Source organism: Lissotriton helveticus, chromosome 6 (assembly GCF_964261635.1).
Source record: "Lissotriton helveticus chromosome 6, aLisHel1.1, whole genome shotgun sequence".
NCBI lineage: Eukaryota > Metazoa > Chordata > Amphibia > Caudata > Salamandridae > Lissotriton > Lissotriton helveticus.
Window position 1 is genome coordinate 281,737,634 of NC_136067.1, and position 72,089 is coordinate 281,809,722.

Genomic DNA, 72,089 nt, shown 5'->3' on the forward strand with positions numbered 1-72,089 from the left:
TAGGTGGCACAGTTTAGGCAGAGAGGAGCAAGTATGGCTGGACCCGCCATCTGGTCGGACTCTGGGACACTACTCACTAAACCGCAGGAAATAGCAGACGAGTTTGCTTCAGAAGATCCTGTACCTCCCTTAAGAGAGTCCGGAGGGGGTGCTGGTCTCTGCCATCGTGGACAGTGTCCACCTCCCTTGCCTCATGGACGAAGGATGAGAGTTGCTCTGGGGTGCAATTACCTAGGAGATCAACCAGGGCATATCCAACTTGCCCAGCCATAAGACTCCAGGAGAAGACAGCTTTCCCTCCGAATTCTACATGTGGACCAAAATTGAGATAATTGTTTTCCTCTAAGAGGACTTTGCCGAGGCCAATTGGGTGGACTCCCTGGGTCTCGTATCCAACAGAGGCCTGATCTTGGTCCTCCCTAAACCAGAGAAAGACCCTCTCCTCTGTGTAGGCTACCGCCCCATTTCCCTCCTTAATAGTGATATTAAAATGTTGTCCCTCATCCTGGATACACACCTCAAGAAGGTCCACCACTCCCTCATCCACGAGTCATCGGTGGGATTTGTCCCTGGCCGCTCATCACACAACCACCTGCAGACCCTTGCTCATATGGTTTGGACAGCAGTGGACCTGCCAGAGGAGGTCATGGCTTTGTCTTTGGACGCAAAGACCTTTGACAGCATACAGTGGGAGAACCTGTTAACAGTGCTCCAGAAATTCGGCATTGATGTGGACTTCAAAGTGCTTTGTCTATATGACGCCCCCACGACGCAGGTAAATTGTGTTGTCTTTCTCTCTGACCCCTTTCTGGTGCACAGGGGACTGCAGCAGGGTTGCCCTCTCTCCCCCTTCTGTCCTTCCTCCTCACCATGGAGCCCATGGCGGAGCCCATGGCGGGAGCCTGCTAACACCTCTCTCGAAACTCGGACAAGTGGACAAGGCCATCAAGGCCTTCATCTGGAGGTCAGCAAGGCCCAGTTTAGCCATTAGGAAATGTATCACCCACAGGTCTGTGGGTTGCCTGGGCCTCCTGTCTGTTGAGCACTATGTTTGGCTTTCCACCTGGCACATTTGGCATTCATGCATACCTGGGTTCTAGATCCATCGTTATGAGTGATAATTGAAAACCAGTTCATCCATGGTTCGTCAGGGCTGCTTTATTTTTCTTCTCATCAGACACTTTTGGTACATGTGCTCATTATATAATTATTTATCATGTTTTTGTACCATCACTTACACAATATGAAGATTCTTTCTTTTGTTTGTTATCCAAAGTATCTTTCATTATCGCAATAGACAGGTATTAACCCTTTGGGTTTATGTTAGGAAATTGCCCCTTTATATACTGATGTTTGAGAGGGACTAGTCACAACATGTACAGATATGACATGTTTTTTTCCATTTATTTATGGTTTTCCTAAGAAGATATGACTATGTGTGTCACCAATGATGACTAATGTTAAGTTCATGATGTCTTTAGCCCCCTTATTTTCTTTTATCTCTATATTTTTCTCAATTTCTTTTTCCTTCGTTCTGGAATTTGGGAACACCCACCCTTTCACTACACTCTGTTGGCATGCACTTGACCCTACACTGTCTAATACCCTATTGTTTTCCTTGCAATGCTTGCACACTTCTACCCACCTTTCCTCACAGGCCTCCATCCTCTCTCCCATACCCTCACCCTTTTTTCTCATTGGATGCTCACTTGTTTATATCATTTACAACAAGGGGTGGTGAGGGACAGAGTCTCTGAATTAAGCAGAATACTCTCACCCAGTCAAGAGATCAGGGCTAGATCCAACACCGTTTTTTAGCTCATTGCACCATCCCAGTTTCAGAACCTGGCTGTATGCAAATTAGTCTGTTCCTGTCCCAGTGCATGATGGGAACAGGGCAAACCAAACTACAAAAGCCAATTCTTACACTGGGAAGGAAACAAGCTTCCGGGGACCGGTTTCTGGCATTACAGCCGTCTTCGGCCCGGCTTGCTTGAATCCTGATGGTGCAATGAGCAAGGGACTCATGTCTGAGTATACCTTTCCACGCTTAGGGTGGACAAAATTATTTACAACAAGGGGTGGTGAGGGACAGAGTCTCTGAATTAAGCAGAATACTCTCACCCAGTCAAGAGATCAGGGCTAGATCCAACACCGTTTTTTAGCTCATTGCACCATCCCAGTTTCAGAACCTGGCTGTATGCAAATTAGTCTGTTCCTGTCCCAGTGCATGATGGGAACAGGGCAAACCAAACTACAAAAGCCAATTCTTACACTGGGAAGGAAACAAGCTTCCGGGGACCGGTTTCTGGCATTACAGCCGTCTTCGGCCCGGCTTGCTTGAATCCTGATGGTGCAATGAGCAAGGGACTCATGTCTGAGTATACCCTTCCACGCTTAGGGTGGACAAAATTATTTACAACAAGGGGTGGTGAGGGACAGAGTCTCTGAATTAAGCAGAATACTCTCACCCAGTCAAGAGATCAGGGCTAGATCCAACACCGTTTTTTAGCTCATTGCACCATCCCAGTTTCAGAACCTGGCTGTATACAAATTAGTCTGTTCCTGTCCCAGTGCATGATGGGAACAGGGCAAACCAAACTACAAAAGCCAATTCTTACACTGGGAAGGAAACAAGCTTCTGGGGAGCGGTTTCTGGCATTACAGCCGTCTTCGGCCCGGCTTGCTTGAATCCTGATGGTGCAATGAGCAAGGGACTCATGTCTGAGTATACCCTTCCACGCTTAGGGTGGACAAAATTATTTACAACAAGGGGTGGTGAGGGACAGAGTCTCTGAATTAAGCAGAATACTCTCACCCAGTCAAGAGATCAGGGCTAGATCCAACACCGTTTTTTAGCTCATTGCACCATCCCAGTTTCAGAACCTGGCTGTATGCAATTTAGTCTGTTCCTGTCCCAGTGCATGATGGGAACAGGGCAAACCAAACTACAAAAGCCAATTCTTACACTGGGAAGGAAACAAGCTTCCGGGGACCGGTTTCTGGCATTACAGCCGTCTTCGGCCCGGCTTGCTTGAATCCTGATGGTGCAATGAGCAAGGGACTCATGTCTGAGTATACCCTTCCACGCTTAGGGTGGACAAAATTATTTACAACAAGGGGTGGTGAGGGACAGAGTCTCTGAATTAAGCAGAATACTCTCACCCAGTCAAGAGATCAGGGCTAGATTCAACACCGTTTTTTAGCTCATTGCACCATCCCAGTTTCAGAACCTGGCTGTAAGCAAATTAGTCTGTTCCTGTCCCAGTGCATGATGGGAACAGGGCAAACCAAACTACAAAAGCCAATTCTTACACTGGGAAGGAAACAAGCTTCCGGGGACCGGTTTCTGGCATTACAGCCGTCTTCGGCCCGGCTTGCTTGAATCCTGATGGTGCAATGAGCAAGGGACTCATGTCTGAGTATACCCTTCCACGCTTAGGGTGGACAAAATTATTTACAACAAGGGGTGGTGAGGGACAGAGTCTCTGAATTAAGCAGAATACTCTCACCCACCCGGAAGCTTGTTTCCTTTCCAGTAAAGAATTGGCTTGGTAGTTTGGTCTGCCCTGTTCCCATGATGCACTGGGCCAGGGACAGACTAATTTGCATGTAGCCAGGTTCTGAACTGGGATGGTGCAGTGAGCTAAAAAACGGTGATGGATCAAGCCCTGATCTTTTGACTGGGTATGAGTGTTCTGCTTAATTCAGATGCTCTGTCCATCACCACCCCCTTTTCTGAATCGTTTTGGCCACCACAAGCGTGAAAGGGTATGCTCAGATGTGAGTCCCTTGCTCACTGCACCATCAGGATTCAAGCAAGCCGGGCCGAAGACGGCTGTAATGCCAGAAACCGGTCCCCGGAAGCTTGTTTCCTTTCCAGTAAAGAATTGGCTTGGTAGTTTGGTCTGCCCTGTTCCCATGATGCACTGGGCCAGGGACAGACTAATTTGCATGTAGCCAGGTTCTGAACTGGGATGGTGCAGTGAGCTAAAAAACGGTGATGGATCAAGCCCTGATCTTTTGACTGGGTATGAGTGTTCTGTTTAACTCAGATGCTCTGTCCATCACCACCCCTTTTTCTGAATCACTTGTTTATATCAGCCTTGAAAAAGCCTGGGGGAAACATGTGTCGGCCGTTTCTCTTCTCACCTGCAACCTAGAAAATTATAAATAAAAAGGACTATAAAACACTGACCTTTTTGTTTTCTTCCTGTACACCACAACGACAGACCGTACCAAGTCGTGCTGATACCAACCTAAGTTTTGGGATTATACCAACCTTGAGATTGAAGTGAATTTTGAAGGCACAAAACCCTTTCATCTTGTAAATACCTATTTTATTCCCAGTGACCTTTGGGTGAAGCCAGCAACTAGGGTTGTGTCAGTAACTACAATTAGGTCCTGTCTATTTGTGCTTGAACCTTGGTGGCACCCACTTCCTTCTTCAATGAAGTTATCTTTGTCAACAGGGAACTCTCAAGCCAAATGACCCATGAATATAACTAAAGAGCGAACCAATCTAAACAAGTTTCAACATCTTAAACCTCATGAAAATTGCAAAGATCAGAGAGAACACTGCACCCTCATAATACAAGAGTTCTTTTCCACACTAGGAGACCCTTCGAAATACAAATAACTGAACTCACAGTCAGCAAAGTCAACATTCCAAGTTTTGGAAAAAGCCTTAAAAAAGGAAACCAACAAATGGTGGGAAGCTGCGAGTCTTAAAAAGTATTTGGAAGCTGACCGAATACCGAAGGATTTACGAATCCTCATATTCCCCCCGGTTGAGACCACCAATCTCGGCCAAACCACAAAATGGGATGAAAATTTAAGGAAATGCTCCAATTCTATGATAAGGCAACTCATAGATATAGCTGAGGAGGAACACAACAAATACAAATCGGAGGTGTATGAACTGAGAAAGAAAGTTGAGGACTCCAACTGGGGAGACGTTACCCAGAAGACCTATGAAATACTCAATAGAGTCATTGAGTACTATGAAGAAGATTCGATACAACAGAAAAATAGTAAATTCCAACGAGACCAAGTGGATTACCAGCTTGGCAGGGTATATACCTTTTTAAAACAGGACAACAATATCACAAAAGGGGGGGGCCGACAAGATGACTACCAGAATCAATGTCAAGCTCTTAAGCAGAATCGCCAGGCAGTGAAATCACAGCTACAACAACTAAAGTAGAAGTCCTACGACATTGCCTAGGTTTTCGGAAATCGATCGCCCAAGATACCAGAACCCGACCCAATAATACCCCAAGTACTACAACACCGAATCGCACCTTCGGGGTAACAACACGAGCCAAGAAGAGACAGGAAACAGACCCCAAAAATCATGATCAATTTATCTGGCTTTGTGAATACTGAATCACATGAAACAATTCTGAACAGGGACCTCTCCTTCTGCCCAATGGCCTTTTGGGATTTGCCGAGAACAATGATTGACCTATACAAGTTCAAACGCAAACTGAAGCTGACATCTCTCTTTTCACAACACACCACCAGTTTTTAGAGAATCTAGCCCTACAATTACAAGATCTGGAGAATGTTCACCTATTCACAACCCTGTCTGAATCGACACTGAACATATAACTACACACACTTTTGCCGAGGAACTGGGCATTAAAACCAACTATACCATTAACACTAATGCTAAACCCCATTCTATAGTCTATCCTCAATTTCCTGCGGGGAACGCCATTAACCTTTTCTATACATCTGTCACCAAGGACGTAACTGCAGAATGTCGTATATATCAAAAGAAGAAACATTACCTGAAGAGGAATCTGAACAACAAAGAGATGTCTGCACTAAAGGACTTGGAACACAATGCAGAAATAATAACTAAAGTAGCAGACAAGGGGGGAAATGTTGTACTACTACACCCAGATGACTACATAGCTAAAGCCAAAAGACAGCTCAGGGATCAAAGGTGCTATAAAAAACTGGATAGCGACTGCACTAAAAAGATCCTGTGAGACCTAAAGGCCAATTTGGACAAATAATATAACAAGAATCTTCTTACCTTGAAAGACCGCATCGACCTCTATATTGAACACCCTATGATTGCAACACTATATCTTCTCCCCAAGATACATAACAACAGTTTTGCACCCCTGGGGAGACCAATCATAGCAGGGATAGACTCAATCTGCTCCAAAATAGTAGAATGTATTGACTACAACCTACAACCTTTTATGAAAGACCTCCCATCATTCATACGTGATACTAAGGATATCCTGCTCAAATTGGGTAATATGCTGTGGGTCTCAGACTACATGCTCACAACTATCGACGTTGTTAGCCTCTACACGTTGATTCGACGTGAGGATGGGCTAGAAGCAGTAAGAAAGATATTGACAACCAGACCAGCACATTTCCTTGAATTAAAACGAAATGTTACTTGAAATGTTACATTTCAGCCTCACCAACAACCTATTCTCTTTCAATTCAGAATACTGCATACAACTCAAGGGAAGTGCAATGGGGGCTAAATTTGCACCGCCATATGCCTGTATCTTCATGGGAGAAGTGGAAAAGTATTGGTTGTGGGGTGAAGCTTTCTCGGAATACACTTCCCATAAATGTGGACTTTATATTCTATACTGGGGCCGTTACATTGATGATATCCTGTGCATCTGGCAAGGATCACAGGATATCTTGAAGTGTTTTCTGCACAAAATCAATGAGAACAAATAGGACATTAAGACTACATCACAGTCATCAACTATGGAAATAGACTATTTGTACATAACAATTTATGCACAAGAGGGTAAACTTCAAACCAGGGCATTCCAAAAACCTACAGCAGCAAACTCAATACTGACAGAAGACAATTGCCACCCTCTGACAACAATCAAAAACAACCCCAAGGGAGAATTCTGAAGACTCGGAAACCTATAAAGAGAAAGCATTTGACCTGATAGGTAGACTAGGCCAAAGAGGATATGATATCGCAGAGCTTGGCAAAACTACCTCCGATTGCACGAAAATTCAACAAAGTGATTTGCTACAACCAAAGAGACCAGGCAAAGAAACCCAAAATACGGGTCAATTAAGATTCCTTACAGATTTCCACAATGGCCACTATCATATGCGGAAAATTCTCAAAGGACACTGGTACCTTCTATCAAATAACTTGACCTTTAATGAACAGATTAAAAATGTCCCTCAAATGGGTTTCAAAAGAGCTAAACATCTAAGACAATGTCTCTGTCGATCAGAATATGTTGAGAAACCGAACATACCTAGAACCAACTTGTTGCCCAGACCCCAGGGTTCCTATATGTGTCACAATTGTAACGTGTGCAAATTGAGAATCAATAAACAGACGACCTTCAACATACCAGGCAAATTCACTATAAGGATCAAAGACTGGATCAATTGCAACTCCAACCACGTCATCTATATAATCATATGCCCATGTAACAAATTATATGTGGGTAGCACTATCAGACCGCTCAAAACAAGAATTCTGGAACACTACCGGAACATTCACAAACCCGAAACAGGACCCCCACTTACGGACCATTTCCAGGAATGCCACTCGCACAATAAGTTTTTCAAATACTTTGGGCTACTGCATATCAAACCACAATCGAGATGTGGCAATCGGGAACTTCGGATGAGACGGAAGGAGAGCGAACTTATAATACGTATGGACACGGTTAATTCAGGACTGCACAAAGATGCATGAATGCATTACTGGCTGTACAAATGATCTAGCATATACCATGTCAGGACACTTTTCTATTTTGTCACTCACATTCACTCTTCCAATGTTAGCTTCTCCAGTGAACAACCTTTTGTCACTCAATGCACTCCTAACCGTGGCATGAATTCAACTGGCCTGGTTCGTCCCTTCCCTTTCCCCTATGACCGTATCCTCGCTTTTGAACATGCTCTATGTACCTCCTTGTGCTCCGGCCCCTGGTGCCTTTCAAGCAGTGGCACATCAGTAAGACATGACAACCCAAGTCATGTGGGTTTTCTATTTACATTTTGCTTGACGTTGCTGGCCCTGTGAACACAGCGACTATGTTGAAGGCACTATGCCCTATACACCTCCTTGCTTGTGATTCTCTCATGTCCTTTTTCACAACCCTCTCAGGCTGTGTCTCCTTTTTTCACACGTGTGGAGTTCTTACTCCAACCTGCCTCAGCTGGGGAACCTGTTCTGATCTTTTGGCTGCATGCCCCTGGCTAGTTTACTTGTATCTCATCCTCTTATGGAGTTCTCTTCGTGCATAACTCGCCCCCGCCCTCCCCCATCACTTCCAGGTAGTTTTCTGCTGCTTCTGCTCATTATATATATTATATATAATATGATATATTATTTTTCAGGTTTACCTGTTATATTTTATAATATGTTTATATTTTATTATATTGTTAGCATTTTTGCATTTTCACATATTTGTGTGGATTGTTATTTTGTGAATTATTTTGAATTCATGGACTTCAGCCATCAAAAACTCAAGTTATATTTTCTATTATCCCTTATGGTGGGAAATGTTTACTTGTTTTTAAGTTGTTTGTGTAGATATCTTCTTTTATAATGTATTTTATATAGTATTATCTTTTGGCTTTTTATAATTAGGTGATGTGATTTTAAGATGTGTTATTTTTTTGTTTAGTGTTCATTTATTTAAATTATTTTTTTAAGGTTGAGTATATTTTTGACTGATTAGCAAACATTTTATTATTTATGAATAAATAATATTTTAAATGTGTGTTTGTTGGTCAGTGTTATATTTTGTATTTCAAATGTTAATATTTGTTTTTAGACTAGTGTTAGTGGTATGGAGCCAAGGTATGGTAGGCCCTTATTGTTAGGAAATAGTTGGACATTTCATTGTAATATTTTGTGCATTTCTCTAGTTTGTTTTGATATTTTAGTTTTTAGTTGGGTTATTGATTGTTCTATTCATATGTGCTGATAGCTGTGTTTCTTGTGGTGTTTAACATTTAAAAAAAATTATTGGTAGATTGTAGGGTGGTTGTGTCCGAATGTGCCCTGGCAGGATTTGTGCCACCCTTCCACTGCATGTTCTGTTTGAAATTGTTGTGTTGTCAAATACATTCTACCATGTTATATGATACTTGTGCTGAGATCTGTAACGGAACCGTGCAGTCTGCCAAGCCAATTCAAAGTAGCCCATATGGGATTGAAGGCCAGATTATGAGATTGGCGGTCCGTCCGCAAAAAGGACAGAGCCTGTGTTATCAACGCAGTGGGACCGTGGCGGTCTCCAATGTCGGTTTAGCATCTAACAATGACGCCAGATCCACGGTCCACCTGCCAATTTTATTACAACTACACAGTCGTACTCACGGTCTTATAGCGGTGGTCAACAAGCTGCAGTTACCCAATGCCATTTGACCAACGCGCTACATGCCAAAAAAAAAAAACAACAGTGACCCATGGGTGGATTTAAAATCTATACACCTGATGTGCTTCAGGAGTGGACACACCTGCAAATCACACGATAAAACACACCCCATTCCTGACCAGCATCCTTTGCTTCCAAACTGCAGCACAGCAAGACAGGCTCCACCATTTTCTGAATTTTTGATAAGGCACTCCTTTTCTCATCTTCCCATTTAGCACTCTCAACCACCTGCAATATTTTTTTCACCTTTTTATCTCTATCACTTGTTTGTTTTTCAATCATATAGTCAATCACATTTTTGTCCCCATGCCTGGGGGAAAAAGCAAGCTTTACTGCTAAGAGTTGAAAGTCATGGTAGATGAAATCCTTAGACTTAGAGCCACACATTTTTGGGTCCCAAGTCCAGCTAACCTCTCAGAAGGAAAAATTAAATTTGGTTGATGATAGTCAACAGAGTGAATGCTGTTGGTACCACTCTGCGTACACAGGGCGACATTAGGAAATGGTGGAACAACCTCAGGCTGAGGGTACGTACCAAGTACAACAGTCACCAGTTAGACACTCAGAGGACTGGCGATGGGCCTCCTAGTGCATCGTTACAACTCATACCCTGGGAGGAGAAGGTCTTGCCCATCCTGCATACTGAGGGCTTGAAAGGAATAGAGGGGGGAGTGGTCAGTTACACCTCAATAACTGCCACTATATCACAATGTCTCAATTCTGCTTTTGATATTGTGTTTCCATCTACTTTCCTAACATACAATATTAAAAGTATCTAAGATGTTGGTTTGTCTGTGGCAATGTGTGTTATGGCATATTAGACCATATGTGTCATGCTCAAGGACATGCCACATCTTGCAATGCTGCATGTAAGTGCATTACCATTAAAATATCGATCCAGGACCCATGACATGTGTGAAACTGTAAATGTATGGTCTAACCCAAATGCATGTTGCCAACAGCTATGGTATACTGATCATTTGTCAATGGTTTTGCTAAAGTGACATTGAAGTGACAACAACTACCATGAGGCCTTGTCACTCCAACTCTAACCATTATGCAATATTACGTTTGCCCTTTCTCACTTGTCTGCCATATTGCAACTGATCTACACTAGTCATGCAGGTTATCATTTCTCAAGTGTTGGTAAAATGAGATTGAAGTGAATACAACTACCATGAGGCAATTGTCCGCCATGCCACTACTAATCTACACTGTTCATGATCTGTGAAATGTACAGACAATGCTCCACTCAGATAGATGTTTGGATACTTTGCTTGCTGGTGTCCTGGACCTATCAACTCAATCTATTGATGACATGAGTGATACCATAACAACAGTGCACCTCCGATATATGTCAGCCAAGAAGGAAACTCAGCTGATTAGTAGTGCCATGTTGTTGTTAAGCTTCCACTAAGCAGTAGGAACAGCACGTTTAAGGACAATATCAACTTAGGATGGTGTCAGACTCATTTCATGTACCCCCACTGGATATGTTTTACTTCGGACAAGTGCCAACATTAGCCCCCCCTAAACCTAGACAGGGACTGACCAGTTCTGGCAACTACTGAACATGACAACCTTGTTTCTCTTAGGAATTGTAGTGACAGACCAAGAACTTGTTGCTCAGTCATTCGTACTGCCTTTCACTCAGAGAAATATACCAAGAATACAGGAAGGGACGTTTTTCAATATTTATTGAACCATAGTTATTCTTGTATGGAAAAAATGTGCGGCAATGATAAATAGACAGAAGCAAACAAAAATTATAATGAGTCCTAAAACAGTAAATTAAACAAAGGATTCCACCATCTTGTTGAGACACCTTATATTTGCATACGTATACAATACAATAACCTAACGTACTCCTGCGATGCAAACCCTAACCTACGTGTCCAGGATGTGAGTGTATGGCCTGCCAGGAAATGCCCTTCTGGATGATCTAACCTCTTAACCTGGTGGGTAAGAATGTAGGACCCTTTCTTGGTCACGAACTGGAAACCTCAGACAGAGATTTCAGATAGCTGCTAGGCGAAAGCTTCAGCATGCAGGGACCCCTCGAAGTCAGCATATATATGGAAAAGGGCATCCTTGCCTCGGGCCGAGATTGTGATCAGGATTCCTATTGTGTGTATTCCACAGCTGCGTTGCCATATGGATGTAATAAAAAACACATTTGTATCATGTAGTTGAAGGCCTTGCACAAAATGCCAAAGAAGTGTGATAGAGTTCTGATGAAGTTATTTTGTGTCAGCAGGGTCGGTGTTTCTTAGAAACTAATCCAAGTGTCACAAATGCAAATGTGTGTCAAAAGTCGATGTTACAAAGGGAAGGCAACTTTAGGAGAAAACCGTGTACATGTAAATTGCCACTATTTCCTACCAGGCCTAACTCGGCCACATGACAATGTGACCCATTGACACTGCATTTCTCTCATGATAAGCAATGCTAAATATACAACCAAGCTGGGTGTTGTTTGTATTAGACACTACTCCGTCTTGAAATGGGCAAATACATGTTATGACTACATTGTGGGTGTAGTAGAGTTTTGGAGATGTCATGTCTATCCCTAAAGCCAAAATTCCACATATCTGCACAGCTAATGAACCGATGAAATCCCCTACATCAATTGAATATCTACTAATGTCTAGTAACCAAATTCAACTCCAAGCAAATAGATGCCAATACTAATCTCTGTCTATTTTGTGCCATTCCAGGTCCCCATTTACCTTGACACAAACAGCAAGGATGTAGATACCTCACTTCCACCATTAACAATGCTCCCTTTCTCTCAATGGGTTGATCCACCACTGCACCTGCACAGAGGTTGGAAACTGAACAGAGATCCTCTCAACCCTAGCCCGAAGGGTTCAGTGATGATAACGCTCCTGAAGAGGTGAACATGGATGACGGTCCAAGCCCATTTGATCAGCCTGTGCAGATGACAAAAGTGGGGATCAATGTGCCCACTACAACACCTCCCACCACCGCTGCAACATCACAGCAAACCACTGCCCCCCAGCCTGTGTACCTAGCACAGACAGTATCATCCTGTGCCCCTCAATCCTGTGTTCTTTGATGGCTAACACCACCCCAGTCACTGAGGAACCAGGACCCAGTGCAAGGGTGCAGTCTGTGCCAAGGGCATAGGGCAGCGGGACTAGGCATAGTGAGAGGGTAATTGTGGGCTCCCAGAGTGGGCCCACTGAGGCCATGGACACTCAGGCTGCCATTACACAAGTCCTGGGAGTCCACCAGGACTCCCAAAGAGTCATGGGCCAGGTATTTTCCAAAATCAGGGAATTGAAGGAGCTGCAGAGGGCCACATACCATGAGGTTGCTGACATCTTCATTGAGGTGTTTGGCATCCACACTGAAGTAGCCGGTATCCACACCGAGGAGGCTGGCATCTGCACCGAAGTGGTTTTCCTGGTTGGGGTGCTACAGGACATTACCACCTCCATCTGCAGGGCTTTTCCCCCTGTGTCTACCCCTTCCTGTGGTCCAAGTACATCCACACCATCAACATCTGCTGCAGCCACATGAAGGTAGGACCTGTCAGAGGACGACATGCCTGATTGCGCTCCTGTCTCAGCAACTCCAGATACCCCCTCTGGCAAAAAGAGGGAACGTCCATGCAAAAACCCAAGAGCTCAGGATGGCAAGTCACCCTCCACCGTCGGTAAGAGACCTCGACCCTACTGTCCTCCTGTTTGTGCTACACATTCACTTTGTGAGACTATTCTTGTCCACTTTTTCATATCTGAGGGGAGGAATATGTCTGACTTTGGACTCCTGAGCATTTGGACTCTACCAAAATGGTTTTATCCACCATGACTGAAGACTTCACATTTTATGTGCACTATTGAATTTTAACTTAATTTCTTTATCTCATCTTTGTTTACTTTGTTAAAAACGCACTCCAGCAAAGCATTGTCACCTGTTGTAATTTTTACATCTACCAATGGGAATGTATTACCAGGTGAACTTTGCAATGTCAAACTAGGGATTTCTGGAAGCATGGATATGTTTTATGTGAACAATATGCTACTCAGGACCACTACCATGTCACTGAGAACATCTATATTCCATTGTTCAAATCCTGGGTTGGCATATAGCAAATAAGATATGAGTCAGGTATTCTGGGTAAGTCATCGCATAATCACTTGTAGATTTTCACAACATGGAAGGAGGGCATACATGACAATATCCTACACAATAGACAGCAATGCAATCAATTAGGTCTACATCATTAGCATCATCAGCTGGAGGCATATTGCTTACCTCGCAAAAGCAATACAACATCAAATAAAGAAAAAACACACACGTCAGTACATCAATTTCTGACCAGAGGGTCATTTCAATCCAGCATTGCTTGCATCTGGTGGAATTTCACAAAAATGTAAGTGATGTGCTTTAAGCACTTTGGACTACAATGAGGAGACACATCAACAGTTACAACCAGTTCATCCACAATGAGAAATTAGCCAATGTAAGGACAGGATAGCATGATTTGGACACAACACAACATGTGTTGGATCACATGATGGCACACATATTGCATTAAGACCAAAGCACCACAAAGAACAAGTTCAATGGAAGCCAGGTAGCTTCCATTCTATCATTGGGAAAGCAGGCTGTGTACACTGAGACTCTGCGACAGACATTCCCATGACCAAACAATGTCCACTTTATACGTCTGAACAGTATTGTATACATGCTAATGTCACAACTCTGAAATGGGCAAATGAAGAGGCCATGGGGAAGGTACCTAAAACAGACCAAGACAGAGAGATTAGCTAAGAAAACATACATATGACACATATCACATTGTCTACTTCTAGAGAACACGGTCCAAAACAACATTTACAGTTGAACAAAGCTACACTTACCATACAAACACCTTTCATCAGAAATTCCCAGACCCATAAATTCCTAGTATGTAGCATTAACATCCTCCTCACAACATCTCTAGAAGAGTTGTAAGCAGTGTTCCCCCTAACGTGCGCGCCTGCGCTATCGCGCACCTTTAAGGCACCGAGCGCGCAGTGTCCCCAGTGAAGCGCGCACGAGTTCTTGCCGCTGCCCGCTTTTAAAATGCGAGCGGCGAAAAACGGCAATTCCCCGGTTGCCTGAGTCTTTTGGAAAAATGTTCCTGTTAATTGCAGGGCATGACTGGCTCTGTGATTAACAGGAATATTTTCACACTGGCCCACAATCAGCACCCAGCAGCGCTGTATTTAGAAAAGAAATGAAGCAAATTTGAAAGCACGACATGTGCTTTACACGTCGTGCTTTCAGACTTGCTTCACTTCTTTTCTAAATACAGCGCTGCTGGGTGCTGATTGTGGGCCATTGTGAAAATATTCCTGTTAATCTCAGCGCCCGTCATGCGCTGCAATTAACAGGAATATTTTCACAATGGCCCACAATTGTCGTGCTTTCAGACTGGTGGTGGCGAGATGAGGTTTCAAGGCTGATTGTGAAAAGCGAGCACTGCAAAGTGAACTTTACTACACAGCTAAGCAGGGGGGGGGGTCTTTGAATCTGCACAGTCCAAGCAGGGGGTTCTTGCAATCGGCAGTAAAGTTCACTTTGCAGTTTTTGCTAGGGCAGGCTGCTACTGTTTCGTCCATAGTTCTGTGATCCTTATTTGAGATTTCTAGCAGTTCAGGCGTCTTTGGTGAAGTTTTGAACTGACGCTGGCTGTTACGTTTTTCGGTCGATTCCTGCATGCAAGCTTGATGTGTCTGTTTACGATTCAGAAGCTGTCGGATCCCAGCAGGTAGTAGCCCCCCCACTGTTTCTCACTTGTGTTCTCTTCTGCATGGTCTGGCACCTGGCCACTAAAGCCCCCCATTGAATGTATTGCTGTATTTAACGCGGAATTCCCCTCTTGTGTCATACCCCAGTGTCAACTTGTGACGCCTTCAGGCCAGCCCGGCTTTGTAAACAGTACTTTCGGCACGTTAGCACTTTAAGAGAGATGCTTATAATCAGAAATATAAAAGTGCATGTATTCACTCTCCCAGGGTGCCTGTCTGCTGCTAAGTGAGGGTGCTCTCCTATAAATAGTATTTCACCCCTGGGGAGAAGTGCTGGTACCCTCCTCTTCCTAATGAAGTGCAGCTACTCAGAACCTGCCGCTTTAAGGTTCAGTCTATAACAGTAAACCAGGAGACAAGACTTAGGTTGGTCAGCCCCTGGGCGGGCTGATATTATCACTTGGGGTATGGAATCTATCTATCTATCTATTTTGTGGCCCCTTGTACTAAATATCTGTGGTTTCTAAAATGAGATTTTCCCACCTGCAATCTGGTAAATAAATAATTGTAAGTAAATGGTAAGTAAATGGTAAGTAAACTGGTAAGTAAATAAATAATTAATTACCTGATCTATTTTTGACTATAATCAATAAACGGTTAGCTCAATAAATAAGAGTCAAGATACGAGGTAGCTGGAGTTGACAGGCTTTAATTAAGCATAAAGGACAAGAACAGGACAGCCTGTACGGGATCTGGGGAAGATGCGCATCTGGGGGCAGGAACAGGGTAGGACAACTTTTAATAACAGTACATTAGTATATATAGTTAAACAAAATACATTACAGTCAATACAGTAGGCATAGCAGTAGGCGGGGTTTGTAGCAGTCGCGAAAGATAAGGCATAAAGTGGGTGTAACAAGAGGTGTGTACAGGGCGTATACATAGACATGTGATGCAAACGTAACAGAATATGTCATAAACGGGGCGGAAACATGGAGGGGGCTACCTGAGCAGCTGGGACCTCTAACCTCTTGGTGCGCGCAAACTGACAATGACGTGTTACTAGGAGGACTGGGGGCTATGACTTCTGCGCTAGAAGAGGAGACGAAAGTCTGGAGTGTCAGAGCGACATGTACCTAAAGCCTATCTAGTATCTCGTGTTTAGAGAACATGTTGATAGAATCCAAAAGTTATCAGGGTAAAGGCTAACAGACACTAAGACTGGGGCATGCATTATTCTACATGTAGTGTGTGTGCGAGGAATATTCTATGAATATTAATACAGTATTTCTCTTACATGGAGACATAAAGGCTAGACCATGACGGAAACTATTGATGCGATTCAGTAGCTTAGGAATGCAGAGAAGGAGGGCTGGACTGATAACTAGAATCATAACATACTCTTGGCAGACTGGGAGGCAGAGCCAGGCCGAGCCGGGCACTGCGAGGCATGAAGTAAGTGAAGGGTCAGGGATACAGGTGGGGGCTGTATCGCTCCTCGGAGAGGGTTCAGGAGACAGGAGCTGAATCTGAGTCCGGGCCCTTTTGAGGCCTAGAAACGGGGACAATTCAATGAATTAACGTGCACACTGAAAAACGTGGCAACGTAGCTTTACATAGGCCTGATATTAGTTGTATTCACGATAACTGGAAACTGGCATACTAGAGATGGACACAACTGTAATTGCGTCTTTAATCGATCATAGGGGAATACATGCATATCGATCATGCACATATGACATAAGATGGGGAACACGTAGGCACATATAACATGGCAAAATTTACTTTTCCACATTCCCTCCTTGTGCCCTACGTTTCCATCAGGAAACATCTATATTCATGATACCATCTATCATTTCATATAGCATTATTTGTTTGTCTCGAATTGTCTTGGAACGGGATTTAGGACTAGGAATACAAGAGGTAGCACACATGCCGCAAATCGCAGGGCCACATTGTATACAGAGGCAGCAACTGAAAATGATCATTACTGCAATACCTAGGAATGACAATACTTTCCATCCCCAGGCAGATATAATACTCCAGAGCCAACCGGACCATGTCCAGGTGCCTGGATTCTGGTGTAACTGATGGGCAATTTTGTGAAGTCTGGTTATAGCTGAATAAACAGACGGCGCGTTATTAGGAATGAAAATGCAGCAACTAGATCCGATGACTCTACATGCTCCTCCTCTATCGGCCAGTATGACGTCAAGAACGAGACGATTTTGGAGCACGACAAATCTCATAGCAGATTGCTCTTCAGTTAAGTTACCTAGAGCAGAAGTAGTCTCATTCACTACTGCTTCAAGGGTTCTGGTTAGTCTACGTATTAACTTACTATTCTGGACAGGTCCTATAAAGAAGAAGAAACCTTTATTGAAATCTTGATATTGTTCTAGAGTAGTTTCAGTTTGATCGACAATTGGGGACTCAATCTCCCTTCTATGTCTGACGTGTACTAGATGTGTGTTTCTGTGATAATCAGATGGGGCAAGAAAAACTGGTGGCAGTAGGAAGGCAATGTAACATGTTCCATCCCAATCGAGGGGCAGACGAACATATGCGGTCTGACCACAAACAAAATAAGAATGACGTGAGGCTTTGAAAATAGATTTCCCACTGTCACTATACTCGACAGTAGTAGTACAATCACTATGTCCTACATGTGCGGAACCATTATTTCTGACACATAATTCGCCTTTGACTGGTAGTACTGAAATAGCAGGTAAGTCTGGAGTAGTATCAGACTGAACATTCAGGACCATAAAATTCGAAGAATAATTTCCTAAATTATAAACTTCATTTTCTAGATCTAACCCTGTTCTATGGGGGAGACCTTGCTTGTCTGGAAAACATGTTCTATTCAGAAGGGACATATCATTTGAAGATGACGTTAACGTGGACCATGCTCCACACGAACCATTATGTGAGAACGGATAAGGAAAGAGTGGCAGAACTCCCTTCGGTGTCTGGAAAGGGGGGAGTCGACCACACACCCAACAATTAGTAGCATTGCTGGTCTGGTGTGAATAGTGTAACATTCTAATGAATGTATTATTTCTCATAGCAAGACGATAGGATAGCTCGTGAGGAGGCAGATCACTAAATGTGTGCTCTACTGTAGCATTGGAAAACTTATTTACATGCTGAATTGGAAAACATAAATGCAATGCATAACTTGTGCAGGTAACCATAAGACTTAGAAACAATATAAAACTTAGAAAAACGATACATCTTATAGAGTTTTGACTAACTCTCTCACTATGGGGGTCTATCTCATACATGTCAGATACCTGTCTAACCGTTTCACCCGAGGGGGACTTAGACAATTAAACTGGCTGACTTATTTTACTAGACCGGAGTTTTAATTTATACTCCTGCTGCGGAGTTTTCTCTAACAGAGGAACTTTCAGTTCCGGATTTAGATTAATGTCTGGTTTCAGGCAGTCTTTCGAAATGGAACAGTCTTTGGAATTGTCATTAAAAGTCTTTTTCCGGATTCCATGAAATTTCTTGATATGCGACAGATGGACCCAACCCTTGCGGCCCTCCAACTTCACGGCCGTACGGGTGGTCAGAAGGACTAGTCTCGGCTCCTTGCAGCGAGGCTCCAGCGCACTTGAACGATCAAAATTCCGGACCAACACGAGGTCGCCTGGAATGACCTCATGTGGTTTCACTTCAGTATTATCTGGAAATGCAGCGGCAACCTGGGAACGACAAGAGTGTAGGGCAGACATCAAGGAAGCTAGGTAATCTGTCAACATATTACTGGATACATCTGTAATACTGCGGGGTCTAGGTGTACCCCACATATTTGGGGGGCGGCCGAATACGACCTCATAAGGGGACAGACCTGATCTGGAATGTGCGACCATGCGCATAAAGAATAAAGCAACTGGCAGGGCAACTAGCCAGTCTACACCTTTCTCTTTACATGTCTTGGCAATACGGATTTTCAAGGTCTGATTATGTCTCTCTACGAGACCGGCTGCTTCAGGATGGCGCACACAATGGAACTTCCACTGGTACCCTAACAAGAGGGAAACATGCTTCATTAACTCAGAGGAGAATGGCTGGCCGTTATCAGAATACACGACCCTAGGGAGTCCATAACGGGGGAAGAATTCACGAACCAACTGCTTGGCAGTGGTCGCGGCTGTGTAATCTGGGACTGGATATGCTTCTGTCCACCTGGACAAAGCGCATACAACTACAAGGACATACTTGAAACCTCGACATCGCTCCATCTGAATATAATCCATCTGGAGGACTTCAGAAGGGTGGTCAGGAGGTTGGAATCCACCTTGTTCCACCGGGACACTTTTACCTGGATTGAACTGGCAACATATCATACAGGTACGGACTTTCTGCTTGGCTGCAGCTCGTAAGTGCTTGTTGAACCAAAGGTTCTGTATACTGTCTAACATGGCTTTTTCTCCTAGATGTGCTGGACTATGTGCGGTATTAATAATGACTTGAACCATAGAGTCGGGGAGAAACCATGTGGCTTTTCCCTTCGTCACCCATCCTTGATCTGTCTGGACCCCTCCTTGTTCGGACCATTTCTTGATTTCTTCAGGAGTAGCATGTAACTGTATGTCTATGACATCTTGTGTAGGGTCCTTAACTGTAATACAAGTAGTCTGTTCTGGAATGGATGTCTGTGTCTTGTTAACTGGAATGTCTGGGGTCTGAGCTGTAAGCTTGGCTGTTCGATCGGCTAGATCGTTACCTTGGGAAATGATGTCAGTAACTTTCGTATGTGCCTTGCACTTCATGATAGCGATAGCTGTCGGCAAATGTATTGCATCTAACAGAGCTTGAATGAGGAGACCATGCTGAATCTTGGTTCCATGAGAAGTCATGAAACCTCTCTCCTGCCAGAGTACTCCGAAGTCGTGTACAACTCCGAATGCGTAACGTGAATCTGTGTATATATTTACTTTCAGGTTCTTGGCACGTATGCAGGCTTGGGTCAGAGCAACTAGCTCTGCTGCTTGAGCAGACAGGGTGTCAATACGGTGTGTTTCTATAACTTCAGTTTCAGTAGTCACTGCATACGCGGCTACTAGTTCTCCTGTACTAGTTCTCATACATGAACCATCCACATAAAGTGTCAGGTCGGGATTAGGTAATGCAACGTCTGTCAGGTCTTGTCTTGGCTTGGTCATAGTGTTAACTACTTCCACGCAGTCATGTGTGGCAGGATTTGAAGTAACTGACGGTAACAGTGTAGCAGGATTTAGAACGTTGCAGCGTCTGATTTCTATGTGTGGCTGGAACAGTGTCAGTTCATAACCTGTTAAACGTGCAATGGTCAAGTGCTGAGTCTGTGTTCGGTTTAAAAGAACTTCCACGGAATGTGGAACTTGTACTGTCAGGGAGTGTCCTAATACTATGGAATCACTTTGTCTGATAGCTAGAGCTGTGGCTGCAACTGACTTGAGGCACGCAGGCAGAGCCTGGGCTACTGGATCTAATGTGCTCGAAAAATAAGCACAAGGCTTGTATTGTCCTGCTTGATCTTGTGTGAGAACAGATAATGAAGTACCATTACGTTCTGTGACAAAAAGTGTAAAAGGCTTACTGTAGTTTGGTGTAGCTAGAACAGGTGCTTGGCATAAGGCTTTCTTTAATTCATTAAAACTAAGTGTATGTTCAGATGTCCAAGGGAGGACAGTCGATACGGCTGCCTCCTGTGTCGTTAACTGTATCAGTGGTTTGGCTAGAAATGCATACTGAGGAATCCATTGTCTGCAGTAAGAAGTGAGGCCGATAAAAGCACGTACCTCCTTTTCTGTCTTGGGCTGTGGAAGACTCGCTATTAACTGGATACGGTCTGGTGTCAACTGCCTACCCCACTTGGACAGTAAGTGGCCTAAGTAGATCACTTGCTGGACACAGAACTGAAGCTTCGAAGGGGACACCTTGTGCCCCATCTCGGCTAGGAAATACAGAACTGTAAGTGACGCACGTTCGCAGTCACGTTCAGAACGGGCTGTGATCAGTAGATCATCGACATACTGGAGCAGGGCAGTGTCAGTTGGCATGTGAATATTGTCTAGTTGTCTTTTAAGTGCTTGACTGTAAATACTAGGACTTTCTGTGAAACCTTGAGGAGCTCGTGTGAATTTATAGCTCCTTCCATTTAAACAAAAACCGAAAAGGTACTGGCTATCTGGATGAATCGGAACACTGAAAAATGCATTCTTGAGGTCTATTACAGTAAAAAATGTAGCTTCAGAATCAATAGCTGTCAATAAGGATGAAATATCTGGGACTACTGGATACTGGGGTATGATACATTTATTAAGTTCTCGAAGGTCAATCACTAATCGATATACTGGAGGTGCATTTGGATCAGTACGTTTCATGACTGGAATGATAGGAGAATTACATACATTGGAGTCAGTTTCTACAACCACTCCTTGAGCAATGAGCTCATCAATAATTTTGGATAAGGCTGCTACAGCCTCAGGTGGCAATCTGTACTGTCTGATCCGTGGCAGGACTATACCTTGCTTGAGAGTCACACGATGGGGTGTGATTTGCATAAAACCTACATCAGTTGGACCTTGCGCCCATAAATGCTGTGGTACATTTGACAATCTTGGATCAAAATCTCGTAATACATAGTGACCTTTAAAATCCCTTAAAAACAAACGTATTCCTTCTGGGGAGCAGCAAATAACTGCACCTAATTCTTTCAATGTTTTGATGCCTAACAAATTTTCTGGACATGACTTCGTAAGTAACAAATCAGTAGTTCGGGACAATGGACCAACTTCTAGAGTAACTGGCTTTGATATCTCGTTTACTATAGGCTTTCCTGAAAATCCAAGGGAAACATTTCTAGAGCCTGAGAGCGGAGCCCCTGGAACCTCGTCATGACTGATAGTAGTCCTACTTGCCCCTGTATCAATCAAAAACTTTCTGTCTTTCCCCAATACTTGACTGTGTACATAGGGACCCTCTTGATCTACAGGTATCTCGATGAGAGGCAAGCCTACCTCCCTCTCTAGGCTGTTTCATGAATACTGTTGATACTCTGGATACTCTGACTGGGCATACTGGTACATCTGCTGTGTAACATGCTGTGTTGCAGCGATAGGCTGCGGTGCTGGAGCTGTCTGTTGTGCATTCTGTGGTGGCTGAGAAGTCTGTGAAACTTGTTCTTGTCTAGGCGGACGTGGCTTTCTTTAGTCTTACCAGTTGCTATGCTGTGTTTCAGAACTGCACACTCGTTTATAAAATGACCTGGCTGTTTACAATAATTGCATGTCCCTTTAACGGGAGCTGCAGGATGACTGGCTTGATTCGGACCCCTCTTCTGACTGTCTTGTGGAACAGATTGTGCAACTAGTACTTTCATTTTCATGTCTTTCATACGTCTCCTTTCATGTTCTTGCTCTTCCCTGATTCTATTCTGGTGATACTGGAGCATCTGAAGCATTTGTGACGGGGTACTAGCTTGCCAGGTACTTTCGACTTTCAAAACTCGATTTTTAACTTGTGGACTTGAATTCTCGACTAGTTTAGTAACAAAAAGATGAGGGTATGACTCGCTACCTGTCTTTAAACCACTGTTGATAATGAAACATTTTTCGAATCTAGAATAAAAATCACTAGTGTCTTCATCCTGTTTCTGTTTGCATGCTGAGATTGCATCCCAGTCTTCCTTTTTCGTGGCTAATAATCTTGGCAAAACTTGAATCAATAACTCTGGCAATTCTTTACATTTGTCCCCAAGACCGGTACCTGGTACTCGTATTTTATCTTCAGCTTCTAGAGCTGTCCAATCAATCTTTTCTCTCCCACCTCCCATTCTTTTTCCTTGAGTTTCTCATATACCCCTGCGGGCAACAGGACTTTTAACATTTTAATAATATCTGGATACGTGTATTCTCTCATACGGAGCATGTCTTTTAATTCTCGATGGAACCCTGCTGGGTCTTTGTCGTGACAGGGAATTAATTTCTTCATCTCTAAGAGTTCCATCTTGGTGATAGGGGTGTAAACAAATACTCGTTTCATTTCACCACCCGCTGTCCTAACTGGGTGTACTTCTCGTAACGGATGCTGTCTATCTATGTAAAAGGGTTTACTTTCTGGGGGTGAGACATGAACAAAATGCGGATTCAGAAACGTTCTATATTTGTGGCGCTGTTCTAGAATGACGCTAATTAAATCGGTACCTAGACCTTTCCATCTATACTGGAGTAACTCGTTCAGAACATCATGTAACGGACCTGGATCAGAATGTTGACCCTCATATAATGTAATGAGGTGCTGGATCATATACATACCCACCAGTCGCTGCTCGGCTGGGGGCAGTTTCAGAAACATTTGTGCCACTATTTCGTCTGGAAAAGTGGTAGAATCAGTAACCCATCGGACTGCTGATCGGGCTAGTTCTTGTTCATGCATGGTACTGAGTTCACTATAACCGATACGTGATTTCAGAATGTGATCGGTAGCTTGAAATACTTGTTCTAGAGAACCTTGTTCTGGTGCTGGAAGATGAAAAACTTTCTTGTGTTCTAGGCGTGAATGTCGGTCTGGAAGTCTAGTTCTACCTACATACGCTATTCTGGTAGGATTCTCGTCGTCTACCTCTTCAGTAGAAGAGTCGTTTTCCTTCTCGCTTACTTGTGCTGCTTTACGATTGTCGTGTAACCTTATTATTTACTTACGGATTTTCTTGTACATACTCTCTATACTACTGAGTGTCTTGTGTCTACCCTCGGCTATATTATCACTCCACCTTGTCAGGACTTTCATTTCGGTCGGATCTCTAGTCGGACAATCTTGTTCCCTTACTAAACAATTGATTAGAAATTTTAATAGCATGAGCTGGGTCTCAGCTTTCCTTAGAGACATGATTTCGCCAATACTTTCTGAATCGTCTCCTGTACGGATGAAACGATATATTCTGTCTAGATCTTCTTTCATATTCGGTAGGGTGTCCAAATACTCGGTCACCCGTCTTACACGCAATGAATATATAACCATATTATCATCGCCTGGGACTGGGTCATAACGGCATTCGGTAAGAGCTCGTCTGATATCTGCAACGGACTGGTATTTGGGCGTACGCTGTAACGCACGTTCATGTAACTCGACTAATGTTACACGTTTGTGTGGCGGCGGGGTACCAGGAGGACCTCCCCCCGCGGCCCCTAAACTAGAATCGTCGACTGATACTCTTCGTGCTGGCAGAGCAACCGAGGTAGCGGGAACTTGTACTATGGCCTGGACCGGGGGTACCGTAACAGGTGCTGTAACAGGAGCCCCGGTGGCTGGAAGAACAGGAATTACATTATTTACAGGAGCTGGCGGAACAGGATTTGCATATTCTGGGACTGTGTCGTCCAAGTAGGACGAGAGAAAAATATCAGCTGCGGTCGGTTTGTGACGTAGCTTAATCGGAACTAATGGCGGCGGGAAATTACATGGTGCTTCCGGGGTTGCTTTTGGCAAGCCCTCGGCAAGAAGAGGATACATACCCTTAATGAGGGCATTTCTCTGTCTGTCTGACTGTTCGGCTTTAACTCGTTCACCTACTTCGATTAATTCCCTTTCTTGGGCTCTTTCTGAGGATTCTCTACTTAATTCTGACTTTCTGATTTCTTTTTCGGTTCTTTTATGAGATTCTTTGCGCCATAACTCGATGGCATCTTTCTGGGACTGTCTGGATTTCTTTTTCCATAATGCTTCTTCTACTCGCATGATGCACTCGGCATCCCATGTGCCTGATACAGGCCATCTATATTTCTCTTCTAGATCTTTAGTATACTCGACCCATAAGTCTAGATATAATATGGCACTTATGCCATGTTTATGATACATAAAATGACCTGGACTGTCCCTAGGCGGGACAGGAACTGCTTCCTCGAGCAGACCTTTTCTAGTTCTTAACTGACGTAACTTTGAGAACAGAGGCATAACTAAGGCTGGAGTCTGGACACAAATACAATACACGATAAAACACAATAATAATAACTGAAACAAATCACTCATACCACGACATTGAAAACACATGAAATAACATTTAAAATAACAGTTCGGACAGAATACTACCTGAAATACTGAGAACAGAACACATGAATTTCTCGAGAACAGAACTGACTAGAGTGACTAGATGCACTGCTAAAACAGTACGAAACTTACCGGTCCCATAAAGAGACACGTCAGGACCCGTATCCACCTAGGTGGACACTTCGTGTTGGATCTGTGTACCCAAACCCACGGACCAGAGACAAATTAATTGACCCTGTCTAGATAGTACCCCAGCAACGGTACTCACCGGGCAGCAAGAACGGAAGGCCTCGGACTGGACTGGACTGCTACGACGACGGACGGACGAACTTCGGACTTCAGTTACAGGTGGGCCTCCGGATACCTCGGACCTTGGACTCTCGGCTTGGGCTCTGGTCGGGACTCGCCGCGTTCCTCCACCGCCTCGTCTGGACGCTGGACCGCAACCTCCGTCTCCTCCGTGGGCCTGAGGGATACTTGAAGCAGAAATATCTGCACGTGGCCGGTATGGTTCCGTCACGGCTGCAGAGGATCAGGGGGCCTGCGTGGCTTCTCCGGCGCGTGGGGAAAGGGCAAGTCCCTATTCGGGCGCCATTATGTGGTAAATAAATAATTAATTACCTGATCTATTTTTGACTATAATCAATAAACGGTTAGCTCAATAAATAAGAGTCAAGATATGAGGTAGCTGGAGTTGACAGGCTTTAATTAAGCATAAAGGACAAGAACAGGACAGCCTGTACGGGATCTGGGGAAGATGCGCATCTGGGGGCAGGAACAGGGTAGGACAACTTTTAATAACAGTACATTAGTATATATAGTTAAACAAAATACATTACAGTCAATACAGTAGGCGTAGCAGTAGGCGGGGTTTGTAGCAGTCGCGAAAGATAAGGCATAAAGTGGGTGTAACAAGAGGTGTGTACAGGGCGTATACATAGACATGTGATGCAAACGTAACAGAATATGTCATAAACGGGGCGGAAACATGGAGGGGGCTACCTGAGCAGCTGGGACCTCTAACCTAGTGGTGCGCGCAAACTGACAATGACGTGTTACTAGGAGGACTGGGGGCTATGACTTCTGCGCTAGAAGAGGAGACGAAAGTCTGGAGTGTCAGAGCGACATGTACCTAAAGCCTATCTAGTATCTCGTGTTTAGAGAACATGTTGATAGAATCCAAAAGTTATCAGGGTAAAGGCTAACAGACACTAAGACTGGGGCATGTATTATTCTACATGTAGTGTGTGTGCGAGGAATATTCTATGAATATTAATACAGTATTTCTCTTACATGGAGACATAAAGGCTAGACCATGACGGAAACTATTGATGCGATTCAGTAGCTTAGGAATGCAGAGAAGGAGGGCTGGACTGATAACTAGAATCATAACATACTCTTGGCAGACTGGGAGGCAGAGCCAGGCCGAGCCGGGCACTGCGAGGCATGAAGTAAGTGAAGGGTCAGGGATACAGGTGGGGGCTGTATCGCTCCTCGGAGAGGGTTCAGGAGACAGGAGCTGAATCTGAGTCCGGGCCCTTTTGAGGCCTAGAAACGGGGACAATTCAATGAATTAACGTGCACACTGAAAAACGTGGCAACGTAGCTTTACATAGGCCTGATATTAGTTGTATTCACGATAACTGGAAACTGGCATACTAGAGATGGACACAACTGTAATTGCGTCTTTAATCGATCATAGGGGAATACATGCATATCGATCATGCACATATGACATAAGATGGGGAGCACGTAGGCACATATAACATGGCAAAATTTACTTTTCCACAAGTGGTCTGTCTACCTTTAGACCATTTGCAATTAGCAGGCACTATTTTGCATACATCAATGGGGCTTTGGTACCCACCAGATTCTTTTATGTATATGAAGTGCAATACAGTGTCTGACAGACCATTCCAGTGCATTCTGGGAGTTGAAGTCTCAATTTATAATAGATTGATATGGATTGCAGCACACGAGTGGCAGGTAGCCCCAGTTATTTGCCACCTCAAACCAGACAAGGGTTAACATCCAGCAGTAGTTTGTATTCTGAGACCTGTAGTTTAAAGTTTCCATTGTTAGTTTGAGCCTACACGTCCCAGCATACATAGGTTTTGTAAAAGCTCTGCCAGGACCTCCTCGCGGTCAAGTCACCTGGTAGCTAGGTTGCGTTTGCCAGCTTCCATAAAAATTACTTCTAAATGGTCCCATATTAAGATTATTTAAACTCTTTTTTAGCCAACAGTGCTTAGCATGCTGGATCCTTTTAGCTAATACTTGGCAGATAAAAGCAAAAGTCCCAGAGATGCAAAATCCTTTGACCCATGTTATACAAAGTTCCTGACAGGATATGACGCATCTTGCACGTCACTGTGAATCAGTGGTACAATCGAACAGGACTCCAAACAGACCAATCTTCACATAGCCACATTAACAGACCACATTAACAGACCACCACGGCTGCAATGAGGGAGAAATAGACGTAAAAATATGCAGAAATATCGCCCTGGCCCACGAAAGCGCTACGACTCTTCTGTGAGCAATGTTATTTCTCTTGACCACATACACATCTGCATAAAAATAAGCGTGCTTCAATGCAAGAGATGGTGGGCCAATGCTTTACTGTTCCAATGCTATTTTCTTTCCGTGATTTTCTTTTATGATTTTAATCCACCATAAGTTTTTAACATAGCTCTTCGGATTCCAGTACTTCAAAACACTAATATGGATCATTTTCCTGTGATGTGCATCAAAATTAAGCCTCAGCGAAGTTTAAATTAAGCTGCTGTAACTTGTAATTTTGGACAATTTTGTGGTACGCTTGTTGCACATAATTGCCGAAATTATGCCACTTCACGTAGTTATGCACCATCCGCCATAAAGATTTAGAAGCAGACTAACAGAACACAAACGGCTGTTGTGCGCAGTGCCATTGTATAAATGCACCCCGTGTCAAAATTTGGTGCAAGGGTGCATTTCAAGCTAAAATATAGTCCAAAATGACAGACTTGCATTTTGCAGAATTATGCACATTTTTACAAAAGCAAATTACAAGAATTTCACACATCCCTAATTAAAACTAGATAAGGCTTCTACATCTACCTGCTAGAAAGTACCTTACTGTTCTATTATATTTACATTCAATAGTTTTCTTCAATGTAAATTTTTTCAATAGGCATATTTCCACTATATTTAGAGGGCATCACACTTCTTTAAGCCAGCCCCCTTCTGTTTTCTAAAACCCTGCCTCGTCTGAGTATTAAAGGGGAAGGCCCAAAAATTCACTGAGGCTCAACCTTTTAAGTGCCACAGGCTCTATTATATAGATGCAGATTTGCAAAGCGTAGTAGGATATACACATTACATAGTGTGGACAAGAGGCCAATGGTCACAAGAGGTGAAGCATTTTTGGTTAGGATATCTTTACTTCCATCAACAATGGCAATAGTAGACTGCTACCTAATATGTACAGGCAGAGTTTGCAGCATGTTATTTCATGGGCTGAACTTACAAGAAGCAGGAACATAAGCGGACAGACCTATGCAGCGAGACCAAATCTCATTAGATTTGACTTTTGAGTAGTGGTGCTGTAGCATTGGGTTAATAGTGAGGACTCTGGGGCAGTAAGAAACATTGTCTTGACTTAATCAGGCTTTACAGTGGTCACCACATGGAATTTGACCTGCGCACTTTGCACTGTAGTAATAGGCGTGTGAATGTAATTAGCACAACTGTTTTTCAGCAACGTTTTATTTGTCAGAATTTACTCGGATATTGCATAATATTTAGACTACAATGCTTTAAACCCCAAACTCACATAAACTTTTGTGACTTTTATGTAACGCCCAAAGTAGTAAGGGTGTGCCTAGATGTGGGTCCCGTGATCACTGTGCCACTGGACCCAAGCTGTGCCCAGTCTGATGAGTCCATAACCGGAGCAAAACCAGAAGCAGCAAAATATCAGTAGGGGGGCACACTATGCAATGCACATATTTTTAGCTTAATTGTTTTTAAGCCACACCCTTATTTGCATCGGTTACCCCCCTTCGAAAGATCCCCGAGTATTTTCATCCCACTCAAAACCCTGGTCTACACGCGCGGTCAGGTTCTTGACGCACATAGCCTTGGCTGCAGCGCACAGAGACCTTACTCTGCCGCACCCAGAAGAAAATAATTAGAGGGAACATTGGTTGTAAGACCAGTCAAATTCATCACATCTCACAGTATACTTACAATCAGGAGAAGTAGTTCTGGATGAGATTGTAATGCAAGACAGCTACTTCCCCTTCACCATTATCATCATCTTCATTTGGCATTTCAGGGTCCTAAACCAGTGGGTGTTCCTGGCCTGCATCCTCTGCGATGTAAGGTATGTTCCGTCACAGGGCAATGTTATGGAGTATGAAGCAGGCCAAGGTGAACTTACACACCTTCTCAGGTGAGGAGAGGAGGGCTCCCCCTGTTTGGTCAAGACATCTGAGTCTGGCTTTCAGGAGCCCAAAAGTCCACTCCACTGGCCGCTGTGTTCTTCCATGGGCCTCATTAAAGCAGACTTCCCCTGGCACTGTAGGATTCCTGAGCTGTGCCAACAACCATGGCCAGTCACAATACACTGTGTCTTCTAGATGGAAGATTGACAGAAGGGCAACATTCAGTTACATACCTTTAGATTATACTACCTGATATTTAACATACAACGTTAGGACAGATAACACTCACCTACAAACCAGGCCCTTTCTGGTAGTAGTTGTGACATCAGCTGGGGTATGGTGCTATTCCGCTGTACGAAGGAATCATGTGCAGGTCCTGGGAACTGGGTACAGATGTTTGAGATGAACACATCCAGTAAGCAGACAACTTGAATATTGATAGAATCGAAGTGCTTCTTATTACAGTAAATGTGTTCCCCGGCAAGCGATGGTACTAAGGCAATATGGGCGCCATCAATGTGGGATGTGACCAAATCTATAGAAATTACTCTTCACAGTGGCCTAATCTTCATGTCTGGGGAACTGGTTGTAGCTGTGTCTCATGATTGCTGAAAGCACGTCTCGTAGAACACCACTGAACATTGGTCGTGATGTACCAACAGATATAGCCACCGTGTTTTGAAAGAAACTTGTGGCCAGAAAATGCAATACTGACATAAGTTTCACAATTTGTGTGATACATGTAGGATAAGTGATTTGAGGAAGGAGGTCAGGCTCCAACTGATTACATAAAACCTGTTTTTTTTGCCTATTAAAACGAAACTTCTTGATAGCATCTCTTTTTTCCCTTGTCTGAAGGTCTGGAAATGGCCAGTACACTGGAAGTTGTCTTCTCCTCCCTCACCCAGGGTACCTACATGTGAGAAGTGAAAACAATTTTAAACATTGGTCACAGTGTCCAGAGTAACATATATGAATAGTAAGCCAAAAGTCATGTCACAAAACATGACTGCTTCACAAAGCATTACACATATTTGACATAATCATTGTCTACTGTTCAACATCCACCAGTCATCCCCAGTGTGGCCTTCACATATGTCTGTAACAGAAATGTGCACATCATCCATTCAGAATTGTAAAGTGATGATTTCATAAAATTGTAGGTGAAAAACCGTCAACTGTGGTGCACAGTGCACCATGCACATTTTGCCTTTATTAACTGTAATGCACTACTCAGATGATTTTTGTACAGGAAATTACATGGGAATGGAGTATTTCAAATGTAAACATGTTAGCCCTCATTTGTCGTGGCGGTGACGCACTTACTTAAAGTCACACATACTGTAGTTCCAACCGCTAAAATTGTAGAGGCTTATCCTTGCCTTTAGGACATTTAGAACGGCCGCCACCAGCAGAAGTCGACCACGAGGTGGGTGGTTGCATCCACAGCGATAGGTTAACGGTGGTAATTGAGGGGCTCACGATACAATAGCTGTGTGTGTCTACCTGATGACTGCGTGGGTGCCGTATATGACGCCGCAAATTGAAAAATAACGCACTTGCCTCCTGACACTGCTGCTATGAACACAACCTCCACTTTAGCTGCTGTTTACCACCTCTGGGAGTAATCATGCAAAGCCAAGCAGGTGAGAGAGTCCATCCCTTCTCTCCAGAGTAGCTGGAGACCCTGGTTGGAGAGGTCCTTCTCCTGCATGGCTAGCTCTATGGCTCACCATACAAACAGGTGACTATCTCAAATACATTTTTTACTCTGTTCAGCGTCATCCTTTTAATTCCCATAGGATACAATGTCATGTCATGGATTATGGGGCACTGTACTTTGTGTAGTTAACATCACCATTGGAATGTGTGAAAAGCCTCATATCCTACTTATGTTGTATGCACATTTCTATGCATTTATAAATTTTATGGTACCGATAATATATTTGCTAATCAGATTATGGTACGTGTGCAAAGAAATGTATAGGCTTTACAGAATGAGCCGTGTCTGCATACTGTAAGAAGCATTCGAGAATGGTGTTAGCTATGAGTAGCATTCCTCATATCACTCAACCCACAAACTGTTGTTTGGGAGCTAGCTATACCTCACACACCCTTCGGAGTGCCAACCAACCTTCAGGTCATGTATTTCATGCCCAGAAAATTAACTTTTATATATTTAATTGATGAAAATATGATGTTCATATGGGATCTGTATGCTCAACCTGCAGAGAGCAAGGCCTGACAATGAGTTGTGCCCATTATGGGCAAAGTTACTGTGGTAATACAACTGATGCACATAGTAATCTGACTTTAGAACTGTAGATCCTTTGATGTTCCCATAATGAGTTTTCTGAAAATATAGTAGGCCTGATTGCTTGTACATGAACTACATTTGTACTGGTGACGGGGGTACCCACCTGACCTGATGCTTCTTTCCATTGACCATCATAGTCAATGTGTGTCATTTACTTATGACAGGCCTCTTACTCCCATGGGTCTGTTGTCACTTTTCCATTAGTCATGCTTGCACTGTACAGTCCTATTGCACATGTGACACATTAACAGTATAGATAGTTGGTTACCTCTTAATAGATTTTGATATGTGAATCACCAGTTTTGTTACATTCAATCCAATCAAACAAGACATACAATGGTTTTTGAATGCCATCCCTGTAACAGTGCCACATATGGCAAAAGGTGTGCCTGTGTAAAAACAGTTTCAATCGGGTCGGGGACAATCGATATTTGCCCGGCGGTATTGCCTCTGTGACCCTCTAGTTATTTAAATCAATGAAGAGGCAGGCGCTGGAGACTGGAAAGCAGGAAACAAGGTTTTTTATTCTCTCCGGAGGAGAACACAACGAAACGGACAGAAGGTATCGTTCTGAGGTGCTCTAACTGTATTTCTGAGGCCTGGCCTCTTATATCCACATTTATGACTTTATTGCAGATTACACATACATGTTTAAAGCTTTGATGTGCGGAAAAGACATTCTCGGAACTCCCCTTTGGGCCCGTTCCCATACACATTTACAGTTAAAGTCCCCACCCTAGTCACAACAGGTGATGAGCATCGCGCAGCTGGATAATCCGCCGATTCACGGAATGAGGGGAGTCTGATCGGATCTCATGGGGTGGGGGGGGGGGCTTTGATCAACCCGGGGATTCTTTGATGGGGGAAGCTTTCTATTGTACGGGGAGGGGCAAGGATGGTATCGGCAGGGCTGGGTGTCGGCTTGGGAACGGGGAGGACAAAACGGGCTCACGGGGAAAAAGGGTTTGCATCTAAGGGCCGGAGATCATGAAAGGAAAGCAGGGAGGTGTCGCGCTGGGAACAGGATGAGGGCCGGGGGCAGAGCAGCGCCGAAGAGGGGTTTATGACTCAAGGCAGGTGCAAGCAGGGGGGGGGGTGGTCAGCGTGCAGGCTTGGTGAAGGCAAAGGGCTATGTCAGAGGCCAGCGGCATGCAAAAGGGTTTGTTCTGATCGGGACATCTTAAAATGGCGGGCGCGCACGACAAAAGTGTGGCATCAGGGGAAGAGGCAAGATGGCGCAGATAATGTTCACCAAAACGCGCTAATTTTCTACAGTCCTCCCTTTAACATATTCAAGACATCTTGCTGGTTCATTTTCTACTCGGGTCTATTGTGGTGGGCATGAGAAAGAAACCGGTAGGAACCCTCGAAAAAAGAGTTGTAAACAATACATTTTGAGGTTCCTAGTTTTTAGGAGGTGCACCTATTTGATAAACTTTGATAAATTTGTTCAGCAGGAAAGTCATAGGAATGAAATACAAAAAAACGGCGAGCAGCAAGTACATATCATAACGTGAACTGGCAGGTTAATACATATTTCAGATTCGGTTTGGAGCAGGCTCAATACAATGGCGGCTGGGAGAGAAATGAGGCAAAAAACGGTGATTGAGGATGTCAAATGTTCGAAGTTTACGAGTTCTCATTGTTCTTTGTGGTCTTTCGTTGGCGCTGTTGAGCACCGGCGGTGGAGCTACAAGTCCGGCTCTGTTCTAAGTTCTGCGTTGCAGGGCACGACCCTTTCCTCGCGTTTCTGGTCGGAAAGGTCCTTTTCGCCCTGTGTCCTTTGAGGTGATTGTCAGAAAGTTCCGATGGAAGAAGAGCGTTCAAAACAGTCCATAGGGTAGGTCAGAGGAAAAAAAGGGGGATGGAGCAAGGCCAAATTAGGAACAAACTAGGGGAACGAGAGACTTCAAATAGGCGGGCGTGTGACGGAATTCAGAGAGCGGGGACTTGTCGACAGGCACTGGACGTCGAGCAGGGGCATCAGGTCGACCCTTTCTTTTCATGCTGTCGAAAACAGTGCCTCGTCCTGCAGCTCTTTTCAGTCGTGGTCTCGCCTTGGCTAATGTCGCAGGTGTCCCTTAGTCTGCAGTCGGGCCTCGTGCTCCCACATCCGGTCCTTCTCTCCTCCAACAGCAGTACCCTTAAACAAGTTTGAAAAGACAGTCTTTTAGAAAATTTTCGGATGAAGATAATCAAAAAAGTCTATTTCTCTCCCAGCTCCAGGCAAAGAATGAAAATGTCCGTCATTTTTAACGTTCACAACTGGCATATGAATGACCGGTGGCGGACCTGCTGGATTTACTATGACTTTCCTTCATAATCATTTATTACAGGCATGACAGTTCATCTGATGGTAACCCACCTTCGGGAGACAAATCTGGCAAAGATATGCCGTTCTCTAGAGTTTCACATTTACAAAAGGGTACAGTGAGTCGTCAACATGGTACTACACAGGTATTTTGCTGAGAGACGAACATGGCTAAACATTTCCTTTCTATCGGTGCATCCTGTTTTCAACTACTGCGGGGTTCATTTTGATGATTTCTTTACCTTGGTCTAGTCTGTTAACCTTGTAAAACATCATTCTGGGTCCTACGTAACCTTTTACAGCCCGGTTACTTAACTAGGAAGGACAGGGGTTTTATGGGAGACAACCAGGGACATAGACAGGGGAGGTAGCGGGGGTGATCGTTTTTCTGGTTTGGGTATTGCGACGATTCGGGGAGGGGAGGGTCGCGTATTCTGAGGTCCTTGTTTTATACTATAGGAGCCGTTGACATGTAGTTCCCTTATTTCGGGCCAGATTAGGGAACCTCTGTCGTCTTACCTGTCCTTTCCCTTACGGCCCAACCTGGGTTCATTGACTTCTAGCGGAAAAGGAGAGGTAATGACGCGGCCTCAGGGTGATTGTATTAAAGACAAATGTTTGTGCAAATACTGACGGTATTTGAAGCCAATTAGGTGGTGTGCTAGGGGCGGCAATCTGCCAATTTCAGGGCCAACCACTCGGAAGAGTGGTAGTGCAAAAAAAAGGGAGAGAGAGTGAGAGAGAGAGAGAGAGAGAGAGAGAGAGAGAGAGAGAGAGAGAGAGAGAGAGAGAGAGAGAGAGAGAGAGAGAGAGAGAGAGAGAGAGAGAGAGAGAGAGAGAGAGAGAGAGAGAGAGAGAGAGAGAGTGCAACGGCAGGCTAAATAGTACACGTGCAACAGAGGGGGCGGCAGTGCATTCAAGAAAGGCTATTTAGTGCATTACACAGTAAAGGGTATTCACGAGTCCGCGTTAGAATCTTGTAATCACGCAGTTTGAGCATTAGACAGGGTAGAGGGGACGTACTTTGAGAAAAGGAAAGAAGAAAAAGGAGGTACCATTTTGTCGCACTTTCTCGCATTCTCGGTCCTTTGACCAGTTGGGTCAACGCCTCAGTCACACACACACACACATTCCCTCACAGTTTCGCATCATACGTGACGTGGGTTCATTCGTCCGGTCTGGTTTAAGGGTGATCACTTTTTATCAGGTTGTGCTAATTTTTCGGGTTTGTTCGATACGTGAGTAGTTTGCAGGCGTGCTTAGACACCACCCCGCGGCGCTAGTCCGTTTCGCGTATTTAGACGTGGCAAGGTCTCAGATCTTCGCCACACCTTGGCTGTAATCTCTGATGTAACCTGCAGAGGGAGGAAAAAAAGGGGGGGGGTGGGGGAGACAGCATTCGCGCGCATTCAAATACATGGATTCATAAGTCCTTTACCTACCTTTTACTCGTCTTTCCTCCTTGGGGCAGGGTCCCTGGGGATATGGTTTTCGGAGTCGGGGGGGGTAGTGTGTTCATGTAGGGCGTGTGCGGGGAAACATAAAAAGGAAACCAGAGGGGCCTAGTGCGAGGTATCTAGTCAAAGGGTATATCTCACTATCGGGATCCTTAAACCTCTTTCAACGCCTTGGCATTCTAAAGTTCTTCGGTTCTTGGGTCCCTGCTACTTTGGAACGTTGTACTTTACAATATTTACATTATTTCATTTCACCCTCCTTTTACATTCCCTCATTTACACCATTCGTTTTACCCATCCTTGGAAGTCACGGTCTTCCTCTACGCGAGAGTTCATGAGTCAGTCGCGTACTTTTAAGACGGAGTGTCGTGTTGTCGATCCGATCCGTCCCCCAGGGCTGGGCAACCATCTTCCTTTAACCTTAAAGAGAGAGCAGAGTAGGGTGCACAGAAAAAGAACTTTCCTACCCATCCCATATTGTTTTAAAATAAAGCATGCAATACCCGTCCATAGTTTTAAAGACTTTATTTTGCAAATTCATTTCAGCATATGGATTAGGAGGGTGTGGTCGTATTTGGTCGGTCGTGGCAATGGCTAAAGTGCGTACAGTGGGGGGTGTCGTTTGCAACAGTAAAAACATCGGAAAAGTTTTACTCATTCATTTGTAAGAGACTAAAACGTCTATTAATTGGCTGGGGGTTCGGGGGCATATATTTTCATAATTTAGAAACATAATCATAACAGTTGTAATCAGATTTCCTATATGCATACCGTACGTATGCATCGTAAATGAGGTTTACATCAGTTATAAAGATATAATACATTGTATATTCGTAGTCAACATTTGTAACGGGGATCTTTTCATACTGTTCGTCGAGTGAGCTCTCCTTGTCTTTTCTAGCCAAGTGTACAAAGGATCACAAAAATCTCAGAACATCAAGTTTATATTAGTGCGAAGGAACACCACGAGGTGTTCGTAAGTTCCGATTGATACCAGCGCCATTTTGGGCGGGGCCGGCACAGTCCGGAAGCTGCATCAGGGGGAAATGTTTCCATTACTGGCAGTTTGGACCAGAGTCCTTTTCGGCAGTTCTAGAATCCACGCTAACAGAAGGTGTGGCAATGTCATGTTTGTTTCGTTGGCGATCGAAGCAGCCGTCCCTTACCGGAAACCTGCAAAGGCCGAAGGCTCCGCCGGGGACCTTTGTATGATCTTCAAGGCTGCGGAGATGCTGTCGGAGATGGGGGCTCGTGCTCCATGGGACAAATGTTCGAGTTGTATGGCTGGCCAAAGTTACTCTAGTGGCCGGGGCCCGCCTTCCAGCGGATCCAGACGCCATTTTGAGGCCCTACAGGGGCCACTCTCGTCGAGTTTGCAAGAATGGAAGAGACCCTTCGGAGTGAAAGGAAGAGGTCCCTGTTTTGTGAGAGCGGGACGTTCAGCTGGGGTGCAGCTGTGATGCCCCCACCTGGGGGGCGAGGGAGACTCGTTCACATCGTCTCCTTCTCCCGGTGCACTCCATGCCGCTCCTTTTCATCGCCCTGCATGAAGGCCTCTCCACATCCGGTGTTCCCCAAGTGTCACCATTGTACGTTCGGTGCTGCGCAAATACTGGGGTGCCACCATTGTGTGTTCGGTGCTGCGCAAGTATGGGCACCATCGCCTGACTGGGGGTGTTCGGCGCCGGGCTGGGGGCTGGGAAACCTCCTACCGGTGGAGGTGGGAGAGGCTCGTCCGCGTCGCCTCTCCCTCCCAGCCCAACTTGGACAATTTGTTGTGGAGGTACGTGCAGGACATCCCGCCGTCCAGGACTGCTGCGGCTGTGACGGAAGAGAAAAGGAAGAGGTACCTCGCTCTCCTCTTGACATGTGGCGGGACTACCTTAGTCTTTCCAGGCCCGTTGCGGCCGGCCAAGGAGACATGTGGCGGGACTACCTGCAAATGCCCAGGCTGCGGGCTCCTGCCTCTCCTCCGGCTCCCCCATACGTTAAGATTTCCTGACCAAGAGTTGGCGGCGGGGCTCGCCTTATATGGGTTGCCGTTGGTTGGGCGTAGCCGTAACCCTGCCCTACTTTGGAAGGTTCCAGAATGGGGGGGCCAATGTTCTGTTTGACTTCTACTTTCTACAGTTTATCGTTATTATTCCTTGTTTGTTGTGTTAAATTAAAAGTTCAAGTTTATTAATGTTCTACGGATTTTGTTTTATCATTTCTTTCTTTCCAGGTTGCTTTTATGCTAAGTTTCTGCTAACAGGGGTCGAGTAACACGGAAACACGTGTAAAAGGGATGACGCAGATTTGTACATTACATACACACGAACTCAGACGGGGGACAGTACAAGTACGACATACAAAGGCCCAAGACAAATATAAAAACAGTTATCGGTCATAATTATCCCTTTCCGTCTGTGAATTTTAAACGAGGCTGGGTTCCCGTCTTGACATTGCCCGACCTAGGAGAACTTGATCATGCCGCTGAGATTTTCCTGGCGAAATCTGTGCCATCGGGCATAATCAAACGTGGTGGTTCTGTCTGGTCTGTCTATGTAAGTCGGGCTCTTCTCTGTCTCGCGCCTTTTCTCGTACTGTCGGTCTGTCGTTCTTGTCGGCCCTTTGCTTTTACTCACGCTCAGTAGAGTCGGGCATTGGGCTTTCCAGTGTCCGACATACCTACAAAAAGCGCATTGGTCTGACCCTAAGTCTGGTCGTCCTTTGTATAGTGTCGGGGGATAAGTTGTGGGTAGCGGTGTCCTGGGGTTGTCCTGTCGGTATATTTCCCTACTTGGTTTATCCTCGTCTTTTCTCTGTCGTTTCGTAGCCTCTCTGCGCCACATACCGAGACTGTCGAGCATAATTGGCGTCGTCTTATTATTTCGAAGGGCTATTTCTAACGTTTCTATTTTATCAAGGTCAAAGGATCCTGCCAGTGGCCACTGTTTGTCTTGGCTATCTTCGGTATACCTGTGCCATAATTTATTATAAGCTATGGTGACTAACCCATAGTTTATGAACATGTCCTTATTAGGGGTGCCTTCTAGTGGAGCCATATGGTCCACCTCTAACACCCGGTCCGGGCTAAACAGGCTATTTATCAATGGGGAGAAGACAGACATGACGGCTCGTAACGAGGGACTAAAAAGTCAGCACTGCCTATCTTATCACTAGGTGCAAAGACTAGACAGAATATTTCTATTCTACGTTGTTTGCAGGCAGTGAATACCTCATGGATCCAAAAAAACCAATAGACCAACAAAATAACAATGGGGAGAATGAGTAGGACCGCAAAGATCTGCGTTACCTACCCTTTTCACTATCTGCAAAAAGGATGGTCTCTTCCCTGCTTGCAGACAGAGAATCTCCAGGAAACAATAGTTTGTGAACAACAGTTCAGTTTCAAGCAATTATTGAGTGGGGGAGAAAAAGAACAAGCACGGCTGCTACCCTACTTATCCTCCACTGCTTGCAAAGGGAGAGAGAGCCTGTTGCTTCTCCGTTTGCAGACAGTGAATCTCTAAATAAAAATAAACAAGGCAATACTAGTATTTTTGAACAATCAAGCAATCAAAACAAATTCTTTCGCAACTTGTCGTGGCAACACGACCTTACCCGGACCATGTGGACAGTTTCTTGTCTTCCGAATCCAGCGCCCGATCGTCCTCTTTTTTCTCGTATTTCTCACGGCACTCCTGATGGTTCCCAGTCAGGACCGTAGATCACTCGAGAGAGGTCTGTTCGGAACTAGTGAAGTTCGGATGATCGGCTGCCAGACGAGGGTCTATTGGGCAAGAGCTCTCCCGATCGTTGCAGTCGTTCACTCTGTCGTCGGGACCTCTCCCACTGGATCCACGAGTCGCTGATGGGCCCCACGCTTGGGACGCCAATTGTAAAAACAGTTTCAATCGGGTCGGGGACAATCAATATTTGCCCGGCGGTATTGCCTCTGTGACCCTCTAGTTATTTAAATCAATGAAGAGGCAGGCGCTGGAGACTGGAAAGCAGGAAACAAGGTTTTTTATTCTCTCCGGAGGAGAACACAACGAAACGGACAGAAGGTATCGTTCTGAGGTGCTCTAACTGTATTTCTGAGGCCTGGCCTCTTATATCCACATTTATGACTTTATTGCAGATTACACATACATGTTTAAAGCTTTGATGTGCGGAAAAGACATTCTCGGAACTCCCCTTTGGGCCCGTTCCCATACACATTTACAGTTAAAGTCCCCACCCTAGTCACAACAGGTGATGAGCATCGCGCAGCTGGATAATCCGCCGATTCACGGAATGAGGGGAGTCTGATCGGATCTCATGGGGTGGGGGGGGGGGGCTTTGATCAACCCGGGGATTCTTTGATGGGGGAAGCTTTCTATTGTACGGGGAGGGGCAAGGATGGTATCGGCAGGGCTGGGTGTCGGCTTGGGAACGGGGAGGACAAAACGGGCTCACGGGGAAAAAGGGTTTGCATCTAAGGGCCGGAGATCATGAAAGGAAAGCAGGGAGGTGTCGCGCTGGGAACAGGATGAGGGCCGGGGGCAGAGCAGCGCCGAAGAGGGGTTTATGACTCAAGGCAGGTGCAAGCAGGGGGGGGGGTGGTCAGCGTGCAGGCTTGGTGAAGGCAAAGGGCTATGTCAGAGGCCAGCGGCATGCAAAAGGGTTTGTTCTGATCGGGACATCTTAAAATGGCGGGCGCGCACGACAAAAGTGTGGCATCAGGGGAAGAGGCAAGATGGCGCAGATAATGTTCACCAAAACGCGCTAATTTTCTACACCTGTGATGACAGTACATACCACACAAACTCAATCAGAGGTAGTATGATATCTGATTAAGTAGTCCACATGTCCACACATCCCTAGAGAGGAAGCTCTCAGTGACACACATGCCAGCCCTTTCATTATGAGCTTAGTCTTAAGATGTTATCTATACTATGGTACCAGGCTCTATGGACTGTATGCATCAAGTCAAAGTACCTGGCTGTAAAGGTGTTTGAGCAGTCATTCACAAGTGGTTTAGCATTCAGAAGGTCTCAATGGTGTGTTCTGTGTCATAGTAGCTCACATCACAGTACGTGTTGGATGACCCAGGGCTACATAATGTTAATGGCCTGGTTGAGTCAGCGAAGGACATGACCAGGGTTAAGGATAGTCAGCAGATGATAACAAAAGTGTGTATTCATGCTGTTGTAGTGCTTAGGATGTGATAAATACACATGTGTATACAAAATGTATAGCAACCATACAGATATCCAAAAGAATGCAGTTACAATCTGTCCTTTCATCTATTGCATAAATACAGGTCAACACCCATCAGAAGAAAGCCATTTGGAGAGCCATTTCCTGGACGGTGTGACCCTGTGGATTTTTAAATGGTGCAGCGTCCAGTGTAGGAAGATGTGGCAGGGCCTGTGGCGCTGGACATGGAAGACCATGTAGGTTCAGCTAGGGAAGTCCTCCCAACATAGACGGAGCTCACGCCAGACCTTGACCCCCCAATTGGCCCACATACTGGCAGTGGCCTACCTGGAGGTTGTTGGGCAGTTGAGAGCCCAAAAGCAACCACAAATAGGTGAGTCCTGTCCAGAGTCATATATGTTATATTGCCAACGTTTTGTGTTACAGGCAGTCATTACCATATCAATATTGGTGGTGGTCCACATCATATGCACAAGAAGAACCATTATTTGTGTAGGTCTGGCACTAGGTGCATGCAGGAGTGCTGTGCCTATTGTCTTTATGACCATGCATGAACAGAGTAGAGTCTAGTCCACTACAAATCTGCTGTCGTGATCAGAAACCTGGCTGAATGAACTGATAAATCTTCTCATGCTCTTTGTTGTTCTGGGTGACAATTACACCACCCAGGCCACATGTCCTCCTTGTATAAGGAGTGATGTTCCCTCACTACTATCTCTCATTTGATGGAGGCGCTATTACATGTGGCATAGCATACAGTGCACAGTTTAGGTAATGACTGTAGAACACTTCCCATTTGTGAGTTGTGATTGAAAAGTGACATGAGTGTGCAAACATCACTGGTGTCATAAGCATTAGTGCCTACATGTTGCCCAATGTACATTTCCCTGTGGTTAGCTCATCTGCAATAGTGGTTCAAAATTCATTCACTGACTGGTGACATTCATCAGGGAGTGAGATGTTGAAATGCAGAGAGCATATGTGAGAGTCCACACTCATCCTTACAAAGCAATCAGAGTTTGTTATACCAAAGAGTGCTGTGATGTGCGATCCCATTAGGAATCTAATGATCCCACATCTTCATGTCAGACTTATTCACTGATACCCAACAGCCTTCAAAGATGTATTGGCTTGTGGGAATGCAGGCTTTGGAATGTTCATGTGACAATATGAAGTCTTATTTCTCGAAACCTTGGCCCTCAATGTTTCAAGGCAACTTTTCTATACTATATGCAGGGCCGGACTGGCGGTAGCGGGCACCGGGCAATCCCCTGGTGCATCGCACGGGTGGGGGGGGGGTGGTTTGGGGCCCTGTAACAAAATCCGCCGAAAACCGGCCCTGGCAAAGAGCTCGGCGGCACCCACGACCCCCCTGGGAGGGAGGCCGGCCGAACAGTTTGCCAGGGCCGATTTGGGTTCCCAGTCCAGCCCTGACTATATGTGATACATAACTGAAATACTTCAGTACAGCTTTCATTAGACATTTCAGGTAATGGCATATGATGACATTTGAAGTCAAAAGTGCCATGAGTGTGCAATGAGCCTTTGTATAGGATTTGATTTCTGCCACAGCACATATTGATGTTACATTGGCCTTTAACTTGAGCTTTATGACATCATGATGTATTATGAGGAAAATGACAAATTTGTTAAAATCTGGGCATAGTGTGAACATTGTGTAAATGTACAAAGTGTGTATCCATCCTATTTGGTAACCTCATTTTACTATGGTATACTACAATTGCCAAAGTATGTAAGGTGATCAACCATCCTAGTATGGGGAAGGAGTGCAGCCAAGTCCATCAATGCATTGGAGCTGTCTGGGGTTATGACATAAGTGGAACCTACTGTTTGCAGGTTATCTAGCATGCATGCTGTGCTGATGCTTATTCTGAAGCCTATGTAGTGAACTATGAAGCTGGTGTGATATGTGAATTTTAATAAATGCTTTCTATTGAAGTTATGGTCAGGTGTGGAAACAAGGTTGCAATAAACCTACTTTACATGTCATTTCAGATTCATCCAGATCAAGCGGAGGGGAAGGAGACAGCGTTGTTGGGACGTAGCTGGTCATAGTGGCTCCAGATGTGACAGCACAAACACTGAGGGACCCAGTGACCAGGAGGGTGTGGGAGTGCCAAGGAGAACACAAGCTCAAGTTCATCATCATTCAAGTCATCCTCCGGTGGATACTCACGAGTGGTGTCAGACCCCACAGGATTAGTTCCACCTCCATGCTTGTCTGCTTCCATCGCTAGCCTCCCTGTTGACCTCCAACTAGTTGGCCGGGCTATTGACCTACCGAGGAACACCTCTGTGGGTCAGACTGCACTACTGAATGCCATCCAAGTGCAAGGAGCCAGCTGACACAGATGGTGGCCTACCTGGAACCCTGGAAGGCATTGACAGTGCTAGGTCTGGCCTACAGAGGTCTTTTGAGCTTCTGACCTCCTCCCTCATGGCAGTCTTCTATCCATCTCAACCTTCCACCACACCCCCTTCCCTTTCTCCATCCAAGTTCCTTATTCCCATACCTGTCAAAAGCACACAAACATATCCCCACGCACACAATATATCAGACCGAGCACCACAAACAAACAGAAAATGCATTAAAAATGCAGGCATGCAAGCACTCACCAGATGTGTTCAAGTTAGGTATATGTTTACCCATACATAGAAGGTGTTATATTGTCATACCTTTCTAGACATTTGTATAAACATTTGTCCATTTTACTTTGTGTACCTTACACCTACTTTAGCTAAATGTGAAAAAAATGCTGTTAGTGCTGTGTTTGCATCCACAGATCACAAAGAGGTTTTAATTAATCTGCAAAATGTATTGTGGCTTAGGGCGCCAGTCATCCAGGGTTCCTTCTGTTAGAGGTATACCTATTCTGCAGAGAGTGTTTATTTCATGCCCTTTGAATGCTTCTTACACTGATTATTTGTGATCCCATTTACTAACATTACCTTTTTATGTGGGTGATGTGTGGGAGTCCAATACAGAGGTGTAGCAGAGAAGATGTGTTCAAGGTTCATGACACATCCATACAGCTGTGTCATAAGTCACCTACCTAGATCCCAGGTGATTGAAATGTGTCGGTGATGCTAGTTCCCAAATCCTCTCAAAACTTGCCCTAGTTGTGCAGAAGGATACACGGCAGCTCTGGTGGCAAATTCCAGGGAGAATGGAATTCGGATGGAGAGACCGTGTGGAGTCAAAAGAAGCGGTGACTTGTCTACTCAACCGCAATGCTGCAGCAGGCATTTACATCAGTCTGATGAATAGTATCAGCAGATATGTTATCTATAAACAAACAAATAATAGGGCTTTAGTATAGTATTAGCTATTTTTTTTAAGATATCACCTCACAAAAGTGTTTTATATCTCAACCAACCTTTAGTTTTGTTGTCAGTTGTTTATAGATAGTCCCTAGAAGTTCCTTCATCAAAGTTTTAAAACTGTAGTGAGTATGATTTTAGTATCAAACCCACAAACTAATTTGGACAGATTTAGCTTCACCCAAATCCTTTCTGGCAGAACCATGCCAACAGAAAGTACAAGTTGAATAAAAACACTGGTTACCTGTTGCGACTGAGCTCAACACATAGCTAAATCAAGTCTTTTAATGCATCTCTCCTTTTCTTCTTGTTTTTCCATCCAAGTGCAAGACCGATGCAGGACGTCCTTTGCGGTAAGGGCAAAGTGGAAGAAACAAGGGTGCTGGCAAGACAGAGTCCTGGAGGCCTGGAAACAGGTAAGTAGCAGGCGAAGAGGCTAAGCGGAGGGGAGGAGTGTGGATGGTCTTTAAATAAACTGCTTTAGAATGTTCATAATGGTCATATTCTAATTAACAAGATAATTAACTTAATGAGGCTGCCTTCTAGAGGGTGTTTTAAAATGTTCATAAATGTTGCATTCAAATTGCTTAGGAACAGGTGTAGGGGATTAATTTGATGAGGGCTGTCTTCCGGAAGGTTCGTGTTGGTCATCGATGCTGGTTGCTTGATGCGTATTCTGTGGATTTTCTGGATATTTCCGTGGTGCCTAAAACCTGACCTTCTATATGCATGGTAAACCATTTATAAAAGCTATTAAACCTTATAAAACAAACCGGGGAACAACAGCTGCCCCTAACTATTACCAAAAGCATGTAATATGCTCAGAAGACAGGGTACAAGACGTTTGTTCATTCATAGTCGAAAGTAGTAGGAATCACATCCCGGCTTCTGTAATAGATGGTCACGGAAGTGATAACAGTTTTGCTTTCTGCCTGCCTGGAGTTAGCGAGGTCCTTAAACTCATGGAGGCAGTTACATCTGGGTCGCCTATCGACTCGATCGCCCCAAAATACATGAGGCTAGGGAAAGAAGTAATTGCTCCGGTTCTTACCTCGCTCCTGAACCTCTCTTTTAGCTCTGGTGAGGCTCCTAGTAATTGGAAGCATGCCATGATGGTTCCATTGCTAAAGAAGCCCTCCCTAGCCCATGTTCTCCCAGAAAATCTTAGACCCATATCTTAACTATCTTATGTGGCTAAAACTGTGGAGAAGCTTCTTAACAGTCAATTGTCCTTATTCTTGGAAGAGAGACAAGTACTCCACGAAACAGTCAGGGTTCAGACCCCAACATAGTATTGAGTCAGCTCTTCTTCTCACTTCAGAAGCTCTAAAAACTGCTGCCGATGAGGGAAGAACTACTGCTCTGATCCTCCTAGACCTAAGCGCCGCTATTGACACAGTCTCCTAGGGCCTTCTTTTAGAACAGTTGGGGAAGGCCGGGTCGGTGGAGTGATATGGAGATGGATTAAACATTATTTGGAGAACAGGTCCTTCCAGGTTCTACAGCATCCTTTTGAGACCAGAGTCTGCCCATTGTCGCAACAGGTGCCGCAGGGTTCTGCTCTCAGCCCTACCCTATTTATATGCGCCCCTTGGCAAATATTGTGTTGAGACATGGAATAAAACTGGTATCATATGCTGGTGATACACAGCTGATTGTTACCCTGAAGGAAAAGGAGGCAGGAACGGCTGCCAAGTTTAAGGCCTGTTTGGGGGGCGGAGCTTGCCGGCGTCGATGCCAGACGTGTAAGAGCGGAGCTCCGCGCCATTACCCGAACAATATACTTCATTATCCTTCCTAAACGGACCCCCGCAGCGAATTGAGTGAGGGGCGGTGTGCTGACCCCTGCTGACACCCCCGGTGGGCTTTCCGGAGCAGATTGGCGGTGGTACGGGGAAGATACGAGCCCCGCAGAGGTTCGCGTCACTAGGCCCAAAAGCAGCGGCCTCGCCTGGAACACTGGCCGGTGTGCGTGCTCCGATGTGCGGCTGACGGCGGCGTAAGGCCCGACGGACCTGCTTTCCCCCTGACTGCTGGGAAACCACTGGAGTGCCGGCGGTCTCAGACAGCCCCGGCAGACAGAGTGCAGGTGCGGGACCACGAGGGGGACTGTTGCTGAGCCCCGGAGGTCGTTTTACTCGGGGTGCCTGGTACCAGACGATCGGTCGGCGGCTGCACACGGGCATAGCGGCCCTGGCCACTGGAGCCCGCTCTCACCCCCCCAGGACCTGAGGTATGCCGCGGGGTCCCCACCGCATGTGACACGAGCGGCCAGCGCACCAGAGCAAACAAACTTGGGGGATTGAATACTGGACAACAATTGTATTGCGCTGAGGGAGGTAGAGAGGGGCAGCTACTGGACACTGGGAGCTGCGCGCCGCTGGAGCATTCGACCTTAGGACATCGGGGGGCCTACAGACCTGTGAGCACGTGTGTCTAACCACTGGGGGAAACTTGACTGTGCCATTGCTACGCGGGCAGAGACTGGGGTGTACAGCTGAACTGAACTTGGAAGTTTGTTAACTACAGTGGCTCCCAGTTGCTCCTGCTCCCCGGATACAAAAGAACACTGCGGATATTGGGGGTGCGACTCTGCTGGTGGGGAACCCCTCTCCGGTTGGACCGAGCGATTGAAAGCAGAGCGTTGCCCACGCCCGGTGTCGCACTATGGGCAAGAACGACAGGACTCAAACGAAATTGGCGTTCGAACAGCGTAGGACCAGGACCCCTGAGGAATCGCCGCCTGCCCCATCCCAGCAGGGCGCTGGCTCAGAGAACACTATGTACACTGACATTAAAGACATGCTAGTCTCCATGGAAAAGGGGTTACAGGACAGCATGGCCTCCATAGGTACGAAAATCGATGCACTCACCTACCGCATGGACCGCATGTCGGAGCGTGTAGACAAACAATCGGAGAGGCTGGACATGTCGGAGCGACGGTTGACTGAGGTAGAGGAGGCCCAGACTGAATGGGACAAGGATCGCAAGCAGTTCTCCAAGCTACTGCAGGTCATTCAAGACAAGTCCGAGGATTTGGAGGCACGCTCCAGAAGATCGAATATCCGCATCACTGGGATTTCGGAGACGACCCAGACTGGGAAGATGGAACTATTCGTGGAGAAGCTCCTGGTCACCCTGCTGGGCGATGATGTTTTCTCCCCGATGTTCATAGTGGAGAGGGCGCACCGCACGCTAGGCCCGCGCCCGCGCACGGGAGCCGCGCCGCGTCCGATAATAGCTAAACTACTGAATTACAGGGATCGAGACGCAGCGTTGAGGGTGGCCAGGGACAAGGGGAAGCTGCAATTCGAGGGCATGGACGTCTCCTTATACCCAGACTTCACGGCTAAAGTGCAGGAGGAGAGACGACACTTTGCCCCCTACAAGAATCAATTGCGAGACCTAGGCCTGGACTACGCGATGCTGTATCCGGCGAAGCTACGGGTCAATCGGCAGGGACATTCTCATTTTTTCACGGACCCTAAGTCTCTTCAGAAGTCATTGAAGGAGTGGGCCAAGGAACAACGGAGAAGCCCACGCGGGCAAGCTGAGGACCTCACCGACGATAGCCGCCTTGACGAACAGGAATGACCACCTGCCTTATCTAAGGCTTGAACTACTGTCGGATGTATATAATTTTTTGGCATTGAGGGATTGGACATCAATCGTTTAGAGCGATCGCCAGTAGAGACCTATGGCTGGGAAGCGGAGAGGCCTGCACTCTGTGACTTGCTGCCTGGTGGCGGCTGGGTGAGATAGTTTCATTTCATTTACACCGGCATCACACCCTGTGAACTATAACAATGTTGGGAGCCGCTTTGGCTTGTTCTTGTGTAGTGATATGTCTAGTGCTCACTGCTACTCCCAACTGCACATGGTCCTACATAGCGGTAGGGTGTGGGACACTGCTCGGAGGGATGCCTGCGGTGTGTCAAGTAGCACCCTGGATTGGGTGTCCGTTGTGGGAAACTTGTTTGGGGTAATGGCGCTGAGGGCTAGTCTGCAGCGATAGTTCACCGACACACGAGTGTGTGATTCACTTGGTGACCTCCGCCCTAGAGCCTTTGGCCCAGCATTTCCCCGAGCTGCCTTCATTAGGGAGTACTCAGGGAATGGTTTCAGGTTTGCATGTGGGGAATGGGGAGGGGTTCTGTCTGGCCAGGTTGGGGGTGGCCTGCAGTGGGTGGGGGGGTGGTTGGGTGGGGGGATGTTATTGCAGCACGGTTATGGTTCTGTGTCTTGAATTCCGCATAATCTCGAATGCTTATGTTGGGCATGGAATGTTCACACAGGGTGTGTACCTGCAGAGACAATTTACCAGCCGGGTGAGTCTATTGTGCACAAACACTGTACTTTTAATCTATCATGGCTGACCTGACTGGTGTATCTGAAGATGGTGATCATACCACACTGAAAGTGTTGACCTGGAATGTCAGGGGGCTGAATGACCACCGTAAACTCAGGAAAGTGCTGCACTACCTACACAGGCACCATATTGACCTGGCCCTCATACAGGAATCCCATCTCCCCCCTCAGAGTAAGATGCACAACACTAGAGGTATGGGGGGTAATAGCCTGGCAGCGGGTTTCACTACGCACTCCAGAGGGGTGGTAACATGGGTGAATCCTCGTTCACACTTGAAGCAGACACTGCTGGCGGCAGACACTGAAGGTCGCTATTTGATAACCAGGTGTGTGGGAAAAGGTCATGACTTTATAGTGATAAATGTGTATGGGCCGAACTTTGATAATCCAGAGTTCTATGCGACACTGGCCAGGCTCTGCAGATCTTATGCTTCCTCTGATATGCTTTGGGGTGGGGATTTCAATTTTGTATTTGACCCTACCAGGGATAGATCCAGGGGACCATCCCGTCCACCTTCCGCCGCGGCACTACTGATGCAGGTAGAACTTCTCAAACTTGACATCGTGGATGTGTGGCGCTACAAACATCCCGTGCAGGGGGGATTTACACACTACTCAGCCTTCCACGACATTCACACGAGAATTGATTACTTCCTGGCGTCCCAAACACTTCTCCCTTGGACCCGGGGATGCACGGTGCTCCCAAGGACCCTGTCGGACCATTCTCCGCTGCTTTTGACCCTAGAGACCCCTACAAAGCGGATTCCCCCATTCACGTGGCGATTCCCTCCCTACTCGTTGCTGGATGAAGTATTTAGAGGGGAGCTGGCGAATGACATAGACACTTTTTTTGAGACTAACCTGGGGTCTGTTGATAGTTTCCAAACGCTGTGGGACTCATTCAAGGCTTACATTCGAGGGATGGCTATGGCTAAACACTCCAGTGTGCTTAAGGCCATTCGACAGCGGTTGAAACACCTTGAATCGCTATTGCAGAATGCCGAGAATAGACAGCGCACTGACCCGGACGCTGCCGTTGCAGAGCAGCTCAAAACACTACTAGCTGAATATAATGAAGAGGCAGACAGGGAGGTACACCACATGGGCAAATACGCCACGGCACGGATTTATGGGGAGGGTGACAGACCTGGCTCTATCCTAGCCAGAATACTGAGACAGGAAAGGAAACCGTTGGTAATAGAGGAACTCCGAACTGCCACAGGAGAGGTTCTGACAGATGAGTCTGAGATTATAGGAGAATTGAAAGACTACTATGCTGACCTCTATAAGTCTAAGGCTTCCTATATGGAAGAAGAGATTGAGGACTACCTAAGCTATATAAAAATGCCTTTCCTGACGAACGCACAGAGGGAATTCTTGTCGACACCGATACAAGAGGACGAAATTAGGGACGCTTTGGGAGGGATGCGTGACGGAAGCGCTCCTGGGGCGGATGGCCTCACAGTGGGCTTTTATAAGGTATACTTAGACAAACTGATCCCACACCTGTTGGCCCTCTTTGACGACATATGCGAGGAGGGGAGTGTATCCCTAACCATGAGCGAAGCGCTTTTAGTCACAATTTTGAAACCTGGGAAACCCCCCGACTTGTGCGGTTCCTATCGTCCACTCTCCTTATTGAACGTAGACGCCAAGCTGTATGCAAAGATTCTGGCCACGCGTTTGGCCCTCCTAGTCCCAGACCTAGTGGCCCCAGAGCAGGCTGGGTTCGTCCCAGATCGTAACTTGACTTATAATATTCGTACTGTGTTGGGAACGATGCAGCATGTCCGACAGGACAAAAAAGCAATTGCAGTTTTCCTGGATATGGAAAAGGCCTTCGACTCCGTTGAGTGGCCATTCATGGTCAGAGTGCTGAGGAAATTGGGGTTGGGAGAACCCTTCCTGCAAATGTTAGGGGCTTTATATCATACACCCACTGCCAGACTGCGAGTGGGAGACTATGTCACAGACGCCTTTGGAATAAGTAGAGGTACTAGGCAGGGGTGCCCCCTCTCCCCGCTCTTATACGCCTTGATTGCGGAACCCTTGGCATGCGCTATTAGGGAATATCACGCGGCTGAAGGTATCAACTTCCCAACGTACAAAATTGGTATCTCCACGTATGCTGACGATACCCTGCTGTATGTTCGGGATCCGGAATCCAACCTTAAATCAGTGATCAGAGAGGTTGTGCGGTTCGGGGTCCTCTCGGGCCTAAAGGTCAACTGGGCCAAGTCAGTTGTGTTCCCCCTAACACCAGTAACGGGACCATTCGAGATGGAATATCCGCTGCAGTGGTCCACGGACCCGGTACGATACCTGGGAATACGACTACACACGGACCCCGAAACGCTGCTCCGGGAGAACTATGGGACTGCGTTTTCCAGGTTAGTTGACAATGTAGACATATGGTGCAGGCTCCCCCTGTCGCTCATGGGTAGGATAGCTATCGTGAAAATGGTAGTTCTACCTAGGTTTCTGTTTCTGTTCAATAATTTACCTATTGTCCTCTCAAAGGCCTTCTTCAAACAATTGACACAAGCTCTAACGAGACTTGCCTGGGGGGTGGCCAGCCTAGAATTCAATGGAGAGTACTGACACTTCCATATGAAATGGGGGGCCTAGGTGCTCCGGATATGGAAAGATATTACAGGGTGGCACAGGCAGCTCACTTGCACTCGTGGATACACGGGCACCCTCGCACTCGGCATGTAACTCTAGAACGCTTGTTCGCGGAGCCCACGCCATTGCCGGCCACGGTCTGCCTTCCGGTGGACCGTAGGGTTGGCCAGCTTGACTCCATAAAAGCCACGAACCATGCCTGGCATGAGCTGGCGAAGGCGCAGGGATGTGATTTACTGTACTCCCCCATCATGCCAATCGAATGGGCAATATGGCTCCCTTTGCTGATGGAGAGAGGAGTCACGAGATCGCTAGCAGGTCTTGGGATCACGAAATTGGAAGACTTGTTCTTAGACGGGACGGTGAAGACATGGGAACAGCTGCCCCCAGTGCGGGCTGAAGCGTCGTTGTTAACACGCTTTCAATATCACAGACTCCGTAGCGCGATGCAGGAAATCTTGGGCCCGGAGCTGGCAGAGCCATCTGTATTGCCGGAACTCACTTACGTCATTAAGACAGTGTCCTCTCGCAAGTTGGTAACGAACCTAAATAAACTGGGAGTTCGTCATAAACAACTCCTACCCTCCAAAGCCAGAGCAGAGTGGCAGCACGACCTGCAGACGCAGATAGATGATGCAATGTGGACCTATTGCTGTGTCAGCACGAAAAAAATGTCATTGAACGGACGGCACAGACTGGTGCATTTCAAGTATTTGAACCGGGTTTACTACACGCCGGAGAGACTGCACAGATATGGTCTGAGACAGTCCCCGGAGTGCGAACGCTGCCATGCCCAAGTAGCCGACTTCCTGCACATGGCGTGGAACTGCCCTGGGATCCAAAAATTTTGGGGAGAAGTGTTCTCGGAAGTAAGCCTGTTACTGAATACGGAGATTGAGGTCTCCCCGGCGCTGGATACTCGAAGCCGCTTCCGGTGGCGTTGCGGCGTCTGGTGGATATGGCTTTCCTTATGGCCAGACGAGTTGTCGCCACCTGCTGGATGAGGGGCCCGTTACCTACTAAGGAGAAATGGAACAGAGATATGTTGTACTGCTGCACTCAATCGGAAGTATATAGTGAACTGCTCCCCCCTAAGAGTCGCCCCAAGAACTTCTGGAGTCTGTACAAGGCACATGCAGAGGTCGGCGGAGGTGGGGAGGGCAGTGAGCAGGATGTTGGTTCATCTGAGCCAGAGCATACAGGGACTCAGGGATTGGGAACGTGCCGGAGGCGGGAAGATGATCTGGGTTAGATACACGGACACGGTCTCTAGCATGGATAGTGTGAGTGGGTTGGGACTGTGGGCACACTTAATGTGGGTATTTGGGCCTGCTGGGGGGGGGGGGCTGGGCGGCTGGCTAGGGACGCTTGGCGTGTCTCCCGATCCTTCCTCGTCCCTCCCCCCCCCCCCCCCCCCCGGCTGCTCCCTGGGGTGACACTCGGTTAATCCAACTAGAGAGGTGGTGCGGGCTGACACACAGTTGACATTAATGGGTGGGGGGTTAGTTGGGGTAGGTAGTAGTTGTTTTCTTTTACACTCGGGGGGTATGGGTTTGCAGCACTAGGGGTTGGGCTGAACGACGGCTAGTAACACACTGCAAAGGGCACTGAGTGGCTGCGGGTATGAAAGGGCTGAGTTGCTGGCCACATAATTATTGCATATTGTTGCACCATGCTCTCCTTGAACGCCGCCGGGCCTCCGGGATGTCGGCAATCAGGCTGTGTTCATATCCGTGATTGTGATTGCATGTGCTGTTTCAATTCCGGCGTCCGGCCTTGCTGTGCTGCGTGAAGTGCGCCCTGTAACTTGTTTGACAACGAAATAAAGGTTTTTGAAACTTAAAAAAAAAAAAAAAAAAAGTTTAAGGCCTGTTTGGGAGAGCTTGCCAACTGGATGAAGCTCAGCTGTTTGCAGCTGAATGTGGGTAAGACGGAGGTTATGGTAGTCGGTAAGCAGCCCTCCCTCTGGTCACACCTGTGGTGGCCGGAGGAGCTGGGACCACCCCCGACACCTAAGGCCAAGGTTAAGAATCTAGGAGTGTGGTTTAACAACTCCCTTTCATTCTCCGAACAGATCAGCCATGGCTGGTGCCAGTTTTGGCATTCATAGGATGCTGCAAAAAATTCTGGATCTTCTCCCAGTGGAAGCTAGACGGACTATTATACAGGCCCTAGTTACATTGCGTCTAGACTACTGTAACATCTTGTTCCGAGGGGTGATCCCAAAAATGTTATTCAACCTGCAGAAGGTTCAGAGTGCTGCTGCTCACGTAATTCTGAATATTCCTAGTCGGGCCTCGTTGGAGAGGCTCTGAGGAAATTACACTGGCTCCCCATACAGGCCAGAGTCACCTTTAAGGCCTTGTGTTTCCCTCACAGGATCATCAATAAGAAAGGTCCTGGCTTCTTGCATTCCCTTTTTACCGCCTAGATACCTGCGCGTTGCCTAAGGTCCTTGGGCATTGCATAGCTGATTGTGCCTAAGGTTCAGAAGGTACGGGCTGGTGGGAGTTCCTCTGGCTTTCTTGCGGTGAAAGCCTGGAACAACCTCCCTGCAGACCTAAGGATGTGCCCGTCGGAAACTTTGTTTCGAACAAAACTTAAGATGTGGCTATTCCGCTGTCCCCCGGATGGCCGGAAATAGGTCCTATGTAACTGTTCTATAGGGGGTTCTGGCTGCAGGGTGTATGGGTGATCTCTGGCCCAGCTGCTCGGGACTAATTTGGTGTTTTAGTGCCAGGCATTCCATTGGAGTAACCAGGCGCTCTATAAGCGGTATATTAATAATAGTCAAGTGAGGTTAGCTGTGAAAGTAATCCTGAAACAGATGTATCTTTGATCCCACAACAGGACCTAGGATGTGTGCAATGTGAGGGCGATGAGGAGGTGCTGTTGGGTGACACAATTTAATGCACACATCACTCTTACTGATTGTTATGTTATGGGTGTCTTTTATAGGGCTAGGCTACTCCGAAGAGTGTCCCGGCGCTTTCTAACCCACAACAAACTGCAAAGGGCAGGCACAAAGGAGAAAAAGAGCGAGCAAATTACTGACCATAAAGCCACGTCTTCGGGTCCTTTCGGAAGGCCAGCAAATTAGATGTACTGCGAAGCGACAAAGGAAGGGTATTCCAGAGCTGGGGCGCCAGGCATTTAAAGGAACGTCCCCCAACCCTTGCTTTTTTAACAGCAGGGACAACGGCAAGGCAAAGTGATTCCGATCTTATGGCTCTAGCCGGTTTGTAGAAAGCAAGCCGTTTCTGGATATATTCAGCTCCCACAGCATGAAATGCCTTATGCGCCAGCGTAAGTGCTTTAAAAACAATCCGCTTCCGAATAGGCAGCCAATGTAAGGAGTGTAAAAGGTCCGAAGCTCTCGCTCGGCGATGTAGGCCAAAAATGGCACGAGCCGCCGAATCCTGGACCACCTGCAGTCTTTGGAGAAGATATTCAGGCAAACCCAGATATAAGACATTCGAGTAGTCCAGTCTCGAACCAATAAGGGCCTGGGCCGTGATCTTGCTGTGCGCCAACGGGAGCAGGGGAAGGAACTTGCGTAACATCTTGAGGAGGCCATAACAGGTGCCGGCCAATCCAAGGATCTGGGACTTAAGTGTCAAGCCGTTGTCAATCTTGACCCCCAAGTTCTTGGCAATCAGAGAAGATGACACGGGAGGGAACATGTTCACCGGCCACCACTCCTGCCAGCTCGGGTCAGACTGACACCCGAAGAAGAGAACCTCCGATTTATCTGGGTTGCACTTGAGGCTGTTTCGCTGAAACCGTTCGAAAACAGCCCCAAGACACCCACGAATGCTCTCTCCGTCAAACTCAGCCCCCTTTCCACAAGTGAAAAGGAGCTGGGTGTCATCGGCATATGACACGATCTGATCCCCAAAAGACTCCGCCAGCACCGCCAGAGGGGTCATAAAGATATTAAAAAGAGTCAGGCTCAGTACCGAGCCCTGCGGGACTCCGACCTCCAGAGGCGGTACTTCGGCGGAGTACGGAGGGGCCCAGACCACCTGCCGGCGACCATCCAAATAAGATCAAAACCAGCTCAACACCGTCCCTCTCAGACCGATCTCATAGAGCCTGCTAAGGAGACCCTCATGAGGGACAGTGTCGAAGGCCGCCGACAGGTCAAGCATTACCAACATGGCCCTTCCTCCTGCATCCAGCACTTCCTTGATGGCCTCATTGACCTCCAAAAGCGCTGTCTCTGTGCTTAGGTTAGTCCGGAAGCCCGACTGGGAGGGGTGCAGCAAACTGTGGGTTTCAAGGAAAGTAGAGAGCACAGTGTGCACGTGCTTCTCCACAATCTTTGCCAGAGCAGGCAGGAGGGAAATCGGCCTATAATTGGCATGTAGCTCGGGGTCCAGACCCGGCTTTTTGAGTAATGGAACAACCATCGCCTGTTTCCAGACCGCAGGGACCACACCCCTAATCAGTGACAGATAGAGAATGGGATTAATCAGCGGATTCATAACCTCCACCATCCTAGCCAAAAATTTGGCAGGGCAAGGGTCTAAAGGTGAACCCGACTTAAGCTTGATCAGGAAATCCTGAGATGCGGAGTCAGAGAGAGGTGGAAACTCCGACTGTTCGGGACCAATAATATTGGGTAAAATATGATCAATACGAAGAGCAAGAATCTTTGCAAAAATCTTATAATCTAAATTACCTAAGGAAATAGGACGGTAATTTTTACAAAAAGAGGGATCTTTATACTCCTTGGGAATTAAACAGATTAAGGCATCTTGAAAAGATCCTGAGGAGGAGTCTTCTGAAATAAAAAAGGTGTAAAGTAGTAAGAGATGGGGAAGAAGTATAGAAGCGAAGTGAGAATAGAATTCAATGGTAAAACCATCCGGACCAGGTGCCTTGCCTCTTTTTAGAACCGACATAGGATGTTTAATTTCGGACAAAGTAATATCCAATTCTAGTGGAGTAAAATCAGCATCGTGAGTAAGAGGAGAAGGTATCGATTGAAAGAAAGAGGAGAGTTCAATTGAGGATGGTTGGTGCTCCGGCGTATACAAATCTTTATCGAAAGAAACAAATTCATTTAAAATATCATTATCTTTAAAGAACGAATCTCCAGCATTATTACGAATAGAGTCAATTTTAATTCGTTCCCAATTAATTTTTAAGTAATTAGCAAGTAATTTTCCCATCTCATTCTGACCACCATAATAATGGGCACTGCTTTTTAAAAGGTAACAGGATGCAGCTTCTGTAGAAGTTTTATTAAAAGACATTTTCGCCTCAATAAGCTTTTTTAAAGAAGTTTCAGACGAAGAGCGATAATAATCATATTCAAGTGTTTTAATTTTTGCCAATCACTGGGTATTTTTAGCTTCAAAAATTTATTTTTACGCGAGACAAAATTGATAATAAAACCCCTAGCTGCTGCCTTAAATGAGTCCCTAACCATTACTGGAGAGGATTCTGAAGTGGAATTAATAAAATAAAAAAGAAGTCAGAAGCAAAAGATGTGAATTGGCCTGTGAAATTGGGATCTGATAATAAAGAATTATTAAAATGCCATCTACTAGCATTGGGAGAAAATGGTAGTAAATCAAAATCAACAAAAACTGGAGCATGATCTGAAATGAGGATGGAACCAATCTCAGTGTGTAGTACAAGTTGAGATAAAGGCTTACTGAGAAGCAGATAGTCTATTCTAGATTGAGAATTATGGGGGGGGGAATAAAAGGTATATTCCTGTAGATCTGGGTTACAAAGCCTCCAAATATCAATTTATGTTTTTCGTCGTATAGCAGAGGTGAATTGAGAGTGCATCTTGGTATTGGAAAATTTCACAGAGGAACCCCTATCTAAAATAGGGTCTAGGATCTGATTACAATCACCTCCAAAAATAACATAATCTTCATCAAACGTAAGAAGTTTATCAGAAATCTGAGGCCAAAACTTATTATCAATATTAACTGGTGCATAAACATTGAATATTACTAAAGGAACGAGATTAATAAGCAATTTAACAATTACCCAACGGCCGTCAGGGTCGTATTCTTGATGTATTACTGAAGCTTGATGTTTTTTATGACACAGTATAGAGGAGCCATTTCTCTTTCATAAAGCAGGGGAAGAAAAAACATGACCGACCCAACCTCTTTTTAATTTGGCTGCCTCAATGTCTGAAAGATGGGTCTCTTGTAGAAAAGCAATATCAGTTTTTAACCTAGCTAAATGGGTTAACAGGTGTTGTCTTTTTATAGGGTTGTTAACTCCTTTAACGTTCCATGTTACAACTCTAAACGTGAATCAATGTAAACAAACATATGCAAATGCTATAGAAACAATAAAGTGAGCATGGATTATTGTTAAATAAACATAATAATTCAGGAATTTTGCAAGCAGTGAAATATAAACATAGAAGAGATGTTTAGGTAAGAAAAACAGGAGAAAGAAGATGAGAAAAAAGAAGAGAAAGACAGGTACTGTGATTATAGAAAAAAGGAGAAAATAGATAAAGAAAAAGAGAAGGGAGAAGGATAGAAAGGGAGAAGAGAGAAGAAGGAAAGTCAGGAAAGGAGAGGGAATACGAAATGATGAGCTAGAGCGAGACAAAAAACAAGAAAACAAAATAAAACCAACAATTGATAATAGAAAAAGAGGTCAAAAAGACATACCACGAACCAGCAATAAAACTGGGGGTGATGGAACCATAGAAGGAAGACAGCACACCGGACCAGGGACTTCATGAGAACGCGGTGGAGGGGTACAGACTTCCGGGAAGAACAAAAAGGACACATAAAATCCAGGGCATACAAAACCGCATCTAAAAAGAATTCCAAAAGAGAGAACATTAACAATAAAATATGCAAACAAAAAACAAAGCACGAAATACGTAGTACATAAGGGAAAAAAGACGAACAAAACAATCATCTTAACAGAACAGCCAGTTAACAAGTAGAAACAGTAATGTCCATGAATTCTGAGGAGGGATGTCCAGAGAAACCCGTGTGCATGAATACAAAAATTGTTGAAGTAATGCCGGATCTTCATAATCGTTGTCCTGTTGTTATAAGTGACTTTGAAGAGGCAAGGATGGTATAAGCCATACCGAGCATTCAAAGAACGTAGAGCAGGTCTCATCTCCAAAAAGTTCTTGCGGCGGTTTGCAGTGGGTTTAGCGTAATCTTGAGCAAAGAAAAGGTTACAGCCATTCCAGGTGATTTTCCCCTTCTGCTTGGCGGCATGAAGAACTTTAAGGAGATCTGTGTATTCCAAAAATTACATGATAACTCCTCTAGGTTTTATTGAAGAAGAAGATGATGCGACAGATGAGTGAGAGAGAGAGCCTAGACGATGAGCATGTTGAATGTTTAAAGGAGGTGATGTCGGGAGACCAAGAAGAGTAGGCAAAAATGACGGAAAAAAAGAGATGGGATTTGATCCCTCAAGGCCTTCCGCAAGTCCATAAACACATAAATTATTACGCCTATTTCGATTTCCAAATTTTCAACCTGCTTTTTAAGACTCTCAATCTCACTGTGAACACAGGGGATTTGATCCATGACTGTTTGTGCTGATGCAAATTGTCTTTCAAGAGTATCAACCCTTTGCTCAGTGTTAGACCAGTTGACTTCAAGATTCTGGAGACGGGAGTTTGTTTCAGTCATGTAAGGTTTAAGCAAGCAGATTTCTTCCAAACACAATTCCATAGAGATGGAGGGTGACAAGTTGGTGGGAGAAGGAGGATTTGTTTTGACCCTTTTTCCTGGAGTAGGAACAAAAGAGGAAGAAGCTTTGGTAGAGGTTTTTGAAGTAGAGCGAGAAGAAAGCAGAGAGGAGCATTTTGTAGTAGGACTGTCATTTGATGCGTCATCCATGGTATCCTGTAGAACGCTAAAAGGGTTGACATCCTCCAAGGGCAAGTTAGATCCTGTTAGTTGCTGAGAGGCATTTCGTTGGTGCGCGACGTCGCCATAGAGGCTTTGAAAAAGCAGGAGGAAATGATGCAAATAGGTAACTTGAAGAAGGCAGTTCAATAAGGCTCAAAATATGTGATTAATCCCTCAAAAAATTCCATCCATCAAAATCTCATGCATAGATGAAAGTAAAACAGTAAGCCACTTGAGTGAGAAAAGTTCCAGAAGGATACTATGTCAATTAGACACTATAAAATATCAACAAAGATACAAAAATGAAGAAAAGTCTCCTTCCTCAAAATTGTGACAGAAAATAAGCTGCCCACATGTGAACAATATGTGTAAAAAAATATGCTGTTCCAGCAGGGACCGGAAGTAGTAACAGGTGACTTGTTTTCATAAATATGCTGTCAGAGCAAAAGGGTGTTGAAAATGAGGAGAAGCAACACAATAGAGCATAGTTGAGGAGAAGCAAAAAGAGGGCAGCCACCTCATGAAGTTAATATGTGAGCTCTGTAATGCAGCAGCACCATAAAGTCTCTACTTCCAATTTAGCCAGTTAAGGTGAAGGAAACTTAGGTGAAAAAGCGCCTGTAGTTGAAGGGCATTTTGAAATGCGCTTAAAGCGAACTGCCGAAAGCACAGCAGGCTTCAAGGGCTTCAAAATGGCGGCCTCGCCTCAGTCGCGAACCACCGAAATAAATAATTAATTAGCACAACGTGCGTGGCTCACCCCGTGGCTTCAGAGAAAGGATTTCCTGAAGCCGCCAATGTTCTGCCACCCGAATCTTCGTAGGAGAAGGCTGGACACTGCTTGAGAGACCCGGAAGAGTCTCAAGTCACATCACGAACTGACGGAGCTCACCGGGACCGCGGCCATCTTCTACGGTGCCGAAGCCACGCCCCCTTATCAGCTTCTTCTGATTGTGTACATACCAAGAATAGAAATGTACAAGGAATAAAGCTTACATGAGAAAAGAATAATGCTGTGGAATATACAAGTTTACCGACTTCAGATCACTTGTGTTCATTTATCCTTAGTATACGGGCTGCTTGTGTGTGTTTCGGAACCAAATTTTGTATATATTTGTTACCCTACTCAGTTGTACTTATTTTATAGACCTCAGAAGGATGAAAGGCTGAGTAGACCCTCAGTAATTTGAATCAGTGAACATGAGGTTAAACACTGGTCCCTACAGGGGAGACATTAGTCCACTAAGCCACCAGACCCGTTGACACTGTTTGAACAATATGCCTGAAATTTCGCAGACAACTATTTTGTTATACTTAATAATGGTATTGTTGAATATGCGTATATCCATAAGAGGAAAGTTAAAATGGGAATGAGAAATAAAGCTTTCACTTGCATATACATATGGCATTGTTTAATGAGTCTGAACGAAATTTAGCATAAGGTAGGAAGGATTTGTTTCCTATTTATAAGCCAACTTTTGCTCCCATAAGGGGGGTGCATAGTTAAAAGAGGGATGAATAAAAGGTTCAGTCGTTTATAACGCTGTGACTGTTTGATCAATCTGTGTCAAGTGTCGCAAGCAGCTAGTAAGTCAGAGCCAGTGCATGCGGGTATATTAGATTTTGTGAACATACTATTCTGAGGCAAAATAAGAGGATGGAGTCCATTTTTAAAAATGATTTATAAACTTTTGCACTATTTGATTGGTTTGCATGACATTTAGCAGAGACTTAGCGTGTTTAGCCCACTCTTGGTTTTCTCAGTTTCATGCAGGTCCATCAAGGGGTGGGAACTTTAAGGGGTGAGCAAAAAGTATTTATTAGCTAGGTTCACACTGTTTGATAAATCTACACAAAATGCTGGCAGGATTATCTTACTATTGGTTATGTCGCCTTTCGAGCAGATCCATCAGGAAAATGCAAAGTTAAATGGAAGGGGAATTTGAGTTTCTTTCACTGAAAACGTTGGCACCTTTTTAGTTAATTTACATGAAATTTGTCAGCTAGCAAATTAAGCCAGGTGCAAGCTCTGCAACAAGCCCACGTTGCACACAGGCAAAGGTGGTGTAAGGCCTAGTTGAAGGCTGTGCACAGAACAGAATTAAAAATCCATGCGCAGTGAAGTTTGAACTGCCATTCTGGGTTGAGTCGAGGGCCTGTCCCTACAACCAGCACCAGCAATGCACAGCCAAAGTCCTGGGCTCAGCATGGGTTGGGAGCAAGCCTTGTCCACAAGCCATTCTGAGCATTGCTAAATGCAGTGTGCAGTAGGGTTTGAAGTTTAAGTTGTAGATTGGTGAGACACTCTCTCCTAGTGTCAAAGGAAATACACTGGAGAGTGCACGGACAGGAACTGTAAGTCCTCATGTCACTACAACTGCAGTGAAAGGACCTGTCGTGATGGATCTTAGAATCCACTACCTCACCAGGGAGAGGTTCTTCAAGATACAGCACTTAAGTGAACAAAACAGGCCAGCAATATGTCTACAATGGCCACAGGGGACAGTAGGATGCTCCTTGCCAGCACACAGGCTTAAAATGGAACTTAGTCCAGGCACTAAACTGGTTCACAACATTGAAGGCTTTTGAATTTCCCTGCTGTCAGAGATTGGCTTGATTTTGGAAACAGCACTGATATGGAAGGCAAGCAGGGAAGCATGCACAGATTGGCCATGGTGGTCACTTTATCGGATACACCTTAGTGTAGGCTAGAGCTTTTCTGCTCAAGGGTAGTATTCACAGAGGAAATACTGTGTTCTCCGTGACACTATTTAATTCTTTAGAAGTTAATGTTATTTTACCAAGACATCCTCACCAGGATAGTTGTTTTTTCCACCTTGATTTGTGTTTACACCTGACAATACCAGCTGAACCCCCTTTCCACTTCCGCACACTTCTTCACATTCTTATTAGGGTTTTCTTGGTATTGGGATCACGGTTTGCTTGGTTAAATATTTTTGCTTTCATATAAAGCCATTAACTACCCAGAGAGAACCGGTGCACAGCATTATGTTATAGAAAGCTCTTGGTCAGATATATAAAACAATGTTTACGTGATTGATTGATTAAAAGAAATCGAAGCTGGACTAAGATTAAAAAAATAAATGAGGCTGACTGCAAATCCACCAAATAAATGACCAAATTAATTATGAATTATATAATTGGCAGTCAATAGATTAGAACTATCTCTGATTGTACTAAGCCATTGTCCTAAACTAGTAAGCTGTGCTTCTGAGTCAAAATTAGTAACAAAACCCCTGTCTAAGTGTTGAAGATAAACGTACACCGGAGCTGCTGGTAAGTTTCAAAATCTCTTTAATCTTGTAAGAAGGATCAAGAGTCAAGCAGAAATCATCCTGCCTCAGCAACCGCCTTAACCTTGAATCATAAGAATCTTGAACCACTACAATTCCATGAGTGACTCAAAGAATCCTCATGGCCTCACAGAAAAGACAGATGCTTACACATCACAACATATCTCTTTTTCTTATAATAAACAAAAATAAAGGCGAATGTTATACACAACAAGCAAATAAATAAATTAACATATTTTAAATCATGTATACAACATTAGCCAAATAATCATACAGAAAGAACAATTACATTAAATTAATACATAAGAATATCATCATATTTTTTCGGAATACGACTATTACGTGTAAAGCTATGTCGCCTAATTTCCTGAAAAGCATTTTCCGAACTTACTTTCTTCAAAGTTCCATCAGTATCACATTTTCCATTTATAGCTTTGGAATATAAAGCAATTCTTCGGAAATTCCAACTTTGACCATTTTCCAACACGACATGCCACTTATGAACTTCTTTAACCCTAAGAGGTTCAGAGAACTTATTCACACCATGTTCTCTAGGGCCTAATTTAATTTTAATCAAGTCACCTACTTCTACTTTTCCTATTTTGCTGGGAACCACAACATTACTTGAAGAACCACTCTTCTCCAATAACCATTGTGGAACCAATTTGGTATTTGGAACTCTACCACGCATGAGCTCAAAAGGAATAGCATTGGTGACACTATGCACAGTTGTATTATATGACCAGACCATCTCTTCCACCGCTCTTCGTACATCACAATGACCCTGCACAGACATTTGTATGGTACCCTTCACCATTCTATTCATTCGTTCCACAATGCCGTTCCCTTGTGGATTATACAAGGAAGTGCACATATATTTAATTCCATGATTAGAAAGAAAGGAACGCATAGACAACAAAGTTAATTGAGTACCGTTGTCTGTGAGTAAAATTCTTGGAAAACTCTCCTGCATAAAAAAGGATCTGAGCTGTTTAATGACACTCTCAGTAGTTATGTTTTTCATAAATTCCACAGACAACCATCGCGAACACTCATCCACCAAAACCATAGCAAAACGACAATCACTAGCCAAAGAAACCATCAGGCCAATGAAGTCTAAGCAAACTTTATCCCAAGGTAAGTCTTTCTCACAAACAATCGACCCCTGGGAAGTTGAATCAATCTTTTCTCACTTTCTTTACACAAACAACAATGCTCAACCCACCCTTAAACATCATCATCCATTCCAGGCCACCAAAAGCATGCTTTTAGACATTTAATGGTCATGCTTTGACCAAGATGACCCTCATGGGCTGGAAGAAAAGGTTTTTACCTAAGAGATCTTTGCGGAACAAACCTTTCACCACGTAACACTAAATCATTGGTAGAGCCTAAACTAAGCTCCTCCTGCAATTTAACAAAACTACACAAAGAAGGTTTCACCTCTCCCTCACGTTTCCAGCCTAGCCGTATTGCATCAATTAATTCTACAAAATCATGATCTTCAATGACCGCCTGATGCCATTCATCCCTGGAAATAGAATTATACTCACCAGAACAAACGTCATCAAAACTTGCAATCAAACACACATTCTCTTCACCCAAATCATCAATCTCTCCAGACTGAACAGGCAAACAGTCCGCTTGAACATTTTTCCAACCGGAAATGTGTTCCACCCTATACGTATACTCTTATAATTTTGAAGCAAACCTCATCCATCAAGGAGAACCATTGTTAGCCCCACCTGGTGATAAAATCCCAATAAGAGGTTTATGGTCTGTTCTCAAGACGAACTGCACACCCCACACATAAGTACGAAAATGGGAAACACCCCAAACAGCGGCTAATGCCTCTCGCTCAATAACAGCATAATTGCATTCAGAACCACTGAGAGAGCGCAAAGCAAAAGCCACAGTTTTCTCAAAGCCATTCTTCCTTTGAGATAAAACAGCTCCAATGCCATGAGCACTAGCATCAACAGTCACAAACGTATCTCTACCAGGCTCAAATGTAGTAAGAATGCCAGCATTGATAATTTCATTTTTTATCTCTTCAAAAGCTACAGATTGTAGAATATCCCATGAAAAGTGTGTTCCTTTCCTCAGCAATAACTGTAATGGTTCAGTTTTATGTGCAAAGTTTAACACAAATTTGGAGTAATACTCCACTAACCCTAAAAAGGTTTTCAATTGATCTTTGTTGGAGGGAATGGGCACACACCTAATTGCCTTTAATAAATCTTCTTTGGGTTTAATACCAGATTGAGAAATAGTATATCCTAAATAGTCAATTTCAGTCATTAAAAACTTGCACTTATCCTTTCTCAAAGTGAGACCTGCATTCATCAAAATATGAAGTACCATAGCTAAATTATTATTATGTTCAAGTTCATCCACTCCAGTAATCAAAATGTCATCTTGAAAGTAATGCACATGTTTCAAATCCTTAAGTAGAGAATGCATCATGCGCTGAAATACACTGGCCGCAGAAGCCAAGCCGAAAGGCAAACTTTTAAATTGGAAGACACCTTCAATTGTTACAAACGCAGTAAGTTTCCTCGAATCAGGATGTAGGACTACTTGATGGTAAGCAGACCTGGGGTCAAGCTTACTAAAGAACTTCGCCTTATCCATCAAGAGTACCATCTCCGAGATATTGGGCAGAGGAAACTTATCTACAACGATGTTTTGATTAAGAGACCTGAGGTTAACACAGAAACGAAGTTTACCATCCTTCTTCTGCGTGACTACAACTGGCGAAAGCCATTCTGAGGCTTCCACAGGCTCAATAATATCTTGATTTTGCATATCTTCAAGCATTTCTTTGACTTCTTTCCGTACAGCAATTGGAATCCTCCTGAGAGGATGTCTAACTGGAATGACGTTTCTCTTAAGTTTAATCTCATGTACATACCCCTCCAATTTACCTAAATTAGGGCGGAAAACATGATCATATCCAGATAAAACTGCAGTAACATTAAGAAAATCTTCAATTACTAAAACCTTATCCTTAGATCTAGGATCTAGAATAATATGCAAGTCATGTTGCTGTATACAACCCAATATTGCTCGACCATCATCAGAAATATAAACCTTTCCTGTTGAACTTCTTCCTTTAAATACAAAAGTGGTGTCCATTACACCCTTTAAATTGATAACCTCACCACTATACCCTTTGGGTGTTATATCACTTTCAGTAATAGAAGCATTTGGCCAACATACTTTGAACATATCATAAGGAATAATTGTAAACATGGAGCCAGGGTCAACTAAAAGTGTAACTGAAACCTCATTCAACACAAATGGCGCTTTAGGTCTCTGTAGAACAACCTCAGAATCATCATCAATACATAATGACATATCAGGAGGAATAATATCGTCTTCTACAAAAGCAACTCTAGTAAAAGAAGGATTTTTGCAGCCCTTGCTAATATGGTCCCTCTTTCCACATTTACGACAAGTTTTGTCTCGAGCAAAACACCCTTGAAAATCAGCAGCATGAGATATACTTCCACAACGAAAACAGACAATAAATTTACTTTTGCCCTCTGGAACACCATTTTTAAATTTAGGCTTAAAGGAAGTAAACTTAGGCCTAACATCAGGTTGTTTAACATCAGTAGAGGAAGAGTCTTTATCAGCTTTGTTGACCACATTGACTGTTTCTTCCTTCTTAAGTTCTAGAAGACGCATTTCTTCCATACACTTATCGGACTCTTCAACTACTTTGGCAATTGCAATAGCTTTCATCAACGATGGGTTCCTGGCAGCCCAAAGCTTCTGTTGCATCCTTTTGTTTTTACACTGAACAATCAGCTGGTCTCTGATAAGTTGATCAGCCATAGCGCCAAAGTCACACTTCAACAGTTTCTTTTTCTTTTTGTGGCACTGTATAGAATTTATGTCTTTGCATTACAATGTTCACTTGTTTTCCAAAATACTTTTCCAATCTTAACTTGGCCTCATTGTATGGATTATCCACAGGTTGGCCATTGGCATTCAGTAGTTCAGGTAAAAATTTAAAAACATGTTGCCCAGCTTTGCCAAGAGAGTTCAACAAAATTGCTTTCTTCCTCGAAGCTTGAAACCTAAGGCCATCAATCGCCTCTAAATAATTCTCAAAAATGCCCAACCATTCTTCCCATTCAATTGCTAGTATCTCTCGATCAATACGAAATGCAGGCGATGGAGCAATAGTTTGATTAGCTGTAGTTGCCATACTGAGAATGAAAAATCAAACAACATTTCCAAAAAAAGACTCTTTGCAGAATTAGGCTGAGGCAGGAATACTTTAATAAAAACACAACAATGTTAAAGCATGAAATAATGCAGTTCGCAATTGACAACCACTGTTAATAGATCGTTATAAAGCCAACAAAAAAACGTGGTTGGCAAACGTTGATTGACAAACAAAATGAAGAAAATGGCCACCGGACGTCAACGTAAAAGATTGGCAAAGTCCGTTTGAAAGTAATGGTTGGCAAAACGAACTGAAAAGCAGAAAATGGTTGCCAAGCGTCGTGACGTAAGAACGCAAGCTTGGTAACCGTAGTAACGCGTCTTAACACCTGCACATGCACAAAGCGTCTCGCGACTTAAGGCAAGCGCGTGAGGAGCAAAACGGGCAAAATACATCAAAGTTGAAAACAGTACCTTGAATTATCCAAGCAGCGAAGCAGTGAAGACAGAAACACAGTGAAGGGCAGGAGCACACAATACCGATAGTCATTGTAACACAAATAGTCATCATACAGTCACTGACCGGTGTGAAGGAAAGCTCTCAGATGTACTGAAATCACCACGAGGTAGAAGGATCGTCGCCAAAATGTTGAAGATAAACGTATACCGGAGCTGCTGGTAAGTTTTAAAATCTCTTTAATCTTGTAAGAAGGATCAAGAGCCAAGCAGAAATTATCCTGCTTCAGCAACCGCCTTAACCTTGAATCATAAGAATCTTGAACCACTACAATTCCGTGAGTGACTCAAAGAATCCTCATGACCTCACAGCAAAGACAGATGCTTAAACATCACAACATAAATCATTATGCAGACACTTGTGCGGTGCTGTGCAGAGTTGTGTTACACCCTCAAGTCTTTTTTAGGTTGAGCCTCGACAGCTCATGCGCTTCTCTGCTAAGCATGCTGTATTCAGGTATGGACTTGAAGCTCCACAAAATCTCCGCCCACATTTTTTATTGGCTTGTGTCATTGTCCTTCCTAAACTGTGGCTTTTCATTGGTCAATAGGCTTAGTAGTTCCCTCCTTAGTACCGCTATGTCTCATTTTGTATCCTCGTAGAAATGATTACGTTTATGTATTATTATATGTAAGTTAACATTCCCCGCACCATTTTCTATTTATGCACCATTTTGACTCATGATCTAAACTAATCCTCTGCTATTTCTGAGAAAAGGCCTTTGCTGAGTTGCGTTTCTCCAAGGTTGAGTTTTGCTTCACTAATGAATACACTGTTCTAATTAGCGCATGCCTTTCCCACCAGATAGAGACCTTCTCCCACTTGTCTAGTAGCAGGGACGGGCAGAACAACCTTGAATAGTAGATAATAAGGGCCCGGTCTCAGAATCAAAACTTACTCTTTTTAATTCACTGTTTAGCTACATCTGCTTGAAAATTCCATTATAGTCGTGTCTTAATTGATTCTGAAATGTACATAATGTATCTTTATGCTTACTGATGTTAGTCTCTCTGCAGCACTTCTAGCGAGTGGGCAGACCGGGCCCCGCTCTGAGTGTACTTTGAATACAGTTATTGTTTTGTATTCTCTATTCTCTAACCGACTCTTCAGTTTTTTATGGAAGGCTGAGAGGTGGTCATTAGTGACCCCGGTGACCCTAATCGGGCCACTTCCTTCAGCTGGCCCCCAAACAGGGACTCCTTTGGGTGATTGATCCATCCTCTTCCACAGACTGGAGGGAGGTCGAGGCTATCGTCGGGTCGGACTGATGGATCAGGGATCCCTGCACAAAGAGTTCCTGGTACTCGTAGCTGCCCCTTCTCTCCCGCCGGATTGTGCCTCGCCCAGTGGTCATCCCGACTAGAGTCTTGAACGGCAAAACACTTGGATCTGATCATTTGGTTTGAAGAGTCGGCAGTGGAGAATTGGTTTCTTTGTGCTACTCATATTAGGTGAGTTTGCTTTGGTTCTTTGTAGATATGGTACCATTGTGGTTTGAGGTTGGTGCAGTCTGAGGACTGTTTTGGATAAAACCACTTGCAATTGCTTTAATAGGCAAAAGTAATGAATTTGATTCCTTTTGAAAAAGCCTGGGATTAGTAAGTTTTTGCTTTCCTGTTGTCGTTGTTGTTCTGCAGATGCTTGATTGGAAGAAGCATAGTCGGCGCCTCCAGAAGGCATTCCTGATTTTTGATATGTATGTGAAGCATGGTCTTGGCCCTTTTATGTTTAGTACATTATGGCACAAATATACGTGGGACAATGCGAGTTACAGTGGCCGTTGACGGGCACTTTTGATGAACAAAAGATTGGGATTTTACAGGAATAGTTGTTTAAAAGAGGAAGTTGGCAGTCAATGTTTGATCCCCTCAGAACATGGCGGAAAGCAGCTAAAGAGGCATGATTGAAGATGGAAAAGGATACACGAAAAGGAAGAATGCAGTCATCGACTCAGAAAGCTGTAGCATATGATAGAGAAAAGCAAAACATACACGATGATGGACGGAATGTTGCACATTGGCAAAACACTCACCCCAGTCACAGATCTGGGTTTCATCCATCGTTATTTTGCTCACCACGCCACCCCAGTTCAGACATGGACATATGCAAATCAGTCTTGACCCTGTGCCTCATGGGAACAGTCCAGCCCGAACTGCCAAGCCATGTCTTCCCTGGATCGGAATCAAGCATCCTAGGACCAGTTTCTGGCTATCAGCTGTCATCACCCAGGATAGCTTGATTCCAGTGGCGTAGTAAGCACGGGACCCACGTCTGGGCATACCCTTCCAACATAGGGCAAACAGCAAAACACACTAGATGATGGACGGAATGTTGCACATTGGCAAAACATTCACCTCCAGTCACAGATCTGGGTTTAATCCATCGTTATTTTGCTCACCTCGCCACCCCAGTTCCGACATGGCCATATGCAAATCAGTCTGGGAACAGTCCAGCCCGAACTGCCAAGCCATGTCTTCCCTGTAGCAGAATCAAGCATCCTAGGATGGGTTTCTGGCTATCAGCCGTCATCAGCCAGGATAGCTTGAATCCAGTGGCAAAGTGAGCAAGAGACCCACGTCTGGGCATACCCTGCAAACTTAGGGCTAACAAAGCAAAACCAAAGTGGATGATGGACAGAGTGTTGAGCATTGCAAGCACTCACCCCTAGTCAACTTATCTGGGTTTAATCCGTCATCATTCTTTAGCTCACTCCGCCACTCCAGTTCAGACATTGCTATATGCAAATCAGTCTGACCCTGTGCCTCATGGGAACAGTCCAGCCCGAACTGCCAAGCCATGTCTTCCCTGGACCCGAAACCATCATCCTGGGACCGGTTTCTGGCTAATCAGCCGTCATAAACCAGGATAGCTTGACTCCAGTGGCGTGGTGAGCACGGGACCCACATCTGGGCATCCCCTTCCCACATAGGGCGAACAGCAAAACAAACAAGATGATGGACGGAATGTTGCACATTGGCAAAACACTCACCCCCAGTCACAGATCTGGGTTTAATCCATCGTTATTTTGCTCATCACGCCACCCCAGTTCAGACATGGCCATATGCAAATCAGTCTTGACCCTGTGCCTCATGGGAACAGTCCAGCCCAAACTGCCAAGCCATGTCTTCCCTGGATCATCATCATTCTTTAGCTCACTCCGCCACCCCAGTTCAGACATGGCCATATGCAAATGAGTCTGACCCTGTGCCTCATGGGAACAGTCCAGCCCTAACTGCCAAGCCATGTCTTCCCTGGACCGAAATCACGCATCCTAGGACCGGTTTCTGGCTATCAGCCGTCATCAGCCAGGATAGCTTGACCCCAGTCACGTAGTGAGCACGGGACCGAACTCTGGGCATACCCTTCCCACATAGGGCGAACACCAAAACACACAAGATGATGGACGGAATGTTGTACATTGGGAAAACACTAAACCCCAGTCACAGATATGGGTTTACTCCATCGTTACTTATTTTGCTCACCACGCCACCCCAGTTCAGACATGACCATATGCAAATCAGTCTTGACCCTATACCTCATGGGAACAGTCCAGCCCAAACTGCCAAGCCATGTCCTCCCTGGACCGAAATCAAGCATCCTAGGACCGGTCTCTGGCTATCAGCCGTCATCAGCCAGCATAGCTTACTCCAGTGGCATAGTGAGCACGGGACCAACGTCTGGGTATACCCTTCCCACATAGGGGGAACAGCAAAACACACAAGATGAGGGACGGAATGTTGCACATTGGCAAAACACTAACCCCCAGTCACAGATCTGGGTTTAATCCATCGTTATTTTGCTCAGCACGCCACCCCAGTTCAGACATGGCCATATGCAAATCAGTCTTGACACTGTGCCTCATGGGAAAAGTCCAGCCCGAACTGCCAAGCTATGTCTTCCCTGGACCCGAACCCATCATCCTGGGACCGGTTTCTGGCTAATCAGCCGTCATAAACCAGGATAGCTTGACTCCAGTGGCGTAGTGAGCACGGGACCCACATCTGGGCATCCCCTTCCCACATAGGGCGAACAGCAAAACAAACAAGATGATGGACGGAATGTTGCACATTGGCAAAACACTCACCCCCAGTCACAGATCTGGGTTTAATCCATCGTTATTTTGCTCATCACGCCACCCCAGTTCAGACATGGCCATATGCAAATCAGTCTTGACCCTGTGCCTCATGGGAACAGTCCAGCCCAAACTGCCAAGCCATGTCTTCCCTGGATCATCATCATTCTTTAGCTCACTCCGCCACCCCAGTTCAGACATGGCCATATGCAAATGAGTCTGACCCTGTGCCTCATGGGAACAGTCCAGCCCTAACTGCCAAGCCATGTCTTCCCTGGACCGAAATCACGCATCCTAGGACCGGTTTCTGGCTATCAGCTGTCATCAGCCAGGATAGCTTGACCCCAGTCACGTAGTGAGCACGGGACCGAACTCTGGGCATACCCTTCCCACATAGGGCGAACACCAAAACACACAAGATGATGGACGGAATGTTGTACATTGGGAAAACACTAAACCCCAGTCCCAGATATGGGTTTACTCCACCGTTACTTATTTTGCTCACCACGCCACCCCAGTTCAGACATGACCAAATGCAAATCAGTCTTGATCCTATACCTCATGGGAACAGTCCAGCCCAAACTGCCAAGCCATGTCTTCCCTGGACCGGAATCAAGCATCCTAGGACCGGTCTCTGGCTATCAGCCGTCATCAGCCAGCATAGCTTACTCCAGTGGCATAGTGAGCACGGGACCCACGTCTGGGTATACCCTTCCCACATAGGGGGAACAGCAAAACACACAAGATGATGGACGGAATGTTGCACATTGGCAAAACACTAACCCCCAGTCACAGATCTGGGTTTAATCCATCGTTTTTTTGCTCAGCACGCCACCCCAGTTCAGACATGGCCATATGCAAATCAGTCTTGACACTGTGC